The sequence below is a fragment of the Pygocentrus nattereri genome, chromosome 12 (assembly GCF_015220715.1).
Source record: "Pygocentrus nattereri isolate fPygNat1 chromosome 12, fPygNat1.pri, whole genome shotgun sequence".
In the NCBI taxonomy this organism is placed as follows: domain Eukaryota; kingdom Metazoa; phylum Chordata; class Actinopteri; order Characiformes; family Serrasalmidae; genus Pygocentrus; species Pygocentrus nattereri.
In genome coordinates this window covers 42,579,671-42,651,759 of record NC_051222.1, presented here as the reverse complement: position 1 = coordinate 42,651,759, position 72,089 = coordinate 42,579,671, and the positions used below count along the sequence as shown (strand labels likewise).

Sequence of the window (72,089 nt, the reverse complement as noted above, 5' to 3'; positions counted from 1 at the left end):
GTTCAAACAGATAAACTTTATTGTTTTTTGCAAATATTCACTCATTTTGAATTTGATGCCTGCAACACGTTCCAAAGAAGTTGGGACAGGGGCAACAAAAGACTGGGAAAGTTGAGGAATGCTGTAAAAACACCTGTTTGGAACATTCCACAGGTGAACAGGTTAATTGGAAACAGGTGTCATGATTGGGTATAAAGGGAGCATCCCTGAAAGGCTCAGTCGTTCACAAGCGAGGACGGGCAAGGTTCACCACTTAGTGAACAACTGCGTGAGCAAATAGTCCAACAGTTTAAGAACAACGTTTCTCAACGTGCAACTGCAGGAATTTAGGGATTTCATCATCTACAGTCCATAATATCATCAAAAGACTCAGAGAATCTGGAGAAATCTCTGCAGGTAAGCAGCAAGGCAGAAAACCAGCACTGAATGCCCGTGACCTTCGACCCCTCAGGCAGCACTGCATTAAAAACCCACATCATTCTGTAACGGATATTCCCACATGGGCTCAGGAACACTTCGGAAAACCACTGTCAGTGAACTCAGTTCGTCGCTCCATCTACAAGTGCAGGTTAAAACTCTGCCATGCAAAGCGAAGCCAGATATCAACACCACCCAGAAACGCCGCCGGCTTCTCTGCGCCGAGCTCATCTGAGATGGACTGACGCAGAGTGGAAAAGTGTCCTGTGGTCTGACGCGTCCACATTTCACACTGTTTCTGGAAATCATGGACGTCGTGTCCTCCGGGCTAAAGAGGAAAAGGACTGTCCGGATTGTTTTCAGCTCAAAGTTCAAAAGCCAGCATCTCTGATGGTGTGGGGGGGGTGTTAGTGCCCATGGCAGGGGTAACCTGCACATCTGTGAAGGCCCATTAATGCTGAAAGGTCCATACAGGTTTTGGAGCAACATCTGCTGCCATCCAAGCAGCGTCTTTTTCAGGGACGTCCTGCTTATTTCAGCAAGAAGACGCCAAGCCACATTCTGCACGTGTTCCAACAGCGTGGCTTCGTCGTAAAAGAGTGCGGGTACTAGACTGGCCTGCCTGTAGTCCAGACCGTCTCCCATTGAAAATGTGTGGCGCATTATGAAGCTCAAAATACGACAGCGGAGACCCCCGGACTGCTGAGCAGCTGAAGCTGGACATCAAGCAGGAATGGGAAAGAATTCCACCTACAAAGCTTCAACAATCAGTGTCCTCAGCTCCCAAACGCTTATTGAGTGTTAAAGGAAAGGTGATGTAACACAGTGGGAAACACGCCCCTGTCCCAACTTCTCTGGAACGTGTTGCAGGCATCAAATTCAAAATGAGTGAATATTTGCAAAAAACAATAAAGTTTATCTGTTTGAACATTAAATATCTCGTCTTTGTAGTGGATTCAGTTGAATATCGGTTGAAAAGGATTTGCAAATCATCGTATTCTGTTTTATTTATGTTTTACACAACATCCCAACTTCAGTGGCATTGGGGTTGTATAAACAATGGTTCCTCAAAGGTTATTTAGTAGTTCTTTGCTTCATTAAAGGGTTCTTTGCATTATTTAAAAAAAAAAAAAAAAAAAAAAAAAAAGTTCCTCAGATTGATGGAGAATGTACTGGAGATGGTTCTATATGGACCCTTTTTAAAAAGGGTTCTTCTACTGTTATGATGTCAAACTTATTTTGGTACTATATAGGACATTTTCAAAAAGATTCAAGATTAAAGAGTTTTATTATCGTGTGCACAGCAGAACAGGCAGTTACACTGTACAATGAAGTTCTTACTTCGCTGTTCCTCCATTCACCAAATATAATCTTAAGAGAATAAAAAAGAAAATATAAGAATAACTCTAAAAACAGTAGTAAAACGTAAAAGTAAAACTGTGCAGAATGTGCAAAGTTGAAATAAAATTAAAGTTACATGTGCGAATGTGCGAATATGTAGAGCAGATGTTCGTAAAGTGCATCAAGTAACAGATGTAAACAGTAAACAATATCGTTCTGTGCAGTAACAGATGTAAACAGCAGCAGTGCAGTGTAGATAAGGTGCAGTTCTCCACAGAATCACATACAACATATTCTGCACGCATCTGAAGAACATTTCACAAAATGGTTTTAGAAAGAACTCCTAAAAACTCAAAGAACTCTCTAAGAGTTACATTAGCCTACGTTCTTAAAAAAAGATGGTGCTCGAAAGGTTCCTTCATAGTTCTTTGCTTGATTAAAGGGTTCTTTGCATTATAAAAGTGTTCATCAGATTGACGGAGAATGTTTTGTAGATGGTTCTATATGGAACCTTTTTGAAAAGGGTTCTATATAGCTTCAAAAGGGTTCTGGTGCTATACAGTCCTTTTAAAAAAAATGTTCTATATAGAACCACATACAACACGTTCTTTATCAATCTGAAGAACGCTTTCATGATGCAAAGAGCCCTTTAACCATGCAACATCTTTGATGTCTGAGTGGTCACGGTTCTATATAGAACCATCTTCTTGACTAAAGAACCCTTGAACCAGTGTAAAGCTAAAGAAGCAAACCTCAGCAAAACCTGTGTTTTAAAAAACTACAATGATGTCATAGCTACAGATGATAAACCCCAGAGTCATATTCACTGACAATTCACCGACTTCCTCGTTTCAATTAGTCAAAACAACCATGAAACGTGACGGGGAACGGCTCCGGTTGGTGAGCTCATGCACAGCACACCCTACTGAATTCCTGCATGAAAAGAAGAACTGCAAAAAAACAGCTTTATCTTTCACATTCTCTCTTCTCTTCCCCTCCAACACAATCAGTCAGAGTGTAGACTGTAACCTAATCTCAACCCAAACAGCCACACTGTCCAGTGCAGAGAGAGAGAGAAAAACAGAGGGCGAGAGACACTCCCACTCCAGAGAAACTCACTCAGCCAGAACTGCTCACAGTGGTGGTGATGGGAACCAGACGTCCCCCTCTAAAAGCTCCTCACAGTGGTGGTGATGGGAACCAGACGTCCCCCTCTAAAAGCTCCTCACAGTGGTGGTGATGGGAACCAGACGTCCCCCTCTAAAAGCTCCTCACAGTGGTGGTGATGGGAACCAGACGTCCCTCTAAAAGCTCCTCACAGTGGTGGTGATAGGAACCAGACGTCCCTCTAAAAGCTCCTCACAGTGGTGGTGATAGGAACCAGACGTCCCCCTCTAAAAGCTCCTCACAGTGGTGGTGATGGGAACCAGACGTCCCTCTAAAAGCTCCTACAGAAAGTTCCTACATGAACTGGTTCTGAATTCACTGCCTGATGACTGAGACGCTGTTTTATGAGAGTTTAGAGAACTTCAACTCCATTCATGGTGGAGGGAGACATGCAGGGCGCTGTGCGGCAAAATAGTCCCCAAAGAAAACTCATTATTCCAGATTTTCCACTGTTTTCCATCATCAACATTCCATATAAGCTCAGAAGACTCGTGTAGGTTCTCTGGTGGTTCTGGATGGTAAATAAAGTGTCTATATCTGTGTTGTAGTCATGGCGATGCCTGGTTCCCATCACCACCACTGTAAAGACACCACTCTATAATGAACCATGGAGGGAAGTAGGAGATTCCGAGTCAGAAGATACTCTCGTTAATCAGTGTCGGCCATATTGCAGGCTTTCATTTGTCAGGCCACATTTAATGCTCACTGCCCAATTCCATGCATTCCAATAATCTTTCCTGATTACTAATTATTACAAAATTAAAGCAACAATAAATAAATAAAACTATTTATTCATGCACCTGTTGATTTTTTAAAATTATTTATTAATTGTATTGCTGTTCTCCGTTCCAGTGTAAGCAGCTGTTAGTATTTGATTTCTTGTTATTTTGTCAATAATGGTGCTTTTGTAATTCTGTATTTTGCCATTTGCTTTAAAGATGTTTTAAAGATCTGTTTATGCATCCAAAAGATAACATCCTTAACACAATTTACCACTTCTAATTTCGTCATAGTGAGTTCAGCTCTATACTGCCCCCTGTACTTCAATGTTACTGTAAAACAACGGTGTCAAACCAACTACTAAAAGGGCCATATTGAAAAATCTCAACAAATATGTGGGCCAGCCGTGCTTTTATTTACTTTTACTTAACATTTTGCCACGACCTGAAAAACTGCAACAGCAACATGGGCACTGAAGACGTATTCTGAATAAAAATGAATTGTTTTAGGTAGTTTTTTTTTTTTTTTAAATGGCATATTTGTAGTTTAGACCCATAAACTAATCCCATAATAATAAATATTAAATAACGCATGGGATAATGATGCACCTTAGGATCTCGTGCACACGCGTTAATAAGTTGTGGCCTCGACTTAGTAAGGTGTGGGAATGACAGCGTAATATGTGGTATTATGATCTTGTTTCCATGCCTTACTAAGTCATGGCCAGGCTTTAGGATCTTGTTCCCATGCCTTATTAAGTCATGTCCACGAATTAATTAAATCAATCACCACGCATTATTTCTTTTTACACAGGATATCACCCGCAGGGCTCCATAGGCCATAGATTGTTTTTGGGCGAAGGGGGTCAGACACTATGTTGCAGTACATAATGGGGACCATAGTGCATTTCAGGGTGAAATGGGCTAATAATAATAATAATAATAATAATAATAATAATAGAAACTGTAAATGATTTCGCAGGCCTAACAGGGCTGTACCAGGGGCCTGATCTGGCCAACGGCATGGTGTTTAACACGTGGGCTGTAAATGTGTAAGACAGTAAAATACAAATCTCCATAAGGCTGAATGAGCCTGAACTCCTGCAACTGAAGATCTGCATGTGTGACCGAGCTGGGCAGGGCTGAACTTTAAACACCAGTTAACAGTCCGAGCCTGTTATTACACAAACCAGCACATTCTCCACCCTCCACACTCGTTTATCTCCACCTCTCCCTCGCTGTCTCTCCTCAGGCCTCATTCAGGAACTCTCACCTCGTAATCCTCACAAACGGCTCTGCAGTCCATCTTTATAAACAACAACGTGTCATACAGTGTTAGAAACCACATCAGAGATACTTAACACCTCCCCGTGGTTTGAGGTGAACGCGTGGTCATTTAACACTGCGCTAACTGGTGGGAGTTAGCTACATTAGCCTCATAGCTTCAGCGCTAAAACTAAAGAAGGAACGTTCACACACCGAACATCAACTGATATTTGAGGTCAGATGGGAAAAGCTTTTATTTGGGCCAAAGTGTCACTTTAATCTACAGCCACACCTCAAGTTCATGTGATAAACATTCAAGTCACATTTCTCTTTCCACAACTGCCAACTACGAAGGTTTTTAAGATAATTTCACTTTAATAACCGATTTGGCTCCAAAATAGCTCCAGATATCACCACTGTACATTCTGTATAACGGTTTACAGTCTACATCCATCTCCATTACTGAGGTCTTCCTTCTTGAATATGGGAATACAGTGTGTTGCACAGCAGGTCTTTGGTTTCATACCATATTGGGGCGGGAGATTTGACGATACGTGACCAATATCGGGATAAATTCCACCAAAACGCTTTTATCAGAGTTTTTGGTGGGGTTGATCGGCACTTCTTTTAGAGGAAGGCAGCCCACTGGGACATCACCTTTCAATGGAAGGGAACCCATTGTGACCATCTTTAGTTGGAAGGGAACCCATTGTGACCATCTTTAGTTGGAAGGGAACTCATTGTGACATTGTCTCTTTTCTCGGATGGCAGCCCATTTATTTTTACCAGCTGTTTGATTTTGTTCTTCCTGTTTCTTTGGAAACAGTTTATATTTGTGAACATTGATTAAAAGGCAAAAAATCCCAGTAATGAAAGTTGTTCAGTCTTTTTTAATGTGATGGGACAATTTTACTGGTGCATTTAGTTCACAAAACTGAAAAACTAAATATCATGAAAATTGTTATTTAAAAAGGCATGCTGTTAACATTTTAGCCATATCTACCAGTCTTGACTGCATCTACTCATTTATTTTCCCAAATCCATGCTTCCACTCTGCTGTAAACATCTGTAATAGGAGACAGAGTGTAAAAATGCACACTCTCAATAAAAAGATGATTCCTAAAGGGTTCTTTACAAAAGAATATGTTTCTATATAGAACCATCAACACTCAAAGTACCCTTTGGATGATTGTAATTAAAATCATTCAATTACTGTAATCTTTTTGAAAAGGGTTCTATATAGCACCCAAAACGGTTCTTCAATTGTTACAATCTTGGGCCTCACTTTATTTGGACAGTCCCCTGTAGATTATCTACAGATGTTCAAATTGTTAAACTTGAAACTCAGTTGATTCTAAACAATGGTGGGGTTAGGGTTTAGACCAGGCTTAGGGCTAGGACCAAGGTGAGGGCTGGGTTTAGGTTTTTTGGTTGAGGTTAAGTTTAGGACTTGGCCCAGGGCATAGGTTGGGTTTGGTTTAGGGTTGAAGTTAAGGTTCGGACTTGGCCCAGGGCATAGGTTGGGTTTGGTTTAGGGTTGAAGTTAAGGTTCGGACTTGGCCCAGGGCATAGGTTGGGTTTGGTTTAGGGTTGAAGTTAAGGTTCGGACTTGGCCCAGGGCATAGGTTGGGTTTGGTTTAGGGTTGAAGTTAAGGTTCGGACTTGGCCCAGGGCATAGGTTGGGTTTGGTTTAGGGTTGAAGTTAAGGTTCGGACTTGGCCCAGGGCATAGGTTGGGTTTGGTTTAGGGTTGAAGTTAAGGTTCGGACTTGGCCCAGGGCATAGGTTGGGTTTGGTTTAGGGTTGAAGTTAAGGTTAGGACTTGGCCCAGGGTATAGGTTGGGTTTGGTTTAGGGTTGAAGTTAAGGTTAGGACTTGGCCCAGGGCATAGGTTGGGTTTGGTTTAGGGTTGAAGTTAAGGTTAGGACTTGGCCCAGGGTATAGGTTGGGTTTGGTTTAGGGTTGAAGTTAAGGTTAGGACTTGGCCCAGGGCATAGGTTGGGTTTGGTTTAGGGTTGAAGTTAAGGTTAGGAGTACAGCATGTTTACAGTTAAAGAACATTATGGTCAATTTAGCAGATCTTTAGTTGAACTTGAAGCAAATTAAGTATCTACAAAGTGTCTGAAGTGGACTATCCAAATAAAGCGTTACCAAAGCTTGACGTCATAACAACAGAAGAACCCTTTTGGGTGCTATACAGAACCATCTACAGCACATTCTCCATTAATCTGAAGAACCCTTTCATGATGCAAAGAACACTTTATTCATATAAAGTGTTCTTTGAGTCTTCATGGGTCATTTCTTTACTAAAGAACCCTTGAAGAATTAAGAACATCATTAAGAACATATTCCACTGTACAGAGCTGCCTGTCTCTCTGTGCTTATGAGAAAATCTGTATATGAAGGTGAAAATATTGGAAGTGAACCATGGAGGTCAGTTATAAGGAGCTGCTCCCAGTTCACGCTCAGGTTCCTGTTCTCATATCTTGAACTCTGGCGAACTGAAGGGAAACCGATCCCTGACTGGTTGCACCCGGCATGAGCGGAGGAGGAACAAATCAGAAATTCCGCATTCCTGTTTCATTCAGGAGATAAAAACAGCTGCTTGTCACTGATTCCAGAAGCACAGCCGACAGTGCATGCAGCTACATGTCGTACACCCGCTGGAATCTGTATATGAATAGGTTCATTTTTGTTACATTATAAAAGCTACGGCTTCCAAATAGACTGCTGCTCTTGCAGCTCAGTTTCTCGACTTGGTACTCATATTTCAAAAAACAGAAAAAAGTAGTTATTTGGTGTTGACTGGATATGAAAAATGCACAGAGATGACAAACATTCACACATTTCTTGACCAAAAAAAAAAATAAAAAATCTACTTTCATTTCACACTGTCACACCGACTCTCCCCTCACTTCTCCTACCGAACTGATAGAAAAACTTGTTCTACAAACGCCTGCCACACAGGTACTACAAGGAAATGACTTTATGGGCATTTATACCTTCAAAAATTGTGACCTGGAGCTGAAAGGGGAAAGTCCCTCTTTACAAAGTTCCATAAAGATTTCCACTCTGACATGGTGAGAAAACCTCTGTGTGCTTACATTTTTTTTTAACGGCATTTGGCTGACACGCTTATCCAGAGCGACTTACAATGTGATCATTTCACACAGGTGGGCGAAGGTGGTGTTGGGAGTCTTTAACCTTACTCTTATTGGTACAGGGTAGGGTGCTTGCCCAGGTGGAGCACTGAACCCCAGTCTACAGCGTAGAAGGCAGAGGTGTAACTCACTACACTATCCAACCAACCACACTTGCACTTATCTGCTTGACCTGGATCCTGGACTGAATTAACATTAGCATAGCTACCAATAGCTATTTTAACCAGCCTTGCAGCGACAACAACACAAATCTATTACTTATATGTTAAAATTATTCAAGACTATATTAAGCCTTAGTTGCTATGTGCTTGCCAGGCTGTTAATCATGACAAGGTCAGTGGGTAGTGAACCCACTACTGCAGCTACGCCACTGATCGATTCCGCACCACGTCTTCATTCTAACTCCGCTGCTCGCATGGTTCCTCATGGATTCTCATCCTCATGGAGAGTTAACAAAGACATAAATAAGAACAACTTTGTTGACTAGCCTTCTAAATTTGTCTCATATTGAATATTAACATTATTACTTAAGATCATATCTGAAGTAAGGACTGCACTTCCTTTCAGACCCATGCTGAGTGGTCTTCTCACAGTGGAAGGATGGACAGAAGCACCTGTGGATGTTTTCACATCTGAAGCAGCTTGATCTTCTCCTCTCTCTCAGAGATCAAAGCTTTCAGTGCTGTTTATCTGATGGAGGCAGTTTTGGGGTCAATCAGGTCTTCCAGGTGATTGTAAGGAGGAACATCTCAGTTTTTGAACTCCAGTTTAGGAGCCTCCGGTCCCGAAGTTATAGGTATAAGGTATAAAATATGAAGGTTTGGACAGTGATACAGTGAGTAAAAGGACGCTAGTCAGGGGCTGTTTATCTTCTCTGTTATTGAGAATAAAGCACAGCCCATTCCTATTAGTCATGATATGGATGTGGCAAGCAACAAGTGACAATACAGGCTCAGGAAGTTGCATCATTTCATCCATTTCTTTTCTCAGAAAAGCAGAGTCATGCTAAGGAAAGGGTGCTTTGCGCTCGTTCAGCAGAAATTCTTGATAAGAAACATTCTGAAGTTTATAAGTCTCACGAGCTATGCAGTTCGTATCTACAGCCAGTCACAACAAACCCACTGCTGTCTGAACCTTCAAACCTCAGTGATGTTTCATTCATGATTCTTTAGGAAACAATTCAGTGCATCAAGAAATTCTAAATTTCCTAAGAATGCGATTGGATTACGAATCTTTTGGAAAAGATTCAGTGCATCAGAATATCAGATTTCACTAAGGTTGTATTCAGTTTAAGTCTTTATGAAAAGATTTTGTGCTTTGAGAAATCTCAACAAATTTCATCACAATTCAAGTAAATTTGATTCCTAAGGAAACAACTGAGCGTGATGCAATCTCACATTTCAAAATAAATCAAAGGTTCTTTAGGAAAGATTTGGTCCGATTCAAATTTCGGTTCTTTAAGAAATTAAATTTCACATCATCCACTGGGGAGAAAAGACCTCATGCAGAGGACGAGTCCTCATCAGTGTCCATCTGAAGCTCAGCCTTCGTTACTCATCCAACAGAAAAACTGCAGATTCTTTTGGCTATTTTTGAATAACAAAACATTTTTTTAATCTATTCATCTACTTTTCAAATTTTGCTCTTAACTCCAGAGACATCACATAAAAGACTAAAGACCAAATCAATGTACTTTCTTTTTTGGACTTTAAACGCTTATTAACTCTTGTTGGTATTTGAATGTCATGAGCACTTCCCTCATATACACTCAAACACAATCAGCCCACTGTCCTGAGAACATGCACCAACACTGACCACAGTCCTCTCACACAGCCACTATTGATCACACTCCATCACAGTGATGGTTTGAACAGCATTAAAAGGTGAAAACTCCAACCACACTGTTCACAGCTGAACTACAAGCTTTAAAGTCCAGCAGAAGCCAGCACTCCTACCTGTAGGGAAAGAGGGAGACGCTCATACAGGAACTCTGAGCCACATCTTTCTTACATGTTGGAAATAAAGGTTCTGCACAGGTACATTTTTTGTTCTTCAAGGTACAAACAGTATAAACGTTCCCTCAAAAGGTTCTACAGTGGTTTTAAGGTCTGATTGTGAAGCTTAAATCAGTTCCTCCAGGTGAAAAGTTGGTATTTGTTCCTTTTCATAACCGAATGATTTAAATCAGAGCAGTAGAGTAAAAGCCTGGAGGCGAGGCGGGGCGGGGTGTGTGGAGTCAGTCCAGCTTAGAACAGATCATTTCAGTGGATTATGGTTCAGTTATGTTCCCTGACTAAAGGGACTGAGATGGAGCCTTGAGGGTCCCACCCCAGTGACAGGAGGGGAACTGCCCCAGAGACAGTCTAGAACCTTTATTTCTGAGAGTGAACAGTGAACCATCCAAATATAGTGTTACCAAATTTGGCATTAAAATCGTCAGGAAAACGCCATATTTAAGCGTGTTCTCTCTGTAGAGGATGCACTCTTTATTTACACCTAGAAAATCGACAAAGTGTGTAACTTGACTTTCTGAGCTCTGGCTCAGAGCTCTGTTATGATAAAATAAACCTTTACAAAGGCCCCTTCATGCCCAGCAGCTACACTTCTGACTGGTCTAAAGTAAAATTTGCTATTATTATGCCTTTGATATATTTTTAACAACAACCCCCAATAAGTCCCCACTAGATTTGGATTTTATACTGTTTAGTATAGCATGTGACCAAAATACCAAATTTCATGATCAATTAAGGTGTGTAAAAGCTCAAGTTTATACCGTAAAATTAGCTAACATTTTAAAAACATCTTCAGAAGTGTGTTCAGAGCTCAGAGAACATGAGGACTGAATCAACACTTCAGACACACACATTTGTGAGTTAACATTTACAGAGCTGAAAAGTAACGATGAAAACCAAACACGGCTCTGCAGGGAGGTGTCCCCAAACATCTGACGGGCAGCGTATCCCGATATCTGCTGTGATTTGTTTACTGGATTAGGACGTCAGAGAACTTATGTAATTCTGACACAACAGTAGTAACACCCAGAGAGTAGAACGCAGTGGGAGGAGCACAGTCTGTTTACAGCTCAGCTTTCAGGGCTGCCAGACCTGCCAGACTCCTCTGAAACCTGCAACAAAGCTGATGACGTTCCTCAGGGACTGACCGGCCGATTTCAGAATCGCAGGAGGTGCAATAACGAGTCTAAATCCAGCTTCCGTAAAACAGTCGATTCTGGATCTATTTCAGACACAAAGATCACTTTATTAGAAACACTCTCCCTGTGCTTCCACTTACTGGCCACTTTATTAGAAACACCCTCCCATGTACTTCCACTTACTGGCCACTTTATTAGAAACACCCTCCCATGTACTTCCACTTACTGGCCACTTTATTAGAAACACCCTCCCATGTACTTCCACTTACTGGCCACTTTATTAGAAACACCCTCCCATGTACTTCCACTTACTGGCCACTTTATTAAAAACACCCTCCCATGTACTTCCACACACAAAATAAAGAAAAGAAAGAAAAAAGACAAAGAAAGAAAAACAAAAGTGAAAGAAAGACAGATAGACTGATACAGATAAAGTAAGAGCGATTGAGTAAGAGAAGAATGAGAGTGAGAGAGCTACAGAGAGAGTCAGAGAGAGTGAGAAAGCAAGAAAGAGCAAAAGAGAAAGCGAGAGAGCGCGAGAGAGAGAGAGCAATACAGAGAGAGTGAGAAAGAGTGAGGGTGAGAGAGCTAATCAGAGAGAGTGAGAAAGAGTGAGAGAGAGCTAGACACAGAGAGAGAGAGAGAGAGAGAGAGAGAGAGAGAGAGAGAGAGAGAGAGAGAGAGAGAGAGAGAGAGAGAGAGAGAGAGAGAGAGAGAGAGCGCGCGAGAGCGCGACAGCTAGACAGAGAGATAGAGTGAGAGAGAGTGAGAAAGAAAGCTAGACAGAGAGAGAGCGAGAGAGCTAGACCGAGAGCGCGAGAGAGCTAGACCGAGAGAGAGCGAGTGAGAGAGCGAGTGAGAGAGCAAGAGCGAGTGAGAGCGAGTGAGCTAGACTGCCCACGGCAGACTGGCAGGGGTGGTGGCCCAGGTGGTGGCGTTTCACTCCACTTGCATTTTGCCATCTTTCATTTTCCTCGTTTGAGTACCATGCAGTCACTGTATCTTTCCCACTAAACTTCATACTGTTGTTCTTTATCATCCTCCCTCTCTTCTAGGCTACTTTATCAATGAGTTAGACACTCTACTGAGTCTCTTCTCCATCGATGAAACCCCGCTCATAATCTTGGGCAACTTCAACCTGCCATCGGACACCTGTCCATTCCATCCCTTTGTGCTCCTCTTCTCGGCGCAACTTGCACTCCACTCCTTCCTAATCTTCCACCTCAACTAACCTGACCACCCTTCCCCATCCTGACTCATTTTCCTTTCTCTCACTGAACATGGCTATGGATGCTTTCCTTTCTTCACTCTCATCTGCAATTAACTTTCTGTGTCCTCTCTCCTCCAGGCCAGCAAGATCTTCCTCACCTGCCCCCTGGCTGATGGGTGTCCTGCACATCAACCAGCAAGAACTAAGGAAGGCTGAGAGAAGGTGGAGGAAATCCCAGCTCGACTCGGATCTTCACTCCTACCAATCTCTCCTTTCCAAGCTCTCACTCGAAGTTACTGCTGCAAAGTCATCTTTCTACAGAGGGAACTGGAAGTATCAGCATCTAATCCACGCATGCTCTTCAACATTTTCTCCTCTCTTCTCAACCCTTCTCCACCTCCACCCTGTTCTCACCCCTGATGATTGTCACCTTCTTTGAGGAGAAGGTTGACAGAATCCACCGGTCTTTTCCCCCTGTCCACATTCCTTCCACTAGACCGCCTCCTCTCGTTCTCAATCCCTTAAACTGTTTTTCTTCTCTTTCCACAGATGCTGTCCTTCAACTGATCAAATCCAGTAACCCAACCAGCTGCCCACTGGATCCCATCCCATCTACATTGTTTCAGTCAATCTCTGAGGACCTACTGCCCTTCATCACATTTCTCATCAACAAGTCCTTGGCATCAGGCAAAGTTCCATCAACTTTCAAGACTGCAAGAGTACTCCCCATCCTGAAGAAACCCATGCTTGACAGCTCTGATGTCAACAACTACAGATCGGTATCACTTCTTTCTTTCATTTCAAAAATTCTTGAACGTGCAGTCTATAATCAGCTTTCTTTCTTTCTCACACAGAACCAGCTCCAGAACCCCAACCAGTCTGGCTTCAAACCAGCACACTCAACAGAATCTGCCCTCATCGCAGTGACCGAGAAGCTCCAATCAGCAAGATCAGCCAAACTGTCATCTGTCCTGATCCTTCTTGATCTCTCTGCAGCTGTCTCTCTGACACACAGGTCTCCAGTCGCATCTCGGCATGTCTGTCTGACATCTCTTCATGGATGGCAGCTCACCACCTGAAGCTCAATCCCAGCAAGACTGAGCTGATATTCATCCCTGCAACTACAGGTCCTCATCATGATCTCACCATCTCAATCGAGAACTCTCCGATCCGTCTGTAGAGGCAAGAAGTCTGGATGGCCAGTTATCGTTCTCGACTCACATCGCGAACATGACTCGGTCATGCAGGTATCTCCTGTACAACATTCGGAGGATCTGACCCTTCCTCACCTGAGAGGCCACCCAGGTGCTAGTGCAGTCTCTTGTTATCTCAAGGCTCGACTACTGCAACTCGCTCTTGGCTGGTCTTCCCATGCAGACCATCAAGCCTCTGCAGCTCATCCAGGATGCGGCAGCATGACTCGTCTTCAATCTTCAAGTTCAGCCACGTCACCCCACTGCTGCGCTCCCTTCACTGGCTTCCTGTAGCTGCATCAGATTTACACCCTAATGCTGGCCTACAAAGCCAGAAATGGACCAGCCCTACCGACTTGATGGCAATGGTGAAATCTGGAACTGAACCACGAGCCCTTCGAGCTTCGAGTACAGCTCGGCTTGACCCGCCATCCTTCAAGGTGCACGGAAGACAAGCGTCGAGAATGTTCTCTGTACTGGCACCCAGGTGGTGGAATGAACTCCCACTGGCCGTCTGAACAGCAGAGTCTCTTGCTGTCTTCAAACGCAGACTGAAGACTCTTTACACAGCACTTAAATCAGCACTGAATTAAGTACTGATTGCAATATATTGTGCTCCACTTGTATATCATACTTTACTGTATTGCACTGTGTTTTGTAGTTTAGTCTATTGTTGAATGCACTGTGTATTATAGTTTGTGTTGCATTGTATGGCACAGAGTTCTGTGCTCAACTCTGTTCCTTTTCTCTCTGTATCTACACTGACTTTCGTTTCTAGCAGTATCTGAGCTCAGGACTGTCTTTTTCTCTAACCTACTGGTAACTAGCAAAGATACTTTCTCTAGACAGACAAAGCACTTCTTGTAAGTCGCTCTGGGTAAGAGCGCCTGCTAAATGCTGTAAATGTAAATGCAGACAGAGAGAATAAGAGAGAGCGAGAGAGAGAGAGCTTTGAGTGTGAGAGAGAGCGCGAGAGAGCTAGACAGAGAGAGAGCTAGAGTGAGAGTGAGTGAGAGTGAGAGCGAGAGAGCTAGACAGAGAGAGAGCTAGAGAGAGTGAGTGATGGAGAGAGAGCGAGAGAGCTAGAGTGAGAGAGAGTGACTGATGGAGAGAGAGCGAGAGAGCTAGAGTGAGAGAGAGTGAGTGATGGAGAGAGAGAGAGAGAGAGCTAGACAGAGAGTGAGCTAGAGAGAGAGAGTGAGTGATGGAGAGAGAGTGAGCGAGGGAATATCTAAAAGCAGTTCAGACTCCAGCTGATGGTCCTGACTGGTGGGTAAAACAGTAAATAAATCAATCAATAAATAAAAATAAAATATGTTTAAAGATCATTAGCGCAGTAATCATCATGCACGCCGACCCCCACTGAGCAGAGGCAAGCCCATGGTTCCTTGTGGTTCCCTGCAGAACCCTCAGGTGCAGAATTTTATTAGCATGACTATCAGAAAAACTTTCCTTCTCTACCCTGAAAGTCCCGGCCGACGTTCAGACATGTCGGAAACTGCATGGCCTCCATACCAGCCGGAGTGTCGTCATCACCCTCAGAGCTGCAGAGACTCGCTCCACGTACTCGAGAAAACACGGCCAGATGATCATATCTCCAGCTCCGCATTCAGGGGCGGAAAAGAGTTGCAACCAACCGACACGGTGTTCCAGGAGCAAAGGTCAGAATTAGGAAAACTGTTTAAAAGGGAGAAGCTCCCATAGCTGTGCTGTCATCAACACTATTAGGTGCACAGTGACTGTTAACCCGTTTAGCTGAGCACCCGAGTCAGGGATGTTTGTCTCATTTTACATGACAATTTCACATTTAAAGCAGCCCACTTTTGTTTTTGCGGCAGCAGGTATGAAGGAACCGACCAAACATGGACAGCAGAGCACTTCGGTTTCCTCTCGTAGTGCTTAAGGAGCTGCACTCACTTAGCTGCACCAGATGAACCATGGAGCAGCTGCTACTGAGCAGTCGACGGCAAATTTTTCAAATTTTATCTGTATATGGGACACAAATATCAGACATATAACCATTCCTCCATTCCACCTTAAAGCAGCAGTTACGTTCAGGTGAGCGTACAGGTGGCAGAACAACTGAGCCTGCAGGTCAGTGCTGGAAAACACCACTGACTGGTTTATCAACATACTGTTCAGTTTCCTACAACAAAAAAATTTCAGATTCACATCCCAGAATAATTCACCACAGTTAACCTACAAAAATGGGTTAACTTTAGTACCTAAACTGGTTTTATTTGATGATAAATACATGAACTGTGATGTAAATCAAAATGGTCAGAAACCTTAATTACTCTGTAATGTGAATGTTTGGCTGAAACTGCCAGTTACAATCACTACTAGATCATCTGAGGTCCCCAATAAGGGAGGTGAAGTTAAGAAAACCAGAGTAGAAGATGGTCATGTTCCTTCAGATGCAGCCACCTTGGACAAGCTATTCCTTGGTCAAGCTATTCCTTGGTCCAAGGAATTTAAGCCTCCTAGGGAAATGGGGCTCGACTCCATTGATCATGTAAAAGAAAAGGACCCTCTACTTACGGCACCCCAATGATGCTGTTGCCATAGCAAATCAAGGACTTAACATAACAGATAGTAGACAGCTTGCTAAAAAGGTATTATCCAATCCATTGATGGCAAAGGTCTCTGTGAGCGTTTTGAAAGAGTCTTCCTGCTTCACTCCGGTACTGATAAATACAGCAGTGATGACACTGATTCTACAACTGCTGGTCCTCATTTTAGACAACTTGTTGAGTCACTGTGATCAGACCTTGGGCAAGCACTAGTGACCACTGTTTCAAACTGGCATAAAACTAAATGGGGGAACCTCAAAGATGAGCTTGATCGCCTAGACTGCAATTTGGATTTCTGCGGTGCTCCTGCTCCTATAAATGTACTCACAGAGAGTAGCTCTAACCCAAGCTCCAGGCAGAACTTCACTTCCAACAGGAAGGATAAGCTATCTGAATGTCACTGCCATGAGTTTGGTCATCACTGTCGTAAAAAGCAGGCAAGAATATACAAAAAAGGTGTGAGGGTGAACGGGACCCCAGCAAGAAATTCCTTTGAGGGAATTTCTCAGGGAGGTCCAGCTGGAAACCTTTTTCAGGGAATTTCAAAGGATTATCTGTGATAATGAGGACAGGGAGTCACAGAGCAGTTGTCTTTGGTAATGAAGGCAAAAGGAGGAGTCATAGTTTTTTCTGCTCCTCCTTTTAACTAATTATTCTGATGCTTAAGCTTATCTGGGTGTTGAACTATCTTTCTGTTATTTAAGCCAGATGTAAAAGCACTTTTTCACATTTATGCAGTTTTGTTGCCCACAACAACTCTGGGCCTTATTTTTTTTATTGGGCCTTATATTTTTATGTAACTACAGTAGTTGATCAACCCTTATGCTACCATTTTAAAAGCCACTATACGATCCGCTTGTAACTCAGCTACAGTCCAGACTGGGAATTGGACATGGCTGAATTCGGATGCAAAAGTTGCTCCAGATGGTGTTTGGACCAAAGGGGGAAACTTGCATTTGAAGCATTGCTTTCTTTGTCTCGTGACACAAACACATCCTTTGGGTAAGTAAAATCAGTTTTTCCCGAACGGTGCTACTAAGTTAGTGCTGAAGGAATCCATATGATAGTTTCACACCAATTAGTCATGGTGAGGAAACATGGCATCTAGATGAGGCTCCACGTTAAGGTTCTGCTGATAGCTGATGTATCAAATGTGAAGAAAAGAAAACACAGATAAATGTTTTCCCATTGTAAGGTTGTGTCTGCACCCCAGAATTGAATCCAGGGTCAGCTGGAGAGGGGGTGGGTGAAGCAGAGCCTCAGGGAAGAACCGTGGTTTTTAGGCCATTGGGGGCCACCCCTGTAGGTGAATATTTCAACACACTGTGTGGAACCATACCAGTCCCCTCTGAAGGACAAATAGTGGGGATAGCAGATAACCTAATTCTGAATGAATAACTTCCCAACTCTGATGAACAGTTTACTGCGCAAAGATTTCATTTTGTGTGTTACAGATAAACTGAAGCCAGTGTTCCTGCCCAGCATGGCACGAACGTCACTACACACCTAAGCTATGAAGAACTGAGTGCCTGCTGTTGAAGGTGGACTTCCAAGATCTGCTATGCAACATAACAACGTTGAAGCAAACTTTCCTAGATCCTACAGACATCTCCAATATTCAAGAATATTTCCATTACAGAGTAGCAGCATTAAACAGCTCTAACCATTGGCTCCATTAACACTTAGGACACTTTCTGGCACAATGCTATGGAGATTATGGCATTATGCCATTCCATACAGTTACAGCCACTTTGTTTCTGCCGTCGACTCCTCACTGTACGCATGTTTCGTACTTGTAGCCATAAAACAGTTTTGTGATACTCTGTTAGGGAGAATCAGAGGGGGAATTGAGAGAAAGTACAGGTCTTTTAACATCTGCTTTCTTCTATTCCGTAGCCTATGTTGTCTTTTTGTTGTTGGCTGTATCGTCTTACAGTTGTCTGCCTTTTGGTGTTTTATCTGTATTGTTCCCCTGAGGTGAGAACATCCTCACCTTACCCCTGGGGTCTCTCTTAACCCCAGACCCCCTTCCCCTTCTTCCCCAACCTTTTGATTGTCACCTTCCTCCCCCGACCCCCAGTCTCTCTACTTAAACCATCAGACTGGAGTGCTGACCAATGCTGACCAGGCTAGACTACAATGGACTGGTGACACAGTGATGACCAAGCTGTGCCCGTGCCTGATCGTCTGCATTAAGATTAAATTAAGTGATTACGTGACCCTCATTAGAAATTTCACCTCCGCATTAAACCCATCCATGAAGTAACACCACATACACTCTAGTGAGCACACACACACACACACTAGGGGGTAGAGAGCAGATGGGGGTTAGGTATCTTGCTCAAGGACACCTCAGTCACGGATTGTTGGTGCTGGGGATCGAACTGGCTGGTTCCCTAACCTCCAGCCCACGACTGCCCCCTTATCCACATGTGCGTGAATAAGACTAGACTCCTGATCCTGCTGACTGACTGTTGATCAATGGCGTTGTACCCATACTCTGTATGTGGAAATAAACTCCAGTCAATGCCAGAGCTCCCATTTCTAACAATAACCCCTGATTCATTTTCTCAATAATCCCAGAGTCATGGACCAAAAAAACATTTTCTTAATAATCTCACATTCTCCATCTTCATAATCCCCAATTTAATATATCTTCAAAGTGCAGGTTTCCCTCTCTTTGTAATCCCTAGATCACTCTCTTCATGTCTGTCTTTAACATCTGCTTCACAGCTAATAAATCAGTAAAATCCATGTTGTAATGAGTCTATTAACATCCTTGATTTACTCTGCAAATAAACCAGCGTAAATTCCATTTTTACTGCATTTATAGAGTGGACTAAATCCCTGTTTTACTCAGTGCATAATCCAGTTTTAATCTCTAATTTACCTTATTAATAAACCAGTTTTAATCCCAGCGGGACTCTTGAAAAACCAGGCTTTTGCTCTTTTCATTAACTACTTTTAATCTCTAGTTCTGTAGTCTATAATCCATCTTTAAATCTCCAGTTCATTAGTTATTAACCCAGGTTTAATCCCTGCTTTTCTGTATTGACTAACTGTTTTTAGTCCTGGCTTTATTCAGTTTATGAATCAGTTTAAATGGCATTTACTGTGTTAAATTGTTATTAAATTTTGCTTCACTATTTGGTTTATAAACCATTTTTATCTCAGCTGCTCAGACTGGTTATAATCCCTGTTTAATTACATTTCTAATCTGGGATTATAGCCCATCTACAGGCCTACTCCAGGCTTTTTATTGTATTTTTCTAACATTTAAAGGTCATGAAATGGTACAAGTATGCCCCTTTTCCTGGGAAAGTGAATGCTTTGTGCCTTTAAAACATATTTAAGATAAACAATTTATATTGCACATTTATACAACACTTATACTGTATGTACCTTAATGAGTTCCAACCTGTACAGTAAAGGTGGGCGATATGGCAATTACATCGCAATACTTGATAACTGTGAAAACAAGACATTTTTATGATACACGACATTCGGTTTTTCTGGGATTTTATATTTTGGAATAGACAAAAAAAAGAACCTGCTAATAAATCTACTAGACTAGAATGATTTTATTCAGTGTTTTATAAACTGTGCTGCAGTAAATCTAAACAGGCCTAACTGTGCTCACTTTGTGACGAATCATGTGGTCGGTGTTCTTTAAGCGCTGATCATTCTCAGAATAGTGAGACAATTTATCATGATAAGGATAAAACATGTTGTATTGTCCAGCCCTGCTGTACTCTGACAGACAGCTTGGTGGCACTACTGCGTGTTATGCTGATGAAATGGGGTTTAAAAGCACCGTCACTGTTTCCTTTCCTGTCCATGACTAAACTTTCCCCTACACCTAAATTACACACTGAGCTACAAGCCCACCAAACCCGCCGTCAGGAGGGAAAAACCCACCTTCACATTCCTTCCATAAGCCAGACCACTCATCTCTCATTTGCATCTGAAACTCATTGGGCAAAACACCTGCACTTTTCACACAGGCGTAATCTCTGGTTTCCTCTCGTCATAATCTGTACTTCCTGCCCATAAACTCATTCTGATCACAAACAATATCTACACTTTGTACTATTTTGCTCATAAACCATGTATGGGTGATAATCCCACATTTTCTATCTTCACAATCCCAAATTCATTATCTTCATAATCCCAAATTCATTATCTTCATAATCCCAAATTCATTATCTTCATAATCCCAAATTCATTATCTTCACAATCAAGCCAGGGGCAACAGTGGCAAGGAGGACCTCCCTCAGAACTGAGGAAGAAACCTTGGGAGGAACCAGGCTCACCAGGTGGGACCCGTCCTCCTCTGGTCAAACTACCTACAGAGTTATTATACTACTAATATTAATAGCAGTAATATTAGTAGATGACTATGAGCTATTTCTTCATAATCCCAGATTCACCATCCTCATAATCCACGCCTTCCTTACTTCATAATCCCAGATTCACCATCCTCATAATCCACGCTTTGCTCTCTTCATAATCCCAGTTTCGCTATTTTCATAATCCATGCATCTATGCTTAGCTCTGTTCATAAACCTTGTTAACTGTTCATAAACATCTGTAATCCACTTGTCTCGTGCGTTTAAACAGTATTTACTCTGTTAATAAAAAGGGTTTAATCTGTCTCATAATCTATGTATAATCCCTGTTTTAAAACATACTTCACTCTACTCATAATGCAAACCTTAAACCCCATTTAATCTCCTTAATCCAACACTCTCCATAATCCAAACTAATTCACTATGTTTATAATCCAGTTTAGTCTCTGCTTTGTTCTGTTAATTTACCATCTTTAATCCTGACTCAAATGATAGATCATCTTAATCACTGTCTTATCCTATTCATAACATGGCATTAACCCCTAGATCCTTATATTTATAACCTGGGTTTAATCCCATGCTTTCTTTTGATGTTCTCTGTTCTACTGAGTTAGTAAAACAGAGATTAATACTAATTTATTATGTTCACAAACCAGTTTTAATCCCAGCTTTATTATGAATATAATTTTGAATTAAACCCACATTTACTCCTCAGAATTTCTGTTTTACTACAGTCCTTGTCTTATTAAATTGGAAACCACTGTTCAATCCCTGTTTTTTTGTTAATAAACTGGTTTAAACTCCAGTGGCCTCACCTTAGTTTTATGGACTAGATTTATTCTCTGTTCATCTCTGATGATAAACTGATTTTAATCCCTGTTCTATTGTGTAAACCAGCTTTAATCCTGGCTTTACTCTGTTAATAAACCAGTTTTAATCCCAGATTTACTCAGTTTAGAGTCCCATTAAAATTCCTGTTTTACTTTAACCCCTGCTTCATTCAACTACATTTTCAGATCCTGCTCTAACAATAAAAACGTTGGTGCAGCCGCTACAAAAACGCATCAGATAAGCAGCAGATAAAACACATTGGAGTTTATAGCAACGTAAGAGGGTAGGTACAGTATCCTGGGTGCGGCAAGAAAAAAAAACAGCAATACAAATCAACAACCAACTAAATCAATGACACCAAGACAAGCCAACTCAATAAAACAAAAGCCCAAACCTAAGACCGAGACGGCATCGAGAGCGACCAAACCTACAGTCCACAGCACCGAGAGCGACCAAACCTACAGTCCACAGCACCGAGAGCGACCAAACCTACAGTCCACAGCACCGAGAGCGACCAAACCCACAGTCCACAGCACCGAGAGCGACCAAACCCACAGTCCACAGCACCGAGACCGACCAAACCCACAGTCCACAGCACGAGAGCGATCAAACCTACAGTCCACAGCACCGAGAGCGATCAAACCTACAGTCCACAGCACCGAGACCGACCAAACCTACAGTCCACAGCACCGAGACCGACCAAACCTACAGTCCACAGCACCGAGACCGACCAAATCCACAGTCCACAGCACCGAGACCGACCAAACCCACAGTCCACAGCACGAGAGCGATCAAACCTACAGTCCACAGCATGAGAGCGATCAAACCTACAGTCCACAGCACCGAGAGCGATCAAACCTACAGTCCACAGCACCGAGACCGACCAAACCTACAGTCCACAGCACCGAGACCGACCAAATCCACAGTCCACAGCACCGAGACCGACCAAACCCACAGTCCACAGCACGAGAGCGATCAAACCTACAGTCCACAGCACCGAGACCGACCAAACCTACAGTCCACAGCACCGAGACCATCAACCAATACCACGCAGACAGAATCAGCCAAAACGAATCAATCAATCTATAACACCAAGACAAATAAATCAACCCCCAAATTGATACCAATATTGATCAATCCACCACTAATACCATTAAGTCAAAAATCAATGTACACCCCACCTCACCAAGACTAATCAAATCAATGCACACCCCACCTCACCAAGACTAATCAATCAATGCACACCCCACCTCACCAAGACTAATCAATCAATGCACACCCCACCTCACCAAGACTAATCAATCAATGCACACCCCACCTCACCAAGACTAATCAATCAATGCACACCCCACCTCACCAAGACTAATCAATCAATGCACAACCCACCTCACCAAGACTAATCAATGCACACCCCACCTCACCAAGACTAATCAATGCACAACCCACCTCACCAAGACTAATCAATCAATGCACACCCCACCTCACCAAGACTAATCAATCAATGCACAACCCACCTCACCAAGACTAATCAATGCACACCCCACCTCACCAAGACTAATCAATCAATGCACACCCCACCTCACCAAGACTAATCAATCAATGCACAACCCACCTCACCAAGACTAATCAATGCACACCCCACCTCACCAAGACTAATCAATCAATGCACACCCCACCTCACCAAGACTAATCAATCAATGCACAACCCACCTCACCAAGACTAATCAATGCACACCCCACCTCACCAAGACTAATCAATGCACACCCCACCACGACTTGTAGACACAACGCCAACAGAAATCTCCCAAACCCGTGAGAGTCCATGTCCATCTTTGCCCAGGCATCATGAGAGCAGCCTGACTTCATGTTCCTCTTTCAGGGCAGGTTCGCCTGAGGTCTAAACCACGGCCTGCATCGGTGTTTGCGTCACTCACTGCTGTGAGTTTCAGAGCATTGCTGTGGATTTTCAGGCTCCAGGTAACCCAGGCAGACACTTACTGTCTGTTTGTGAAAATAAACCCCTTTTCTGCGGTGCCACTGACTGTAAACCACATATCCCAGCACAAAGCCCAGAGCTCCAGCTGCAGGAACAGCGGCTGGGCTTCCCAGGCGCCGCTCCAAGGTGAACGGAGTCACCTCCTCAAACCAAGCCAACTCGAGCCCCAAGTCACGTCGAGCTAAACACTTTCTAAAAGCCCAGAACCACAGAAGAGCGCGCTGGTTCCTCCCTCTTACCCCTCCTTCGGTTCTCCTCTGTTCACTCCATGCCCCTCCGGTCCCGAAGAGTGCGAGTTCTCGGTTAAACACTCTCTTTAGTGCCTCTCTCCGCGGCGTCTCTTCACCTGCGATGGAGGAAGTTTGAGCCTCAATGCAGGGTGCGGCAGCAGCGCCGCTGTTTTTTTCCCGCCCGCTTTCGGGTAAGCTCCGCCCTCCCTCGCTGTGATTGGCCGCCGCTTCGCCCTCACACAGCGCCACGCTGATTGGACGGTTGCAGACGTCGCTCACATCGCCGTAGCAACCGCGGAACGCGGAGCGGCGGTAAACAAAAACAAACCAAATGTTTCTGATTAAAAAACACAATTTTACCAAAATGTTAACAGAAGAAACTGCATTCGTATATTTTTCCATTTAAGAGACTGTCTTATACAGAATTACAGTGCACGAATTATACTTACATACACACATAATCGCAGAAGTATGAAATATGCTGACATTTCTAAAATAAAAGACCCAAATTTTATTTCATATTTTTATTTAGGCTGTGCAGGTTTCTATTTACAAGTAGCTGAGCAGACTGTGTGTAAATGATATCATACATGTTCTAATATAAAAAGTAATTGTGTAAAAAAAGTATTTATTTTATTCAATTTCCGTCATTTTTAATAAACCTGCTTTAGACAAAGATGTTTTTGCAAAATAGTCTTTAAATTATCTAAAACAAACAACCTTACTCTACGTTGAGATCATGTTATACATGCTTTTTTTATCATTAACTGAGCAGACTTTAATTCTATTATATTTCCACCATAAAAACAGTCACAGCCAAAGCTCTTCAGATCATTAGACCATTACAGCAGCCGTCTCCCGCCTTCCACGGGCAGGTTATGAATATAAAATACCAGCCAATCGGGCCTCAGCAGGCTGGACGGTCTTAGCCAATCACAGTGAAGGAGGGCGTGGTTCGCCAGAATTTAGGTGGAAATAAAAAACGGAGCGATGTTTATCACACGGCTCTAAGTACAACCTGTGCGCGCGAGGCCACGCCCACAGTCGGACCTGATTGGTGGGTGAAGTTGACTGACAGGCCAGGTGAGTCATTTCATACCTGCAGACAGATTTAAATGTGTTTACATGAGTCTGAGTGGAAGAGTTACAGATTAACAGTGATCTGGAGAGCGAGAGAGCGAGAGAGAGAGAGAAGAGTGTGTGTGTGTGTGTATCTGATGGTGCACACACACACACACACACACACACACACACACTCACACACACACACGCACACTCACTTGCATTTCCGCAAGTGATCCAACCCAAAACACACACAGCCCAGTGAGCAAGTTTACATGCTCTTAATACTCTGATAACTGCAGGTACTGTCAGTGATCTGATCAACATGTTTACATGCTCTTAATACTCTGATAACTGCAGGTATTGTCAGTGATCTGATCAACATATTTACATGCTCATGAGTAATCAGATAATGGAGAACTCCGTGAGTCAGACCGTAATCAGATTTCTGCTTTACAGCCAGCCCATAAACTCACAGAAGACGCGACGCAAACGTGAAACTCAAACTTCATCTAGAAGTTGAAGAATATTAAATCCTTTATTCCATATTTCCTTTATATGGAATATTATTTGGTTCCTGCACCACTCCAAAAGTGTTTTGCTGCATCTTGTGATGCGTCTAGCATCTGTTTACTGTAATGAGTTCACAGGAGTCAGACACTCGTGGATATAAACGCAAAAGGAGGCTTTAATGATTAAATCAGAATCCAAGGCCGCCGTCAAGAAACAGGCAAAACAGGTCAAAACACAATAAGCAGAGATCGAGGACAAACAGTGCAAAGGGCGCAGGGCAAGAACAGAGTCGATGGAATGAAAAATACCTGGAGCCAGCTGATCTCCCTGTGAATTCTGTGAGTCCATTTATAACCCATGACATTCATGACATTACACCATTACTTTGAAAGGGCAGAGCCAGAGCTGCCAAGGCACTGGACAGACGATATCCATTCACATGGACCCCATAGATGAGTAGGGAGAACTAGGGAGCCATTTACATGGGCGACCTCTGGGACGAATAGCAGGCTTGTCTGGATGCAGGCTATAAAAGTCAGCCACCAGACTTGGGTCCAGGATATCTCTCGTAGACACCCAACTCTGTTCCTCTGGTCCGTATCCATCCCAGTCCACTAGGTACTGGAGTTGCACTCTACATCTCCGGGAGTCCAGCAGCCTACGAACAGCATAGACTGGCACTCCATCAATCTCCTCCGGCAGAGGTGGTGTGCTGTCCTAAGAAATTTGCTTAATTCCTGGTTCACCTTTTCACATTGTCCATTCGATTGGGGGTGATAGCCAGAAGTGAGACTGACTGAAACTCCTAAACTCTCAAGAAATGCAGTCCAAACTTGAGAAGGTCCCTGATCTCACGCAATATCTTCTGGTATGTCAAATAACCTGAACACATGGTGGAAAAGGACCTCTGCTGTCTGAAATACAGTTGGTAAAGAGGTTAAGGGAACAAATCTGACCTCTCCTAGAAAAGTAATCCATTACCACTATTACCGTTTATGTATTTGTGTTTAATTACTCATTTATTTCCCAGAGCAGAGCGGATCCACACTTGTTTTGTTTCCCAAAGCGGATCCACACTTGTTTATTTCCCAGAGCAGATTCACAGTTGCTTATTTCCCAGAGTGGATCCACACTTGTTTTATTTCCCAAAACAGATTCACATTTATTTATTTCCCAAAGTGGATTCACACTCATTTATTTCCCAGAGCAGATTCACACTTGCCTATTTCCCAGAGTGGATCCACACTTGTTTTGTTTCCCAAAGCGGATCCACACTTGTTTATTTCCCAGAGCAGATTCACACTTGTTTATTTCCCAGAGTGGATTCACACTCGTTTATTTCCCAAAGCAGATTCACACTCGTTTATTTCCCAAAGCGGATTCACACTGATGTTAACGCTGGTTTTTAAAGCAGATTTAGACTTGTATTGTTTCTCTGTATGTAGTCTAATTACATTGAGCTGGTGAGCTGTAACTCTCTGTAGGAGCTCATTGTAAACCCATGTTCTCTAAAATGACACAAGCTTGGTTTATAAGTGCCACTTACTGATAATCTTAGTTTTCTCATTAAAAATAAAGTTTATGTAACATTATGTAATGTAACACTTTCTCAGAGAGACTCTCAGAGCTGTATCGGTGGGACTTCACCCATTATTAATGTGTGGAGGTCTGAGGGGAAATTTCCGTAGGTACAGGGGTACATCAGAGTTTCTGTGGCCTGACTGTCCACACACCTTTTCACACTTTCCTAAAGCAGAGTTGAGCTCACATGTTTCCTAAAGCAGATGTAAAGCTATCAGATTAAGACAGAAGCTTGCCTGCATCATGTCTTTCCGGCTGGGTGACTGTGTGGTGTTCTGTTTTCGTGTCTCGCTGTGTGACAGGAAACCTGCAGTACTTACTGTGTCAGACTTGTTACTCTGTAGTAATGATCTGAATCTAACAGTCTGCACACAGTTCATTGCTTCATTAATACAGCTGTCAACCTGGGTCATTCACCTGCAGCATGTCCAGTCGCATCATGGATTTCCACACAAAAACTCAAACAAAAACTTCAATTTATTTAATGCAGCAAAGCGAAAGTTTAAAGCTGTTTAAACTAGCTTTAGCAATTATCTTCTCCAATGTGTTTTTTTTATTATGTAAAAATAATATGAATATCATACATTATTATATATTTGATTAAAATAATATAGCACATGTATTTTAAAAGTGCCTACATGCAGTATTTATATGGCCCATATCTATAATATATATGTGTGTACCTATGTGTAATAATACTAATATATATAAATAACTTTGGAAGTGAGCCTAAGTGTTTGGATAACACAGCTCCTACACCGGTTTTAGAAGCATCTACTTCTATGACAAAGGCTTCTGAAGGTCTGAATGTTTTAAAATGGGTGCTGTGGTGAATGCTTCCTTTAGTTTCTGAAAAGCCCTTTCTGCCTGCTCTGTCCATCTTAGTCTCTTATTACCACATTTAAGTAAAGATGTAAGAGGAGCTAGAATACCACTAAAGTTTCATATAAATTGGTGGTAAAAATTTGCAAAGCCTAAGAATCTTTGTAGTTCTTTTATGGATCAGGGTGTTGGCCACTGAACACCTGCTTCTACCTGATCATCCACGATTACTCCGTGTGCGCTAATGATGTATTCCAAGAATGATTCCAATTGTAAATGAAACTCACATGTGTTTATGTGTCTCTAGCCTGACTTGACATTCACAAAGTCCTGCTTTACTACAATAGAGACATAGTTGTTCTCTGTCGCTCCTCTTGGGACATGCGAAAGGAATCACACTGCATAGGCTCTGTGCTCTGTGATCTCTGTCAGTTCTGATACTACTTTCACTCTTGTGAACGAGCTTCTGGTCCTTTGTTCATTTTTGGATTGTGTGTGGTGGTGGAGCAAATGATCCAAGTGAATAGCCAGATTGATGAGTTGATGTAGGCTCAAATCGTCATGCTTACAAGTGAGTTCATTTAATTTATCCACATTCAATCAAATGGCAAAAACGACTAGGAGTGCTGCCTCGTCCCTCCCACTACTGGCTGCCAGGGTATGGAACTCCAGAGAGTAGTCAACTACTGAGCGATGTCTTTGACGTAATTTAGACAATAATTCAACCTGGGCCTCGCCAGCGAGCGTCTGGTGGCCGGGCATTCACTCATGGTGCCCGAAGGAGCTACACGAGTCCCCCCTCCCATCGACCCACCACCGATGGGAGGGGCAGTAGTAGGGGTTCGGTGCATTGTGGATCGGGCAGTGTCCGAAGGCGTGGGCGTTGAGAGATACCGGCTAGATATAGTCAGGCTCACCTCAACACAGAGCTTGGGCTCTGGGTCCAATCTCCTTGAGAGGGGCTGGACTTTATTCTTTTCTGGAGTTACCCATGGTGAGAGGCGGTGGGCAGGTGTGGGCTTTCTTATAGCCCCTCGACTCGGCGCCTGTATGTTGGGGTTTTCTTTGGTGGATGAGAGGGTAGCTTCCCTACGCCTTCGGGTTGGGGAACGGGTCCTGACTGTTGTCTGTGCTTATGCACCGAACAGCAGTTCAGAGTACCCAGCCTTCCTAGAGTCCTTGGGAAGGGTGCTTGAAAGTGCTCCTCCTGGAGACTCTATTGTCCTACTGGGGGACTTCAACGCTCACGTGGGCAAAGACAGTGAGACCTGAAGGGGTGTGATTGGGAGGAATGGCCTGATCTGAACCCGAGTGGTGTTCAGTTTTTGGACTTCTGTGCAAACCACAGTTTGTCCATAACAAACACCATGTATGAACACAAGGATGTTCATAAGTGCACATGGCACCAGGACACCCTAGGCCGCAGTTCAATGATTGACTTTGTATTCGTGTCATCGGACTTGCGGCCATGTGTTTTGGACACTCGGGTAAAGAGAGGAGCTGAGCTGTCAACTGATCACCACCTGGTGGTGAGTTGGATCAGGTGGTGGGGGAAGATGCCGGTCAGACCAGGCAAGCCCAAACGTATAGTGAGGGTTTGCTGGGAACGTTTGGCAGAAGAACCTGTCAGATTGATCTTCAACTCACACCTCTGTCAGAACTTTGACCAGATAGCGGGGGAGGTGAGGGACATTGACTCAGAATGGGCCATGTTCTGCTCCTCCATTGTTGAAGCGGCTGACTGTAGCTGTGGTCGCAAGGTAGTTGGTGCCTGTCGGGGCGGTAATCCTCGAACCCGGTGGTGGACACCCCAGGTGAAAGATGCCGTCAAGCTGAAGAAAGAGTCCTACCGGGCATGGTTGGCCTGTAGGACACCAGAGGCAGCTGGCAGGTATCGACAGGCCAAGCGATCTGTGGCTTCAGTCGTCGCCAAGTCAAAAACCCAGGTGTGAGAAGAGTTTGGTGAGGCCTTGGAAAGTGACTTTAAGTCGGCTCCGAAAAGATTCTGGCAAACCGTCAGGCGACTCAGAAGGGGAAAGCAGTGTGCCATTAGCACTGTATATAGTGGAGATGGTGTGCTGTTGACTTCGACTGAAGACGTCATTGGGCGGTGGAAGGAATACTTTGAGGACCTTCTCAATCCCACTGACACGTTCTCCAGTGAGGAGGCAGAGTCTGGGGACATGGGAATAGGCTTGTCCATTACTGAGGCCGAAGTCGCTAAGGTAGTTAAAAAGCTCCTTGGCGGCAGGGCTCCAGGGGTGGATGAGATCCGTCCCGAGTTCCTCAAGGCTCTGGATGTTGTGGGGCTGTCTTGGCTTTTCACCTTTTCAACATTGCGTGGACATCGGGGGCGGTGCCACTGGATTGGCAGACTGGGGTGGTGGTGCCTATTTTAAAAAAGGGGACCGGAGGGTGTGTTCCAACTACAGAGGAATCACACTCCTCAGCCTCCCTGGTAAGGTCTATGCAGGGGTACTGGAGAAGAGAGTCTGGTTTATAGTCGAACCTCGGATTCAGGAGGAGCAGTGCGGGTTCCGCCCTGGTCGTGGAACACTGGACCAACTCTTCACCCTCTCCAGGATTCTGGAGGGTTTATGGGAGTTTGCCCAACCAGTCCACATGTGCTTTGTGGATCTGGAGAAGGCATTCGATTGTGTTCCTTGGGGTATTCTGTGGGAGGTGCTTCGGGAGTATAGGGTACATGGCTCTTTGCTACGAGCCATTCAGGCCCTGGACAAACAAAGCTGGAGTTTGATTCGCATAACCGGCAGTAAGTCAGACTCATTCCCAGTGAGAGTTGGACTCCGTCAGGGCTGCCCTTTGTCACCGATTCTATTCATAATTTTTATGGATAGAATTTCTAGGCGCAGTCAGGGGATGGAGGGTGTCCGGTTTAGTGACCTCAAGGTCACATCGCTGCTGTTTGCAGATGATGTGGTCCTATTGGGGACATCAGGCCCTGAACTTCAGCTTGCGCTGAGTCGGTTTGCAGCCGAGTGTGAAGCGGCCGGGATGAGGATCAGTACCTCCAAATCCGAGGCCATGGTTCTCAGGCGGGAAAGGGTGGAGAGCCCTCTCTGGGTCGGGGATGAGCTCTTGCCTCAAGAGTTCAAGTATCTCAGGGTCTTGTTCACAAGTGATGATACAAGGGAGCAGGAGATTGACAGGCAGATTGGTGCTGGGTCAGCAGTGATGCGGGCTCTTTACCGGTCTGTTGTGGTAAAGAAAGAGCTGAGCCATAAGGCAAGGCTCTCGATTTACTGGTTGATCTACGTTCCCACCCTCACCTATGGTCATGAGCTTTGGGTAATGACCAAAAGAACAAGATCGCGAATACAAGCAGCCGAAATGAGTTTCCTCCACAGGGTGTCTGGACTCTCCCTTAGAGATAGGGTGAGAAGTTCGGTCATCCAGGAGGGACTCGGAGTAGAGCCGCTGCTTCTCCTTGGGAGGTGTCACAGGCAAGTCCACCCGGGAGACCCCGGGGAAGACCCAGGACACGCTGGCGTGACTATATCGCCCAGCTGGCCTGGGAGCGCCTCGGAATCCCTCCCAGGGAGCTAGTGGAAGTGGCTGGGGAAAGGGAGGTCTGGGCCTCATTGCTTATGATGCTGCCCCCGCGACCCGAACCCCTTAGAAGCGGAAGATGATGGATGGATGGATGGATGGATGAGTACAACTAGCAGTAGCCCATTCTGTTGCTTTATCAGCTAACCTGGACACTATGAAGGAAATCTTTGCTTGTTCCAAACTGACTGGTGAATTCTCAAAAAACACTGAACATTGGAGTAAGAACCCACAATACTTATCTGGATCTCCCTCAAATTTACCAGGTCTACTTACAGGGAACATGCAGGAGAAGCTTCAGATTGGGATCTATGGTCATTAGTATGAACTTCAAGTGGCACTACGTTCATAGCTGCGGCTGGCTAGTTAAGCCATTTACAATTGTGACTAGTTGAGCTAACTGAGCTGGTTGGTGAGTTAATGAATGACTTGCTCCTGTCAGAACCTGTTGATGACGCCTGAGTAACTGTCCTTGGCTGGAAGGTTTCCAGGTCTGCCGTTTGCATGTTAGGCAAGGTGTTCTGTAATGTGTTCACAGGAAAAGAAAAATACAGGGCATACACAGAAGCATAAAATAGATATAACGCTCAGTAGTTTATAATCAAAACAACACTGACTGTGGTAAAAGCCTGGGCTTATGAGCAGATTGACACTCATCCATTTCCTAAAGGCGATTTGCACTCATCCATTTCTTAAAGCGGGTTTGCACTAGTCCATTTCCTAAAGCAGATTTACACTCGTCCATTTCCTAAAGGGGATTCACACTCATTTATTTCCCCAAGCGGATTCACACTTGTTTATTTCCCAAAGCAGATTTACACTCGTTTATTTCCCAAAGCGGATTCACACTCGTTTATTTCCCAAAGCGGATTCACACTGCTTTTAACGCTGGTTTTTAAAGCAGATTTAGACTTGTATTGTTTCTCTGTATGTAGTCTAATTACATTGAGCTGGTGAGCTGTAACTCTCTGTAGGAGCTCATTGTAAACCCATGTTCTCTAAAATGACACAAGCTTGGTTTATAAGTGCCACTTACTGATAATCTTAGTTTTCTCATTAAAAATAAAGTTTATGTAACATTATGTAATGTAACACTTTCTCAGAGAGACTCTCAGAGCTGTATCGGTGGGACTTCACCCATTATTAATGTGTGGAGGTCTGAGGGGAAATTTCCGTAGGTACAGGGGTACATCAGAGTTTCTGTGACCTGACTGTCCACACACCTTTTCACACTTTCCTAAAGCAGAGTTGAGCTCACATGTTTCCTAAAGCAGATGTAAAGCTGTCAGATTAAGACAGAAGCTTGCCTGCATCATGTCTTTCTGGCTCGGTGACTGCGTGGTTTTCTGTTTTCATGTCTTGCTGTGTGACAGGAAACCTGCAGTACTTACTGTGTCAGACTTGTTACTCTGTAGTAATGATTTGAATCTAACAGTCTGCACACAGTTCATTGCTTCATTAATACAGCTGTCAACCTGGGTCATTCACCTGCAGCATGTCCAGTCGCATCATGGATTTCCACACAAAAACTCAAACAAAAACTTCAATTTATTTAATGCAGCAAAGCGAAAGTTTAAAGCTGTTTAAACTAGCTTTAGCAATTATCTTCTCCAATGTGTGTTTTTTTTATTATGTAAAAATAATATGAATATCATACTTTATTATATATTAGATTAAAATAATACATACCCAGCCATCACCATGTCTTGAGAGGTCTTAAGACATGTCTAAAGACGCATTATGAAGACGTCTTAGGACATCTTGAGGCGAGTCTTAAGAAATGAAGACGTCTTTAAGACGTCTATAGATGCGGATCTTAAGATCAAATCAAATCAAATCAAATTTATTTATATAGCGCTTTTTACAACTGATGTTGTCACAAAGCAGCTTTACAAAAATGGGAATCACAGCACAGAGAATCAGACAAAACACTGAACATAATATACAGAATATACAGAATATACAGAACCCCCGTGAGCGCTGAGGCAAGGAAAAACTCCCTCAGAGCTGGAGGAGGAAGAAACCTCGGGAGGACCAAGACTCACATCTAAAGGGGGGACCATCCTACCACTGGTCAGACAACTTATAAGTTATAAGATGTCTTGGCTAAAATAACATGCCAAGATGTCTCAAGATGTAGGATGCATAATGGTATTATTTATTTTAATCTAGATGTATATTATTTTATAAACATACAAACATTACATACATTAGTTCATACTACAGTCATACATTTCAGAACAAATTTAACAGCAAAAGTAATAATAATAATAATAATAGGCACATGGTTCCAAGTCTGCAACTTTCTCTACAATTAGCCATTTTATATAAAATCACTATTGACTTTACATCGTAATGACAGAATTATGCCAAGTTTAGAAAAATGTAGAAATACTCTTTGTTATGCAGAGCAATGACAGAGTGCCAGATGCTTGCGGATGGAAGAGAACGAGGTTTAATGGTAAACCAGATAACCAAATCCAAACAGGGCCAAAACACCAAGAGTGAACAGCAACGGTACCAAAACGGAAGGCAAAAGACGTAGTCCAATACAGAGAGTCATACACGTGATCAATCCAACAAACATACAAGCGGGAGCACTCAGTAATGTGAAAGGAACAATACCTTGCACTAACTCTAGCTAAAGCCTGGGCTTTTGTACTCCAGGCTAAAATGACACACAGGTGTAGACAGTTAAAAGTCAGGTTATTGTGAGCGCTGATAAGAGCGCTTGTCGATGTCTGAGGTCACCTGATCTCCCGGTGTATTCTGGGAGTTGGAGTCCAAATGCAGACTCCGATGCGTGACACTCTTATGTTTCTGTTGCATTAGAAAAGTTTATGGAATCAGTGAAAATGTATGAGTTCCAACCATGCCTGCAAAATGGTGATAGTATGAGGGAAGACCTCATGCTGCATTGCTGCAAAATTTAAAAATCTAATTCAGTGCTTTTAAGTACCTTTTGATAGTAATTAACCCTTAATGTTTTTTAAAAATTGTTTTTTTACAATGACTATTTTACAGTTGCTTTGTTTTTTTAATGAAGGTCTCATTTTATTAACTTTTAAATTAATAAGAAGGAGAAAAAGAATGATCAAAGTACACAAATTACGGTAATGTAATATAAAGGGGTATGGAAAATCACTATTTTACAGTTTTGTATTTCCTTGTTAATCTGTTAAGCATGTAGAATACTTTTACATTCAAATAATTTACTCTGCAATCCAAAGCATAACCCATGAAAAAGCACCCACAGAACATACTTGAGCCAGGCAATGATCAGCTATCAAACACTTAATACCAGACTCAGATGTGCTGGGAGCTGGAATAGAGCCAAGCTATTGACATTTTACGTGGACATACGTGGACACAGGAAACAGGTAACACGCCATAATACCTGAACACTAACATCACTGATATTACACTGCTAATGTTACCCATCTCTCCTTTCAGAGTTAAATCCGGGGTGAGTGAGAGAACTTTCAGATTCACAGCCCATCGCTTCTTCCTCTGTTTTTTCTCAGTGTTAGTCTTCTTTGTCAGAGATATGAGCAAAATGCATCTGTTGAAAAATCTATTTTAAGACAATAAATTTGAAATTATTTTTGGAACTACATACACAAACAGGCTGAATTTAAAGGGGACCTATTATGCTAATTTCCAACGTTCATAGTTTTATTTTTGGGGTGTACTATAATATATTTACATGCGTCAATGTTCTAGAAACACATTATTTTTCTCATACTGCAAATCTGTACTCACCCTGTTTAAAACGCTCTGTTAGAGCTCCTGTGTCCCCTTCCTGATGACTCCATCCATCCATCCATCCATCCATCCTCTAACCGCTTATCCGGGTCCGGGTCGCAGACTCTCCCCCGCCACCTCCTCCAGCTCTTCTGGAGGGATACCGAGGCATTCCCAAGACTCTGTAGTAAATCTGTAGTAACTGAGGGAAATATGTTAGTAACTGAGGTAAATCTGCAGAAACTGAGTGAAATATGGCATTAACTGAGGTAAATCTGCAGAAGCTGAGTAAAATATACCATTAACTAAGATAAATCTGCCATAGCTGAGTGAAATCTGTCATTAACTGAGTGAAATATTTTACTAAGTGAGGTACATCTGCAGAAGCTGAGTGAAATATGTTATTACCAGGTAAATCTGCAGAAGATGAGTGAATTATGCCATTAACTGAGGTAAATCTGCAGAAGTTGAGTGAAATATGCCATTAACTGAGGTAAATCTGAAGTAGTTCAGTAAGATGACATTGACTGAGGTAAATCTGTAATAACTGAGTGAAATATGGCATTAACTGAGGTAAATCTGCAGAAGCTGAGTGAAATATGCCATTAACTCAGGTAAGTCTGTCATGAACTGAGTGAAATATAGCATTAACTGAGATAAATCTGCCATAGCTGAGTGAAATCTCCCTAATGGTGGAACAAGCTGCCTTCCACTGTCAGAGCAGGGGCGTCCCTCGCTGTTTTTAAGAAACTCCTGAAGACAGAGCTCTTCAGGGAGCACTTACTCTAATCGCCTCTTGCAATCTAACCACTACCAACCTCATCTCCTTCTTGCCCTCCTTCCCTTCTCTACGCCGCTATTACCCTTTGGCCTCCTTTAAGGCCTGACTATGTTTGTTCTATGTACCTCATTATTTGTAAGTCGCTTTGGATAAAAGCATCTCCTAAATGTAAATGTAAATGTAAAAAATCTGTCATTAACTGAGTGAAATATTTTACTAAGTGAGGTAAATCTGCAGAAGCTGGGTGAAATATGCCATTAACTGTGGTAAATCTGCCTGAGCTTAGTGAAATATGCCATTAACTGTGGTAAATCTGCCTGAGCTTAGTGAAATATGCCATTAACTGACATGAAATATGCCATTAACTGAGGTAAATCTGCAGAAACTGAGTGAAATATGGCATTAACTGAGGTAAATCTGTCATTAACTGAGTGAAATCTATCATTAACTGAGTGAAATCTATCATTAACTGATTGAAATATGTTACTAAGTGAGGTAAATCTGCAAAAGCTGAGAGAAAGATGTTATTACCAGGTAAATCTGCAGAAGCTGAGTGAAATATGAGGTAAATCTGCAGGAGCTGAGTGAAATATGCCATTAACTGAGGTAAATCTGTAGTAACTGAGGGAAATATGTCAGTAACTGAGGTAAATCTGTCATGAACTGAGTGAAATATACCACTAAATGAGAGAAATCTGCCATAGCTGAGTGAAATCTGTCATTAACTGATTAAAATATTTTACTAAGTGAGGTAAATCTGCAGAAGCTGAGTGAGATGTTATTACCAGGTAAATCTGCAGAAGCTGAGTGAATTATGCCATTAACTGAGGGACATCTGTAGTAACTGAGGGAAATATGTCAGTAACTGAGGTAAGTCTGTCATGAACTGAGTGAAATATACCACTAACTGAGAGAAATCTGCCATAGCTGAGTGAAATCTGTCATTAACTGAGTGAAATATTTTACTAAGTGAGGTAAATCTGCAGAAGCTGAGTGAAATGTTATTACCAGGTAAATCTGCCTGAGCTGAGTGAAATATTTTACTAAGTGAGGTAAATCTACAGAAGCTGAGTCAAATATACCATGAACTGAGGTAAGTCTGCAGAAGTTGAGTGAAATTTGCCATTAACTGAGGTAAATCTGTCATTAACTGATTGAAATATGTTACTAAGTGAGGTAAATCTGCAAAAGCTGAGAGAAATATGTTATTACCAGGTAAATCTGCAGAAGCTGAGTTAATTATGCCATTAACTGAGGTATATCTGTAGTAACAGAGGGAAATATGTCAGTAACTGAGGTAAATCTGCAGGAGGTGAGTGAATTATGCCATTAACTGAGGTAAATCTGCCTGAGTTTAGTGAAATATGGCATTTACTGAGGTAAATCTGCCTGAGCTGAGTGAAATATGCCATTAACTGAGGTAAATCTGCAGAAGCTGAGTGAAATATGGCATTAACTGAGGTAAATCTATAGAAGCTGAGTCAAATATGCCATGAACTGAGGTAAATCTGTCATTAACTGATTGAAATATGTTACTAAGTGAGGTAAATCTGCAAAAGCTAAGAGAAATATGTTATTACCAGGTAAATCTGCAGAAGCTGAGTTAATTATGCCATTAACTGAGGTATATCTGTAGTAACAGAGGGAAATATGTCAGTAACTGAGGTAAATCTGCAGGAGGTGAGTGAATTATGCCATTAACTGAGGTAAATCTGCCTGAGTTTAGTGAAATATGGCATTTACTGAGGTAAATCTGCCTGAGCTGAGTGAAATATGCCATTAACTGAGGTAAATCTGCAGAAGCTGAGTGAAATATGGCATTAACTGAGGTAAATCTATAGAAGCTGAGTCAAATATGCCATGAACTGAGGTAAGTCTGCAGAAGTTGAGTGAAATATGCCATTAACTGAGGTAAATCTGTCATTAACTGATTGAAATATGTTACTAAGTGAGGTAAATCTGCAAAAGCTGAGAGAAATATGTTATTACCAGGTAAATCTGCAGAAGATGAGTGAATTATGCCATTAACTGAGGTAAATCTGCAGAAGTTGAGTGAAATATGCCATTAACTGAGGTAAATCTGAAGTAGTTCAGTAAGATGACATTGACTGAGGTAAATCTGTAATAACTGAGTGAAATATGGCATTAACTGAGGTAAATCTGCAGAAGCTGAGTGAAATATGCCATTAACTCAGGTAAGTCTGTCATGAACTGAGTGAAATATAGCATTAACTGAGATAAATCTGCCATAGCTGAGTGAAATCTCCCTAATGGTGGAACAAGCTACCTTCCACTGTCAGAGCAGGGGCGTCCCTCGCTGTTTTTAAGAAACTCCTGAAGACAGAGCTCTTCAGGGAGCACTTACTCTAATCGCCTCTTGCAATCTAACCACTACCAACCTCATCTCCTTCTTGCCCTCCTTCCCTTCTCTACGCCGCTATTACCCTTTGGCCTCCTTTAAGGCCTGACTATGTTTGTTCTATGTACCTCATTATTTGTAAGTCGCTTTGGATAAAAGCATCTCCTAAATGTAAATGTAAATGTAAAAAATCTGTCATTAACTGAGTGAAATATTTTACTAAGTGAGGTAAATCTGCAGAAGCTGGGTGAAATATGCCATTAACTGTGGTAAATCTGCCTGAGCTTAGTGAAATATGCCATTAACTGTGGTAAATCTGCCTGAGCTTAGTGAAATATGCCATTAACTGACATGAAATATGCCATTAACTGAGGTAAATCTGTCATTAACTGAGTGAAATCTATCATTAACTGAGTGAAATCTATCATTAACTGATTGAAATATGTTACTAAGTGAGGTAAATCTGCAAAAGCTGAGAGAAAGATGTTATTACCAGGTAAATCTGCAGAAGCTGAGTGAAATATGAGGTAAATCTGCAGGAGCTGAGTGAAATATGCCATTAACTGAGGTAAATCTGTAGTAACTGAGGGAAATATGTCAGTAACTGAGGTAAATCTGTCATGAACTGAGTGAAATATACCACTAAATGAGAGAAATCTGCCATAGCTGAGTGAAATCTGTCATTAACTGAGTGAAATATTTTACTAAGTGAGGTAAATCTGCAGAAGCTGAGTGACATGTTATTACCAGGTAAATCTGCAGAAGCTGAGTGAATTATGCCATTAACTGAGGGACATCTGTAGTAACTGAGGGAAATATGTCAGTAACTGAGGTAAGTCTGTCATGAACTGAGTGAAATATACCACTAACTGAGAGAAATCTGCCATAGCTGAGTGAAATCTGTCATTAACTGAGTGAAATATTTTACTAAGTGAGGTAAATCTGCAGAAGCTGAGTGAAATGTTATTACCAGGTAAATCTGCCTGAGCTGAGTGAAATATTTTACTAAGTGAGGTAAATCTACAGAAGCTGAGTCAAATATACCATGAACTGAGGTAAGTCTGCAGAAGTTGAGTGAAATTTGTCATTAACTGAGGTAAATCTGTCATTAACTGATTGAAATATGTTACTAAGTGAGGTAAATCTGCAAAAGCTGAGAGAAATATGTTATTACCAGGTAAATCTGCAGAAGCTGAGTTAATTATGCCATTAACTGAGGTATATCTGTAGTAACAGAGGGAAATATGTCAGTAACTGAGGTAAATCTGCAGGAGGTGAGTGAATTATGCCATTAACTGAGGTAAATCTGCCTGAGTTTAGTGAAATATGGCATTTACTGAGGTAAATCTGCCTGAGCTGAGTGAAATATGCCATTAACTGAGGTAAATCTGCAGAAGCTGAGTGAAATATGGCATTAACTGAGGTAAATCTATAGAAGCTGAGTCAAATATGCCATGAACTGAGGTAAATCTGTCATTAACTGATTGAAATATGTTACTAAGTGAGGTAAATCTGCAAAAGCTAAGAGAAATATGTTATTACCAGGTAAATCTGCAGAAGCTGAGTTAATTATGCCATTAACTGAGGTATATCTGTAGTAACAGAGGGAAATATGTCAGTAACTGAGGTAAATCTGCAGGAGGTGAGTGAATTATGCCATTAACTGAGGTAAATCTGCCTGAGTTTAGTGAAATATGGCATTTACTGAGGTAAATCTGCCTGAGCTGAGTGAAATATGCCATTAACTGAGGTAAATCTGCAGAAGCTGAGTGAAATATGGCATTAACTGAGGTAAATCTATAGAAGCTGAGTCAAATATGCCATGAACTGAGGTAAGTCTGCAGAAGTTGAGTGAAATATGCCATTAACTGAGGTAAATCTGTCATTAACTGATTGAAATATGTTACTAAGTGAGGTAAATCTGCAAAAGCTGAGAGAAATATGTTATTACCAGGTAAATCTGCAGAAGATGAGTGAATTATGCCATTAACTGAGGTAAATCTGCAGAAGTTGAGTGAAATATGCCATTAACTGAGGTAAATCTGAAGTAGTTCAGTAAGATGACATTGACTGAGGTAAATCTGTAATAACTGAGTGAAATATGGCATTAACTGAGGTAAATCTGCAGAAGCTGAGTGAAATATGCCATTAACTCAGGTAAGTCTGTCATGAACTGAGTGAAATATAGCATTAACTGAGATAAATCTGCCATAGCTGAGTGAAATCTCCCTAATGGTGGAACAAGCTGCCTTCCACTGTCAGAGCAGGGGCGTCCCTCGCTGTTTTTAAGAAACTCCTGAAGACAGAGCTCTTCAGGGAGCACTTACTCTAATCGCCTCTTGCAATCTAACCACTACCAACCTCATCTCCTTCTTGCCCTCCTTCCCTTCTCTACGCCGCTATTACCCTTTGGCCTCCTTTAAGGCCTGACTATGTTTGTTCTATGTACCTCATTATTTGTAAGTCGCTTTGGATAAAAGCATCTCCTAAATGTAAATGTAAATGTAAAAAATCTGTCATTAACTGAGTGAAATATTTTACTAAGTGAGGTAAATCTGCAGAAGCTGGGTGAAATATGCCATTAACTGTGGTAAATCTGCCTGAGCTTAGTGAAATATGCCATTAACTGTGGTAAATCTGCCTGAGCTTAGTGAAATATGCCATTAACTGACATGAAATATGCCATTAACTGAGGTAAATCTGCAGAAACTGAGTGAAATATGGCATTAACTGAGGTAAATCTGTCATTAACTGAGTGAAATCTATCATTAACTGAGTGAAATCTATCATTAACTGATTGAAATATGTTACTAAGTGAGGTAAATCTGCAAAAGCTGAGAGAAAGATGTTATTACCAGGTAAATCTGCAGAAGCTGAGTGAAATATGAGGTAAATCTGCAGGAGCTGAGTGAAATATGCCATTAACTGAGGTAAATCTGTAGTAACTGAGGGAAATATGTCAGTAACTGAGGTAAATCTGTCATGAACTGAGTGAAATATACCACTAAATGAGAGAAATCTGCCATAGCTGAGTGAAATCTGTCATTAACTGATTAAAATATTTTACTAAGTGAGGTAAATCTGCAGAAGCTGAGTGAGATGTTATTACCAGGTAAATCTGCAGAAGCTGAGTGAATTATGCCATTAACTGAGGGACATCTGTAGTAACTGAGGGAAATATGTCAGTAACTGAGGTAAGTCTGTCATGAACTGAGTGAAATATACCACTAACTGAGAGAAATCTGCCATAGCTGAGTGAAATCTGTCATTAACTGAGTGAAATATTTTACTAAGTGAGGTAAATCTGCAGAAGCTGAGTGAAATGTTATTACCAGGTAAATCTGCCTGAGCTGAGTGAAATATTTTACTAAGTGAGGTAAATCTACAGAAGCTGAGTCAAATATACCATGAACTGAGGTAAGTCTGCAGAAGTTGAGTGAAATTTGCCATTAACTGAGGTAAATCTGTCATTAACTGATTGAAATATGTTACTAAGTGAGGTAAATCTGCAAAAGCTGAGAGAAATATGTTATTACCAGGTAAATCTGCAGAAGCTGAGTTAATTATGCCATTAACTGAGGTATATCTGTAGTAACAGAGGGAAATATGTCAGTAACTGAGGTAAATCTGCAGGAGGTGAGTGAATTATGCCATTAACTGAGGTAAATCTGCCTGAGTTTAGTGAAATATGGCATTTACTGAGGTAAATCTGCCTGAGCTGAGTGAAATATGCCATTAACTGAGGTAAATCTGCAGAAGCTGAGTGAAATATGGCATTAACTGAGGTAAATCTATAGAAGCTGAGTCAAATATGCCATGAACTGAGGTAAGTCTGCAGAAGTTGAGTGAAATATGCCATTAACTGAGGTAAATCTGTCATTAACTGATTGAAATATGTTACTAAGTGAGGTAAATCTGCAAAAGCTGAGAGAAATATGTTATTACCAGGTAAATCTGCAGAAGATGAGTGAATTATGCCATTAACTGAGGTAAATCTGCAGAAGTTGAGTGAAATATGCCATTAACTGAGGTAAATCTGAAGTAGTTCAGTAAGATGACATTGACTGAGGTAAATCTGTAATAACTGAGTGAAATATGGCATTAACTGAGGTAAATCTGCAGAAGCTGAGTGAAATATGCCATTAACTCAGGTAAGTCTGTCATGAACTGAGTGAAATATAGCATTAACTGAGATAAATCTGCCATAGCTGAGTGAAATCTCCCTAATGGTGGAACAAGCTCCCTTCCACTGTCAGAGCAGGGGCGTCCCTCGCTGTTTTTAAGAAACTCCTGAAGACAGAGCTCTTCAGGGAGCACTTACTCTAATCGCCTCTTGCAATCTAACCACTACCAACCTCATCTCCTTCTTGCCCTCCTTCCCTTCTCTACGCCGCTATTACCCTTTGGCCTCCTTTAAGGCCTGACTATGCTTGTTCTATGTACCTCATTATTTGTAAGTCGCTTTGGATAAAAGCATCTCCTAAATGTAAATGTAAATGTAAAAAATCTGTCATTAACTGAGTGAAATATTTTACTAAGTGAGGTAAATCTGCAGAAGCTGGGTGAAATATGCCATTAACTGTGGTAAATCTGCCTGAGCTTAGTGAAATATGCCATTAACTGTGGTAAATCTGCCTGAGCTTAGTGAAATATGCCATTAACTGACATGAAATATGCCATTAACTGAGGTAAATCTGCAGAAACTGAGTGAAATATGGCATTAACTGAGGTAAATCTGTCATTAACTGAGTGAAATCTATCATTAACTGAGTGAAATCTATCATTAACTGATTGAAATATGTTACTAAGTGAGGTAAATCTGCAAAAGCTGAGAGAAAGATGTTATTACCAGGTAAATCTGCAGAAGCTGAGTGAAATATGAGGTAAATCTGCAGGAGCTGAGTGAAATATGCCATTAACTGAGGTAAATCTGTAGTAACTGAGGGAAATATGTCAGTAACTGAGGTAAATCTGTCATGAACTGAGTGAAATATACCACTAAATGAGAGAAATCTGCCATAGCTGAGTGAAATCTGTCATTAACTGAGTGAAATATTTTACTAAGTGAGGTAAATCTGCAGAAGCTGAGTGACATGTTATTACCAGGTAAATCTGCAGAAGCTGAGTGAATTATGCCATTAACTGAGGGACATCTGTAGTAACTGAGGGAAATATGTCAGTAACTGAGGTAAGTCTGTCATGAACTGAGTGAAATATACCACTAACTGAGAGAAATCTGCCATAGCTGAGTGAAATCTGTCATTAACTGAGTGAAATATTTTACTAAGTGAGGTAAATCTGCAGAAGTTGAGTGAAATATGCCATTAACTGAGGTAAATCTGTCATTAACTGATTGAAATATGTTACTAAGTGAGGTAAATCTGCAAAAGCTGAGAGAAATATGTTATTACCAGGTAAATCTGCAGAAGATGAGTGAATTATGCCATTAACTGAGGTAAATCTGCAGAAGTTGAGTGAAATATGCCATTAACTGAGGTAAATCTGAAGTAGTTCAGTAAGATGACATTGACTGAGGTAAATCTGTAATAACTGAGTGAAATATGGCATTAACTGAGGTAAATCTGCAGAAGCTGAGTGAAATATGCCATTAACTCAGGTAAGTCTGTCATGAACTGAGTGAAATATAGCATTAACTGAGATAAATCTGCCATAGCTGAGTGAAATCTCCCTAATGGTGGAACAAGCTCCCTTCCACTGTCAGAGCAGGGGCGTCCCTCGCTGTTTTTAAGAAACTCCTGAAGACAGAGCTCTTCAGGGAGCACTTACTCTAATCGCCTCTTGCAATCTAACCACTACCAACCTCATCTCCTTCTTGCCCTCCTTCCCTTCTCTACGCCGCTATTACCCTTTGGCCTCCTTTAAGGCCTGACTATGCTTGTTCTATGTACCTCATTATTTGTAAGTCGCTTTGGATAAAAGCATCTCCTAAATGTAAATGTAAATGTAAAAAATCTGTCATTAACTGAGTGAAATATTTTACTAAGTGAGGTAAATCTGCAGAAGCTGGGTGAAATATGCCATTAACTGTGGTAAATCTGCCTGAGCTTAGTGAAATATGCCATTAACTGTGGTAAATCTGCCTGAGCTTAGTGAAATATGCCATTAACTGACATGAAATATGCCATTAACTGAGGTAAATCTGCAGAAACTGAGTGAAATATGGCATTAACTGAGGTAAATCTGTCATTAACTGAGTGAAATCTATCATTAACTGAGTGAAATCTATCATTAACTGATTGAAATATGTTACTAAGTGAGGTAAATCTGCAAAAGCTGAGAGAAAGATGTTATTACCAGGTAAATCTGCAGAAGCTGAGTGAAATATGAGGTAAATCTGCAGGAGCTGAGTGAAATATGCCATTAACTGAGGTAAATCTGTAGTAACTGAGGGAAATATGTCAGTAACTGAGGTAAATCTGTCATGAACTGAGTGAAATATACCACTAAATGAGAGAAATCTGCCATAGCTGAGTGAAATCTGTCATTAACTGAGTGAAATATTTTACTAAGTGAGGTAAATCTGCAGAAGCTGAGTGACATGTTATTACCAGGTAAATCTGCAGAAGCTGAGTGAATTATGCCATTAACTGAGGGACATCTGTAGTAACTGAGGGAAATATGTCAGTAACTGAGGTAAGTCTGTCATGAACTGAGTGAAATATACCACTAACTGAGAGAAATCTGCCATAGCTGAGTGAAATCTGTCATTAACTGAGTGAAATATTATACTAAGTGAGGTAAATCTGCAGAAGCTGAGTGAAATGTTATTACCAGGTAAATCTGCCTGAGCTGAGTGAAATATTTTACTAAGTGAGGTAAATCTACAGAAGCTGAGTCAAATATACCATGAACTGAGGTAAGTCTGCAGAAGTTGAGTGAAATTTGCCATTAACTGAGGTAAATCTGTCATTAACTGATTGAAATATGTTACTAAGTGAGGTAAATCTGCAAAAGCTGAGAGAAATATGTTATTAACAGGTAAATCTGCAGAAGCTGAGTTAATTATGCCATTAACTGAGGTATATCTGTAGTAACAGAGGGAAATATGTCAGTAACTGAGGTAAATCTGCAGGAGGTGAGTGAATTATGCCATTAACTGAGGTAAATCTGCCTGAGTTTAGTGAAATATGGCATTTACTGAGGTAAATCTGCCTGAGCTGAGTGAAATATGCCATTAACTGAGGTAAATCTGCAGAAGCTGAGTGAAATATGGCATTAACTGAGGTAAATCTATAGAAGCTGAGTCAAATATGCCATGAACTGAGGTAAGTCTGCAGAAGTTGAGTGAAATATGCCATTAACTGAGGTAAATCTGTCATTAACTGATTGAAATATGTTACTAAGTGAGGTAAATCTGCAAAAGCTGAGAGAAATATGTTATTACCAGGTAAATCTGCAGAAGCTGAGTTAATTATGCCATTAACTGAGATAAATCTGTAGTAATTGAGCGAAATATGTCAGTAACTGAGGTAAATCTGTCATTAACTGAGTGAAATCTATCATTAACTGAGTGAAATATGTTACTAAGTGAGGTAAATCTGCAAAAGCTGAGAGAAATATGTTATTACCAGGTAAATCTGCCTGAGCTGAGTGAAATATGTCATTAACTGAGGTAAATCTACAGAAGCTGAGTCAAATATACCATGAACTGAGGTAAGTCTGCAGAAGTTGAGTGAAATTTGCCATTAACTGAGGTAAATCTGTCATTAACTGATTGAAATATGTTACTAAGTGAGGTAAATCTGCAAAAGCTGAGAGAAATATGTTATTACCAGGTAAATCTGCAGAAGCTGAGTTAATTATGCCATTAACTAAGGTATATCTGTAGTAACAGAGGGAAATATGTCAGTAACTGAGGTAAATCTGCAGGAGGTGAGTGAATTATGCCATTAACTGAGGTAAATCTGCCTGAGTTTAGTGAAATATGGCATTTACTGAGGTAAATCTGCCTGAGCTGAGTCAAATATGCCATGAACTGAGGTAAGTCTGCAGAAGTTGAGTGAAATATGCCATTAACTGAGGTAAATATGTCATTAACTGATTGAAATATGTTACTAAGTGAGGTAAATCTGCAAAAGCTGAGAGAAATATGCCATTAACTGAGGTAAATCTGCAGAAGCTGAGTGAAATATGGCATTAACTGAGGTAAATCTATAGAAGCTGAGTCAAATATGCCATGAACTGAGGTAAGTCTGCAGAAGTTGAGTGAAATATGCCATTAACTGAGGTAAATCTGTCATTAACTGATTGAAATATGTTACTAAGTGAGGTAAATCTGCAAAAGCTGAGAGAAATATGTTATTACCAGGTAAATCTGCAGAAGCTGAGTTAATTATGCCATTAACTGAGATAAATCTGTAGTAATTGAGCGAAATATGTCAGTAACTGAGGTAAATCTGTCATTAACTGAGTGAAATCTATCATTAACTGAGTGAAATATGTTACTAAGTGAGGTAAATCTGCAAAAGCTGAGAGAAATATGTTATTACCAGGTAAATCTGCCTGAGCTGAGTGAAATATGTCATTAACTGAGGTAAATCTACAGAAGCTGAGTCAAATATACCATGAACTGAGGTAAGTCTGCAGAAGTTGAGTGAAATTTGCCATTAACTGAGGTAAATCTGTCATTAACTGATTGAAATATGTTACTAAGTGAGGTAAATCTGCAAAAGCTGAGAGAAATATGTTATTACCAGGTAAATCTGCAGAAGCTGAGTTAATTATGCCATTAACTAAGGTATATCTGTAGTAACAGAGGGAAATATGTCAGTAACTGAGGTAAATCTGCAGGAGGTGAGTGAATTATGCCATTAACTGAGGTAAATCTGCCTGAGTTTAGTGAAATATGGCATTTACTGAGGTAAATCTGCCTGAGCTGAGTCAAATATGCCATGAACTGAGGTAAGTCTGCAGAAGTTGAGTGAAATATGCCATTAACTGAGGTAAATATGTCATTAACTGATTGAAATATGTTACTAAGTGAGGTAAATCTGCAAAAGCTGAGAGAAATATGTTATTACCAGGTAAATCTGCAGAAGCTGAGTGAAATATGCCATTAACTGAGATAAATCTGCCATAGCTGAGTGAAATCTGTCATTAACTGAGTGACATATTTTACTAAGTGAGTTAAATTTGCAGAAGCTGAGTGAATTATGCCATTAACTGAGGTAAATCTGCCTGAGCTTAGTGAAATATGCCATTAACTGAGGTAAATCTATCATTACCTGAGTGAAATATGCCATTAACTGAGGTAAATCTGTCATTAACTGATTGAAATATGTTACTAAGTGAGGTAAATCTGCAAAAGCTGAGAGAAATATGTTATTACCAGGTAAATCTGCAGAAGCTGAGTGAATTATGCCATTAACTGAGGTAAATCTGCCTGAGTTTAGTGAAATATGGCATTTACTGAGGTAAATCTGCCTGAGCTGAGTGAAATATGCCATTAACTGAGGTAAATCTGCAGAAGCTGAGTGAAATATGGCATTAACTGAGGTAAATCTATAGAAGCTGAGTCAAATATGCCATGAACTGAGGTAAGTCTGCAGAAGTTGAGTGAAATATGCCATTAACTGAGGTAAATCTGCCTGAGCTCAGTGAAATATGGCATTAACTGAAGTAAATCTGCCTGAGCTGAGTGAAATATGCCATTAACTGAGGTAAATCTGCAGAAGCTGAGTGAAATATGCCATTAACTGAGGTAAATCTACAGAAGCTGAGTCAAATATTCCATTAACTGAGGTAAATCTTTCATTAACTGAATGAAATCTATCATTAACTGATTGAAATATGTTACTAAGTGAGGTAAATCTGCAAAAGCTGAGAGAAATATGTTATTACCAGGTAAATCTGCAGAAACTGAGTGAATTATGCCATTAACTGAGGGACATCTGTAGTAACTGAGGGAAATATGTCAGTAACTGAGGTAAGTCTGTCATGAACTGAGTGAAATATACCACTAACTGAGAGAAATCTGCCATAGCTGAGTGAAATCTGTCATTAACTGAGTGAAATATTTTACTAAGTGAGGTAAATCTGCAGAAGCTGAGTGAAATGTTATTACCAGGTAAATCTGCCTGAGCTGAGTGAAATATGTCATTAACTGAGGTATATCTACAGAAGCTGAGTCAAATATACCATGAACTGAGGTAAGTCTGCAGAAGTTGAGTGAAATTTGCCATTAACTGAGGTAAATCTGTCATTAACTGATTGAAATATGTTACTAAGTGAGGTAAATCTGCAAAAGCTGAGAGGAATATGTTATTACCAGGTAAATCTGCAGAAGCTGAGTTAATTATGCCATTAACTGAGATAAATCTGCCTGAGCTTAGTGAAATATGCCATTAACTGAGGTAAATCTATCATTACCTGAGTGAAATATGCCATTAACTGAGGTAAATCTGTCATTAACTGATTGAAATATGTTACTAAGTGAGGTAAATCTGCAAAAGCTGAGAGAAATATGTTATTACCAGGTAAATCTGCAGAAGCTGAGTGAATTATGCCATTAACTGAGGTAAATCTGCCTGAGTTTAGTGAAATATGGCATTTACTGAGGTAAATCTGCCTGAGCTGAGTGAAATATGCCATTAACTGAGGTAAATCTGCAGAAGCTGAGTGAAATATGGCATTAACTGAGGTAAATCTATAGAAGCTGAGTCAAATATGCCATGAACTGAGGTAAGTCTGCAGAAGCTGAGTGAATTATGCCATTAACTGAGGTAAATCTGCCTGAGCTTAGTGAAATATGCCATTAACTGAGGTAAATCTATCATTACCTGAGTGAAATATGCCATTAACTGAGGTAAATCTGTCATTAACTGATTGAAATATGTTACTAAGTGAGGTAAATCTGCAAAAGCTGAGAGAAATATGTTATTACCAGGTAAATCTGCAGAAGCTGAGTGAATTATGCCATTAACTGAGGTAAATCTGCCTGAGTTTAGTGAAATATGGCATTTACTGAGGTAAATCTGCCTGAGCTGAGTGAAATATGCCATTAACTGAGGTAAATCTGCAGAAGCTGAGTGAAATATGGCATTAACTGAGGTAAATCTATAGAAGCTGAGTCAAATATGCCATGAACTGAGGTAAGTCTGCAGAAGTTGAGTGAAATATGCCATTAACTGAGGTAAATCTGCCTGAGCTCAGTGAAATATGGCATTAACTGAAGTAAATCTGCCTGAGCTGAGTGAAATATGCCATTAACTGAGGTAAATCTGCAGAAGCTGAGTGAAATATGCCATTAACTGAGGTAAATCTACAGAAGCTGAGTCAAATATTCCATTAACTGAGGTAAATCTTTCATTAACTGAATGAAATCTATCATTAACTGATTGAAATATGTTACTAAGTGAGGTAAATCTGCAAAAGCTGAGAGAAATATGTTATTACCAGGTAAATCTGCAGAAACTGAGTGAAATATGCCATTAACTGAGGGACATCTGTAGTAACTGAGGGAAATATGTCAGTAACTGAGGTAAGTCTGTCATGAACTGAGTGAAATATACCACTAACTGAGAGAAATCTGCCATAGCTGAGTGAAATCTGTCATTAACTGAGTGAAATATTTTACTAAGTGAGGTAAATCTGCAGAAGCTGAGTGAAATGTTATTACCAGGTAAATCTGCCTGAGCTGAGTGAAATATGTCATTAACTGAGGTATATCTACAGAAGCTGAGTCAAATATACCATGAACTGAGGTAAGTCTGCAGAAGTTGAGTGAAATTTGCCATTAACTGAGGTAAATCTGTCATTAACTGATTGAAATATGTTACTAAGTGAGGTAAATCTGCAAAAGCTGAGAGGAATATGTTATTACCAGGTAAATCTGCAGAAACTGAGTGAAATATGCCATTAACTGAGGGACATCTGTAGTAACTGAGGGAAATATGTCAGTAACTGAGGTAAGTCTGTCATGAACTGAGTGAAATATACCACTAACTGAGAGAAATCTGCCATAGCTGAGTGAAATCTGTCATTAACTGAGTGAAATATTTTACTAAGTGAGGTAAATCTGCAGAAGCTGAGTGAAATGTTATTACCAGGTAAATCTGCCTGAGCTGAGTGAAATATGTCATTAACTGAGGTATATCTACAGAAGCTGAGTCAAATATACCATGAACTGAGGTAAGTCTGCAGAAGTTGAGTGAAATTTGCCATTAACTGAGGTAAATCTGTCATTAACTGATTGAAATATGTTACTAAGTGAGGTAAATCTGCAAAAGCTGAGAGGAATATGTTATTACCAGGTAAATCTGCAGAAGCTGAGTTAATTATGCCATTAACTGAGATAAATCTGCCTGAGCTTAGTGAAATATGCCATTAACTGAGGTAAATCTATCATTACCTGAGTGAAATATGCCATTAACTGAGGTAAATCTGTCATTAACTGATTGAAATATGTTACTAAGTGAGGTAAATCTGCAAAAGCTGAGAGAAATATGTTATTACCAGGTAAATCTGCAGAAGCTGAGTGAATTATGCCATTAACTGAGGTAAATCTGCCTGAGTTTAGTGAAATATGGCATTTACTGAGGTAAATCTGCCTGAGCTGAGTGAAATATGCCATTAACTGAGGTAAATCTGCAGAAGCTGAGTGAAATATGGCATTAACTGAGGTAAATCTATAGAAGCTGAGTCAAATATGCCATGAACTGAGGTAAGTCTGCAGAAGCTGAGTGAATTATGCCATTAACTGAGGTAAATCTGCCTGAGCTTAGTGAAATATGCCATTAACTGAGGTAAATCTATCATTACCTGAGTGAAATATGCCATTAACTGAGGTAAATCTGTCATTAACTGATTGAAATATGTTACTAAGTGAGGTAAATCTGCAAAAGCTGAGAGAAATATGTTATTACCAGGTAAATCTGCAGAAGCTGAGTGAATTATGCCATTAACTGAGGTAAATCTGCCTGAGTTTAGTGAAATATGGCATTTACTGAGGTAAATCTGCCTGAGCTGAGTGAAATATGCCATTAACTGAGGTAAATCTGCAGAAGCTGAGTGAAATATGGCATTAACTGAGGTAAATCTATAGAAGCTGAGTCAAATATGCCATGAACTGAGGTAAGTCTGCAGAAGTTGAGTGAAATATGCCATTAACTGAGGTAAATCTGCCTGAGCTCAGTGAAATATGGCATTAACTGAAGTAAATCTGCCTGAGCTGAGTGAAATATGCCATTAACTGAGGTAAATCTGCAGAAGCTGAGTGAAATATGCCATTAACTGAGGTAAATCTACAGAAGCTGAGTCAAATATTCCATTAACTGAGGTAAATCTTTCATTAACTGAATGAAATCTATCATTAACTGATTGAAATATGTTACTAAGTGAGGTAAATCTGCAAAAGCTGAGAGAAATATGTTATTACCAGGTAAATCTGCAGAAACTGAGTGAAATATGCCATTAACTGAGGGACATCTGTAGTAACTGAGGGAAATATGTCAGTAACTGAGGTAAGTCTGTCATGAACTGAGTGAAATATACCACTAACTGAGAGAAATCTGCCATAGCTGAGTGAAATCTGTCATTAACTGAGTGAAATATTTTACTAAGTGAGGTAAATCTGCAGAAGCTGAGTGAAATGTTATTACCAGGTAAATCTGCCTGAGCTGAGTGAAATATGTCATTAACTGAGGTATATCTACAGAAGCTGAGTCAAATATACCATGAACTGAGGTAAGTCTGCAGAAGTTGAGTGAAATTTGCCATTAACTGAGGTAAATCTGTCATTAACTGATTGAAATATGTTACTAAGTGAGGTAAATCTGCAAAAGCTGAGAGGAATATGTTATTACCAGGTAAATCTGCAGAAACTGAGTGAAATATGCCATTAACTGAGGGACATCTGTAGTAACTGAGGGAAATATGTCAGTAACTGAGGTAAGTCTGTCATGAACTGAGTGAAATATACCACTAACTGAGAGAAATCTGCCATAGCTGAGTGAAATCTGTCATTAACTGAGTGAAATATTTTACTAAGTGAGGTAAATCTGCAGAAGCTGAGTGAAATGTTATTACCAGGTAAATCTGCCTGAGCTGAGTGAAATATGTCATTAACTGAGGTATATCTACAGAAGCTGAGTCAAATATACCATGAACTGAGGTAAGTCTGCAGAAGTTGAGTGAAATTTGCCATTAACTGAGGTAAATCTGTCATTAACTGATTGAAATATGTTACTAAGTGAGGTAAATCTGCAAAAGCTGAGAGGAATATGTTATTACCAGGTAAATCTGCAGAAGCTGAGTTAATTATGCCATTAACTGAGATAAATCTGTAGTAATTGAGCGAAATATGTCAGTAACTGAGGTAAATCTGTCATTAACTGAGTGAAATCTATCATTAACTGAGTGAAATATGTTACTAAGTGAGGTAAATCTGCAAAAGCTGAGAGAAATATGTTATTACCAGGTAAATCTGCCTGAGCTGAGTGAAATATGTCATTAACTGAGGTAAATCTACAGAAGCTGAGTCAAATATACCATGAACTGAGGTAAATCTGCAGAAGTTGAGTGAAATATGCCATTAACTGAGGTAAATATGTCATTAACTGATTGAAATATGTTACTAAGTGAGGTAAATCTGCAAAAGCTGAGAGAAATATGTTATTACCAGGTAAATCTGCAGAAGCTGAGTGAAATATGCCATTAACTGAGATAAATCTGCCATAGCTGAGTGAAATCTGTCATTAACTGAGTGACATATTTTACTAAGTGAGTTAAATTTGCAGAAGCTGAGTGAATTATGCCATTAACTGAGGTAAATCTGCCTGAGCTTAGTGAAATATGCCATTAACTGAGGTAAATCTATCATTACCTGAGTGAAATATGCCATTAACTGAGGTAAATCTGTCATTAACTGATTGAAATATGTTACTAAGTGAGGTAAATCTGCAAAAGCTGAGAGAAATATGTTATTACCAGGTAAATCTGCAGAAGCTGAGTTAATTATGCCATTAACTGAGGTATATCTGTAGTAACAGAGGGAAATATGTCAGTAACTGAGGTAAATCTGCAGGAGGTGAGTGAATTATGCCATTAACTGAGGTAAATCTGCCTGAGTTTAGTGAAATATGGCATTTACTGAGGTAAATCTGCCTGAGCTGAGTGAAATATGCCATTAACTGAGGTAAATCTGCAGAAGCTGAGTGAAATATGGCATTAACTGAGGTAAATCTATAGAAGCTGAGTCAAATATGCCACGAACTGAGGTAAGTCTGCAGAAGTTGAGTGAAATATGCCATTAACTGAGGTAAATCTGCCTGAGCTCAGTGAAATATGGCATTAACTGAAGTAAATCTGCCTGAGCTGAGTGAAATATGCCATTAACTGAGGTAAATCTGCAGAAGCTGAGTGAAATATGCCATTAACTGAGGTAAATCTACAGAAGCTGAGTCAAATATTCCATTAACTGAGGTAAATCTTTCATTAACTGAATGAAATCTATCATTAACTGATTGAAATATGTTACTAAGTGAGGTAAATCTGCAAAAGCTGAGAGAAATATGTTATTACCAGGTAAATCTGCAGAAACTGAGTGAAATATGCCATTAACTGAGGGACATCTGTAGTAACTGAGGGAAATATGTCAGTAACTGAGGTAAGTCTGTCATGAACTGAGTGAAATATACCACTAACTGAGAGAAATCTGCCATAGCTGAGTGAAATCTGTCATTAACTGAGTGAAATATTTTACTAAGTGAGGTAAATCTGCAGAAGCTGAGTGAAATGTTATTACCAGGTAAATCTGCCTGAGCTGAGTGAAATATGTCATTAACTGAGGTAAATCTACAGAAGCTGAGTCAAATATACCATGAACTGAGGTAAGTCTGCAGAAGTTGAGTGAAATTTGCCATTAACTGAGGTAAATCTGTCATTAACTGATTGAAATATGTTACTAAGTGAGGTAAATCTGCAAAAGCTGAGACAAATATGTTATTACCAGGTAAATCTGCAGAAGCTGAGTTAATTATGCCATTAACTGAGATAAATCTGTAGTAATTGAGCGAAATATGTCAGTAACTGAGGTAAATCTGTCATTAACTGAGTGAAATCTATCATTAACTGAGTGAAATATGTTATTAAGTGAGGTAAATCTGCAAAAGCTGAGAGAAATATGTTATTACCAGGTAAATCTGCAGAAACTGAGTGAAATATGCCATTAACTGAGATAAGTCTACAGAAGCTGAGTGAAATATGCCATTAACTGAGATAAATCTGCCATAGCTGAGTGAAATCTGTCATTAACTGAGTGACATATTTTACTAAGTGAGTTAAATTTGCAGAAGCTGAGTGAATTATGCCATTAACTGAGGTAAATCTGCCTGAGCTTAGTGAAATATGGCATTAACTGAAGTAAATCTGCAGAAGCTGAGTGAAATATGCCATTAACTGAGGTAAATCTGCCTGAGCTCAGTGAAATATGGCATTAACTGAAGTAAATCTGCCTGAGCTGAGTGAAATATGCCATTAACTGAGGTAAATCTATCATTACCTGAGTGAAATATGCCATTAACTGAGGTAAATCTGCAGAAGCTGAGTGAAATATGCCATTAACTGAGGTAAATCTGCCTGAGCTCAGTGAAATATGGCATTAACTGAAGTAAATCTGCAGAAGCTGAGTGAAATATGCCATTAACTGAGGTAAATCTGCAGAAGCTGAGTGAAATATGCCATTAACTGAGGTAAATCTACAGAAGCTGAGTCAAATATTCCATTAACTGAGGTAAATCTTTCATTAACTGAATGAAATCTATCATTAACTGATTGAAATATGTTACTAAGTGAGGTAAATCTGCAAAAGCTGAGAGAAATATGTTATTACCAGGTAAATCTGCAGAAGCTGAGTGAAATATGCCATTAACTGAGGGACATCTGTAGTAACTGAGGGAAATATGTCAGTAACTGAGGTAAGTCTGTCATGAACTGAGTGAAATATACCACTAACTGAGAGAAATCTGCCATAGCTGAGTGAAATCTGTCATTAACTGAGTGAAATATTTTACTAAGTGAGGTAAATCTGCAGAAGCTGAGTGACATGTTATTACCAGGTAAATCTGCCTGAGCTGAGTGAAATATTTTACTAAGTGAGGTAAATCTACAGAAGCTGAGTCAAATATACCATGAACTGAGGTAAGTCTGCAGAAGTTGAGTGAAATTTGCCATTAACTGAGGTAAATCTGTCATTAACTGAGTGAAATCTATCATTAACTGATTGAAATATGTTACTAAGTGAGGTAAATCTGCAAAAGCTGAAAGAAATATGTTATTACTAGGTAAATCTGCAGAAGCTGAGTGAAATATGTCATTAACTGAGGTAAATCTGCAGGAGCTGAGTGAAATATGGCATTAACTGAGGTAAGTCTGCAGAAGTTGAGTGAAATATGGCATTAACTGAGGTAAATCTGTCATTAACTGAGTGAAATCTATCATTAACTGATTGAAATATGTTACTAAGTGAGGTAAATCTGCAAAAGCTGAAAGAAATATGTTATTACCAGGTAAATCTGCAGAAGCTGAGTGAAATATGCCATTAACTGAGGTAAATCTGTAGTAACTGAGGGAAATATGTCAGTAACTGAGGTAAATCTGCAGGAGCTGAATAAATTATGCCATTAACTGAGGTAAATCTGCCTGAGCTTAGTGAAATATGGCATTTACTGAGGTAAATCTGCCTGAGCTGAGTGAAATATGCCATTAACTGAGGTAAATCTGCAGAAGCTGAGTGAAATATGGCATTAACTGAGGTAAATCTGCCATAGCTGAGTGAAGTCTGTCATTAACTGAGTGACATATTTTACTAAGTGAGTTAAATTTGCAGAAGCTGAGTGAAATGTTATTACCAGGTAAATCTGCAGAAGCTGAGTGAATTATGCCATTAACTGAGATATATCTGCCTGAGCTTAGTGAAATGCCATTAACTGAGGTAAATCTGCCTGAGCTGAGTGAAATATGCCATTAACTGAGGTAAATCTGCAGAAGCTGAGTGAAATATGCCATTAACTGAGGTAAATCTATCATTACCTCAGTGAAATATGCCATTAACTGAGGTAAATCTGCCTGAGCTTAGTGAAATATGCCATTAACTGAGGTAAATCTGCCTGAGCTTAGTGAATTATGCCATTAACTGAGGTAAATCTGCAGTATCTGAGTGAAATATGCCATTAACTGAGGTAAATCTATCATTACCTCAGTGAAATATGCCATTAACTGAGGTAAATCTGCCTGAGCTTAGTGAATTATGCCATTAACTGAGGTAAATCTGCAGAAGCTGAGTGAAATATGGTCTTACCAGGTAAATCTGCAGAAGCTCATTGAATTATGCCATTAACTGAGGTAAATCTGCAGAAGCTGAGTGAAATCAGCAAAACAGCAAGCAAAATTTATTTATATAGCGCTTTTTACAACAGGTGTTGTCACAAAGCAGCTTTACAGAACAATCAGCATTACAGAGAGAAGAGAAAAGAAGAGAGAAACTCCGGGTCCGAGCCCCCATGAGCAAGCCAGCGGCGACGGTGGCAAGGAAAAACTCCCTAAAAGAGGAAGAAACCTTGAGAGGAACCAAGACTCAGAAGGGGAACCCATCCTCCTATGGTCGACACCGGACAGCGAACATTATTAGTAAGAAGTATTATAGTAAAGTGGGAAAAGAAAGAGAGAGATCTGAGGGTGAGGACTGCACAGCGCTGTACAGCAAGAAGCTCAGTGGTGGTCAAACCGGTCCAGAAGGCTGGTGAGCAGCGGCACCAATCAAGGCAGTAGAGGCAACAGCATCAGGCGCACAGGATGGGCAGCTGATCAGCTCGGCAGAGAAAGGAGAAGAAAAAAAAAACAGAGTTAATACTGTAAAGAGTGGCTGACCACAGATTACAGTAAAACAGAGCGTAGAGTGTAGACTCCAGCAGGTCTAGACCTGACAGGGAAGACTAATCACCAAATGCTTGACTGTACAAATAAGTTTTTAGCCTAGACTTAAAGATTGGGGCTGTGTCTGATTCCCGAACATTGGCAGGAAGATTATTCCAGAGCTGGGGGGCTTTGTATGAGAAAGCTCTCCCCCCTGATGTAGCTTTATTTATTCTAGGTACCAGTAGTAGGCCAGCACCTTGTGATCTAAGTAGGCGTGATGGTTCATAGTAGGAGAGGAGCTCACTCAGGTACTGAGGGGCGAGCCCGTTTAGAGCTTTATAAGTCAGTAATAGAATTTTATAATCAATGCGAAATTTAACTGGTAACCAGTGCAGGGCTGATAAAACTGGACTAATATGGTCAAACTTCCTAGTTCTTGTGAGGACTCTGGCTGCAGCGTTCTGGACTAGCTGAAGCTTGTTAAGGCTTTTGCTGTGACATCCAGACAGCAGGGCATTACAATAATCTAGCCTTGAAGTGATAAATGCATGAACTAGCTTTTCTGCATCCTGTAGAGATAATGAATTTCTTAATTTAGCGATATTGCGGAGATGCAGGAAAGCTGTTCTAGTGATATTAGATATATGTGTGTCGAAGGAGAGATCAGCGTCTATCATGACACCAAGATTTTTAACAGATAGGCTTGATGAAACTGAGAGATTGTTAAGTTTTAGTGTTGAGTTAGACAGTCTGTGTCTGGCTAATTTTGGACCAAGAAGCAGGACCTCTGTTTTATCTGAGTTAAGTAACAGAAAATTATTTGACATCCAATCTTTTATGTCTTTTACACAGTCCTCAATCTTGGCAAGTTTAATTTTATCATCCGGTTTACTTGATATGTATAACTGGGTGTCATCTGCATAACAGTGGAAATTTATGCCGTGTTTACTGATAATGGTGCCTAGTGGTAGCATATATATTGTAAATAATATAGGTCCTAAAACAGAACCTTGTGGAACACCATAAATTACTTTTGCACGAACAGATGATTCACCCTTTACATTAACAAACTGATATCGATCGGTGAGGTAGGACCTGAACCAGGAAAGAGCTGTTCCTGTTACCCCTACAAGGTTTTCTAGTCTATCTAGTAGGATAGCGTGGTCTATTGTGTCGAATGCTGCACTAAGGTCAAGGAGGACTAACAATGACACATTTCCTTGGTCCGTGAAAAATAGAAGATCATTTATAATTTTTACTAATGCTGTTTCTGTACTATGATGTGGCCTAAAACCAGACTGAAATTTTTCGTGTAGATTATTCCTATGCAAATAAGGGCTTAATTGTTTTGCTACCACTTTTTCCAGGATCTTAGATATGAAGGGGAGATTTGAGATGGGTCTATAATTTGATAGTTCACAGGGATCGAGGTTAGCTTTCTTAATCAGCGGTCTAATTACTGCAAGTTTAAAAGTTTTTGGGATATATCCGAGGCTAAGAGAGGAGTTTATTATTGACAGAATAGGCTTTGTTATTTCTGGTAAGATTTCCTTGAGTAGACCTGTAGGGATCGGGTCCAGAATACAGGTCGATGGTTTTGCAGAAGAGACTATTTTGATTAGTTCATTTTCTTGGAGTAATGTAAACGATTCCAGCATATCTGGAGTGACTCTAATATTCTCAGGGTCTAGACTGGAATTATAAGCCACCAGGTTTGTGGAGTTTAACTGTGTGTTCAGAATTGTCTGTCTAATTTTTTCAATTTTATCACTAAAGAAATTCAGAAAATCATTGCTGCTATAGGCTGATGGTATCTGGGGTTCAGTGACTCTTTTGTTCTCTGTCAGTTTAGAAATTGTACTAAATAGTAATCTGGGATTGTTCTTATTGTTTTCTATGAGAGAGGAGAGATAGGCTGAACGTGCTGCAGTAAGAGCTCTTCTATAGTGTATAAGGCTCTCCTTCCAGGCGGACTGGAACACTTCTAATTTAGTCAGACGCCATTTTCGCTCTAGTTGCCTGGCCGTCTGTTTTAGAGTTCGAGTGTGATCATTATACCACGGGGCGAGTTTTTTCTGCCGTACTATTTTGCTTTTTAATGGAGCTACACTGTCTAACGTAGATTGAAGAGTATCCTCTAAGAATTTGGTCATAGTATCTAACTCAGTAGGATCGGATGGACAGCTGACTGAAGTTGATAACTGCGGGAGGTTTCTGATAAAGCTGCCAGCTGTGGAGGAAGTTATAGTCCTCTTAACCTGGTAGCATGGTGATGAGCGCATATTACCACTAAACTGGATTTTGTATGAGATTAAGTAATGGTCTGAGACGGCTGTGCTCTGGGGGAGAATGGCTATCTTGGTTATCTATGTCTACACCAAAGGTCAGTATTAAGTCTAGAGTGTGGTTGAGGTGGTGTGTGGGCCCATTTATAATTTGGGTGAATCCCATGGAGTCTATGATAGATATGAATGCCTTACTTAGTGTGTCGTGAGGGTTGTCGATGTGGATATTAAAATCTCCGACAATTAATATTTTATTTGAAAACGTTATTAGGCTTGATAGAAACTCAGAGAATTCCTGTAAGAACTGAGAATACGGACCGGGTGGCCTGTAAATTGTGATTAATAGAAATGAATGTTTATTTGTTCCTTGCTCAAGTATATTGAGTACAAGAACTTCAAAAGAAGAAAATGTAGGTCCTGCTTTCTGGTTCACGCCTAAAGCTTTAGCATGGATGGTTGCTATACCTCCACCCCGACCGCTTAAACGAGGGCTGTGTGCATAGCTGTAGCCTGCGGGAGTGGCTTCATTTAGACTAAGGTACTCATCGGGTCTAATCCACGTTTCTGTGAGGCACAGAGCATCAAAACCATGATCTGTAATAATTTCATTTACAATAATGGCTTTAGATGCCAGGGATCTAATATTAAGCAGGCCGAGTTTTAGACCAAAGGTGCGGTCGTTGTAAACTGGTGTAACTGGTCTGATATGAATGAGGTTACTAAGGCAAACGTTTCGAGGCTTTTTGATGTGTTGTTTTATTCGGGGAACAGACACAGTCTCAATTGTATTTATACAATAAGCATTTGTAGAAGTGCTAGCAATCGGCTTATTTCTAGCAGTAACACTAGCATGGTGAGCAGTAACATTTCTATTTTTGCCGCTACTTACGTGGCCGCTTTGAAGTCAGCGGATGGCCCTCTCGATGTTCCGTGAGAGGACGACGGACCCCAGAGGACTAGGGTGAAGCCCATCCCTCCGGTAGAGCGCTGGCTGCTCCCAAAACGAGGACCAGTTGTCCACGTAGCCCAACCCGTTGCAGGCGCACCAGCCGCGGAGCCAGGACTGCAGCGCGAAGAGCCTGCTGAACCGCTCGGATCCCCGCCGGTAGGTGGGAAGAGGGCCGGAGATGACGATCCTAGTGTCCGTCTTCTTCCTGGCGGTGTCCAGTAGCGTCTGGTAGTGCTCCTTCAGGACCTCGCTGCGCCGGTCGGAGATGTCGTTGGTCCCGACGTGGATAACCATGGTCCCGAAGGCGTCGCGTCTGCGGAGGGCTGAGGGGAGCCGCTTGGCGATATCTAGAACCCGTGCACCTGGAAAACAGGAGACAGTGGCGCGGCTGTTTACACCTCTTACTCTAACATGGCGGACAATAGAGCTACCAATAACATAAACCGAGTCCTGTGCGGAGCGCCGAGGCGCTGGGGCGGGCGACGGGGCCCGAGGCGTAGGTGAAGGCGTAGGCGGTGGGCTGAGGGCGGCGAAACGGTTGCAGGAGGTGAAGACCGGCTGGGGTGGCGGTGAAGGTCTGGAAGGCCGTCTGCGGCGCTGGCGTTCCCAGGGACCAGGTGCGGCTGGGGCTGGCGTGAGAACGGCGTCTCCCGGTGTACGAAGAGACAAGGCTGGCGCGACCACCGAGGGGGAAACTTCCCGGGAGGCTTCGAGCTGCAACTTCCGCTGAAGGAGCTCGTCCTGCCTCTTCAGGAGGGCGGTGATGTGACGGTCCAAACGGGCCAACTCAGCGCTCAGGGCCTGGAGAGCTCGGTCCTGGGAAGACATGTTGAAACCTGTGTAAGAGAAGAAATAGAAAGAGAGAGGGAGAAAACAAAAAGAGGGAAAAGGCGTGAGGGGTTAGCGGTCTGAAAGTGTTAATTATTGAAGTGAAAGTTGAACGCTGCTCAATCTGAAGTTCTAAGCTGTGGTGCTCTCTGTCGCTCGCAGTGACGTGCTCTCTGTCGCTCGCAGTGACGTGCTGATCTGTCATTAACAGTGAAATATGTTACTAAGTGAGGTACATCTGCAGAAGCTGAGTGAAATATGTTATTACCAGGTAAATCTGCAGAAGCTCATTGATTTATGCCATTAACTGAGGTAAATCTGCAGAAGCTGAGTGAAATATGTTATTACCAGATAAATCTGCAGAAGCTCATTGAATTATGGCATTAGCTGAGGTAAATCTATCATTAAATGAGTGAAATATGCCATTAACTGAGGTAAATCTTCCATAGCTGAGTGAAATCTATCATTAACTGAGTGAAATATGCCATTAATTGAGGTAAATCTTCCATAGCTGAGTGAAACCTCTCATTAACTGAGTGAAATATGTTACTTAAGCTCGGTCCATGCTGCGTGCCCGCCACAGAGAGACACAATGGCCACACGAAACACATCACTCACTGTGACATCAGTGGATGTGTGCAGGACCTTGAGGAGAATAAATCCACGGAGAGCAGCCGGCCCAGACAACATCCCCGGGCGTGCTCTCAGAGTTTGCTCATCAGAACTGGCTGATGTGTTTGTGGGCATATCAATCTGTCCCTCGTGCCATCCTGCTTCAAGTCCACCACCATCTTACCCCTCCTAAAGAAAAGCATTGTGACCTGCCTAAATGACTATTGCCCTGTTGGACTCACCCCAATCGTGATGAAGTGCTTCGAGAGAACAGTCATGATTCACATCCAAGAGACCATTCCGAACACTATAGACCCTCTTCGGTTCGCATGCTGTCAGAACAGGTTCACAGACGACGCAGTGAACACAGCCGTCCACACAGCCCTGGAGGGCAAGGACACATATGTCAGAATGCTCTACATTGACTACAGCTCAGCATTTAACACGGTCATCCCACACAAACTCTCAGAAAAACTCCTCACCCTCGGACTGACACCTGCCCTCTGCAACTGGGTGCTGAGCTTTCTATCAGATAGACCCCAGTCAGTCAGAGTCGGCAGCCGCACATCCAGAACAGTCAAGAACAGTCAGCACAGGGGTCCTTATATACAATGAAAAGCTTACTTTGCTCCTCGCTAAGAATGCCAAATATAACATTTAAAAAAATACAAAAGAGTATATATCAAGAAATAACGCAATGTATAAATTACAGTGGTATGGATGGATAGTGCTGTGCCTTGCCGGGAACATGATTATTTGCAGCAGAAATGAGTGCTAAAGTGCAATAGTGCAATTGTAAACACAACGGTGATGCAGCTGGTCAGGAGGCTCTCAATGACGCAGTTGTAGAAGTTGCTGAGGATCACCGGAGACATCCCAAACTTCCTCAGCCTCCTCAGGAAGTACAGCCGCTGTTGAGCCTTTCTGACTAGCTGCTTGGTGTTCAGTGACCATGTGAGGTCCTCACTGATGTGGACACCCAGGTATTTAAAGCTGCTCACCCTCTCCACCTCGAGCTCCCGGATGAAAAGTGGCCGATGAGGTCTCCTCTCCTTCCTCATGTCCACTATCAGCTCCTTCGTCTTGTCCGTGTTGAGGATGAGTTTCATCACACCATGGCACCAGTCTGGTCACCTCCCTCCTGTAGGCTGCTTCATCTCCACCAGTGATACGTCCTATCACTGCTGTGTCGTCAGCAAACTTCAGGATGATGTTGTCCTTGTGGGAGGCGACACAGTCATGGGTGAACATGGTGTAGAGAATAGGGCTGAGGACGCAGCCCTGTGGAGTGCCGATGTAGGTGGTGATGCTGGCTGAAGTCCTGTTGCTGATCCTGACAGACTGGGGCCTGCCAGTCAGAAAGTCCAAAAGCCAGTCACAGAGGGTGGGGTGCAGGCCGAGTGTGGAGAGTTTGTGGGTGAGTTTGTGTGGGATGACCGTATTGAAGGCTGAGCTATAGTCAACAAAGAGCATCCTGATGTAGGAGTCTTTGTTTTCCAGGTGGGAGAGGGAGTAGTGAAGGGCAGCAGCGACTGTGTCCGAGGTGGATCTGTTGTGATGGTAGGTGTACTGCAGGGGGTCCAGCGTGTCCGGTATGCTGTCATGGATGTGGGCCAGCACCACTCTCTCAAAGCACTTCATAATGATTGGAGTGAGAGCTACTGGTCTGTAGTCATTCAGGCAGGTGGGGGGGGGCTCTTCTTAGGAATGGGGACAATGACTGTCCTTTTGTAGCAGGTGGGAACAATGCTCTGGCTGAGAGAGAGATTGAAAATGGAGGTCAGTACATTAGCCAGCTCGTTCGCACATGCTCTGAGGGCCCGCCCAGTAATCTTGTCTGGTCCTGGTGCCTTGTGGGGGTTGATCTTTCTCAGAGCTCTGCAGACCTGGCCTGTTGATACTGACAGAGGGGGGGCAGGGGTTGTGTGTTTCTATTCACAGACCATCAGGCTGGTGAACACCTCACTTACTACCTCTTCCCCCCTCCCATTCTGAACTGATTTAACCTTGCACTCAACAACTGCACCTTACCTACACTGCACTGCTGCTGTTAGAACAATACTGTTTACATCTGTTACTGCACAGAGTAATATTGTTTACTGTTTACATCTGTTACTTGATGCACTTTATGAACAGCTGCTCTATATATTCGCACATACGCACATGTAACTTTAATTTTATTTCAACTTTGCACATACTGCACATTTTTTACTTTTAATTTTTACTACTGTTTTTAGAGTTATTCTTATATTTTCTTTTTTATTCTCTTAAGATTATATTTGGTGAATGGAGGAACAGCAAAGTAAGAACTTCATTGTACAGTGTAACTGCCTGTTCTGCTGTGCACATGACAATAAAACTCTTGAATCTTGAACATACATGTATATATATTTATATATAAATTTATATATATTTAAATTTATATATAAAACTTAGTTACTTTCTGTAGATTGAAAGAGCCTCACCACAGGCATTTCATATGTAACCCCACTGTTCTGGTCCCTTAATAAAGCAAGTGCAACAGTAAGTTGGTTCTGAGCTTACTAGAATCACATCTTTTGGAGCCTGTTTGAGTGTAATCAGAGGAAATACAGCAGTTAGTCAGTATTGTGCTTCTCTACTCTTACAGCTGTAATGCACCAAAGAAATCACATCAGTTCAATATAGCATTCAGACCACATGGGGCACAGAGCAGGCATAGCTAGCTGTGGTTGAAAAACAGGTACAGCTCATGCTTAGCAGCCTTTTTTAATGATGCAAACAAAGCATTACCAATAAAAACTAAAATGTACATTCTGCACGTGTTACAACAGCGTGGCTTCGTAGTAAAAGAGTGCGGGTACTAGACTGGCCTGCCTGCAGACCAGACCAGTCTCCCATTGAAAATGTGTGGCGCATTATGTAGCACTAAATACGACAACGGAGACCCCGGACTGTTGAGCAACTGAAGCTGTACATCAAGCAAGAATGGGAAAGAATTCCACCTACAAAGCTTCAACAATCAGTGTCTTCAGTTCGAAAACGCTTATTGAGTGTTGTTAAAAGGAAAGGTGATGTAACACAGTGGTAAACACACCCCTGTCCCAACTTCTTTGGAACATGGTGCAGGCATCAAATTCAAAATGAGTGAATATTTGCAATAAATAATAAAGTTTATCCTTTTGAACATTAAATATCTTGCATCTAGTTAGGATGCCTCCTGGACGCCTCCCTTGGGAGGTGTCACAGGCAAGTCCACCTGGGAGGAGACCCCGGGGAAGACCCAGGACACGCTGGCGTGACTATATCGCCCAGCTGGCCTGGGAGCGCCTCGGAATCCCTCTTGGAGAGCTGGTGGAAGTGGCTGGGGAAAGGGAGGTCTGGGCCTCATTGCTTAGGATGCTGCCCCCGCGACCCGAACCCCGGAGAAGCGGAAGATAATGGATGGATGGATGTATTCTGTTTTAATTTATGTTTTACACAACGTCCCAACTTCATTGGAATTGGGGTTGTATATATGTGTAATAATGTGTTCCATGTTTTATATACACACCAATATCTATATGTAATAACAATGTCTCATATATCATATACATGTAAGCATTTATATGTAATAATATATTTCATATGTTTTATATAAAATTAAAGCGATAGTCTAGAATAAAAATCTAGTTTCCCCCATTTCACCCCAGATATAGCCACTCAGCTTAGACATGTTTGGTGTCTGAAGTTTGTTTCTTTAGTCGTAGCTCTGGAGCTACGAGGCTAACGTGGCTAAGTAGTGGAAGCCTGTAGTCCCCGTTACAGCCAGTTAGCCAACTGCATTGGTTTCACACTTGCTTGTCTCAAACCAGGTGGAGTTGCTCAGTGGTTTCTGATACTGTGTGACAGACTGTTATCTATAAACATGGACTAAGGCACACATGGCCAAACGTATGTGGACAAATGCATCCCATTCCAAACTATGGGAATTAATGTTGGTTCCCCCATTGCAACTAAAACAGCCTCTATTCATCTGGGAAGCTTTCTACAAGATTATGGAAAGAGTCCATTCAGAAGAGCATTTGTGAGGTGAGACACTGATGTTGGATGAGAGGGTCTGACTCACAACCTCCGCTCTAGTTCATCCCAAAGTTGTTCAGTGGGGTTGAGGTCAGGTCAGCTGTGAGGCCACTGGAGTTCCTCCACACCAAACTGGTCACTCCATGTCTTTATGGAGCTGCTTTATGCTCAGGATCTCAGTCCTGCTGGGACAGGAAAGGCTCTTCCCCAAACTGCTGACACAAAGCTGGAAGCTTAACTGTGTAAAATGTCTTTGTGCTGTAGCTTCAACATCACCCTTCACTGGAACTGAGAGCCCATACCCTGAAAAACAGTCCAGCCTATCATCCCTCCTCCACCAAACTTTACTGTTGGCACTGTGCATTCCAGTAGGTAAAGTTCTCCTGACATCCACCAAACCCAGATCACCATCAGATTGACAAATAGAGAAGCTGATTCATCACTCCAGAGAACACGGTTTCACTGCTCCAGAGTCCAGGTGGAGGCGCTTTACACCCCTTATATGCAATTATCATTGCATATAGTGATCTTAGGTTTGTGTGCAGCTGCTCAGCCATGGAAACCCATTTCATGAAGCTCCTGATGCTCAGATCTTGTGCTGATGTTGCTTCCAGAGGTAGTTTGGGAATTTTTTTACATGCTATGTGCTTCAGCACTTGGCAGCCCCACTCTGAGAGTTTGCATGGTCTACCACTTCACAAGTATGTAGACTTTGCAACTCGGGGGGGCTAATGTGCTGGATCTTGTTTACACAAACATCCCCGGCACATACAGGGCTGAGCCCCGCCCCCACTACGGCTACTCAGACCAGATCTCTGTGATGCTCAATCTCAGCATACAGACTATTCATCAGACGTGCCAAACCAGACCAGAAGCAAGTGAGAACCTGGCTGCCAGTTCTCTCTGCTCTTCAGGACTGTTTTGAGCGCACTGACTGGGAGATGTTCAGAGAAGCAGTGACTACCAGTGACTCCATCAACCTGGAGGAGTACACAGAATCAGTTACTGGCTACATCAGTAAGTGCAATGATGATGTTACTCCAAACCCATCACAATTCACCCCAACCAGAAACCATGTATGACTGCAGAGGTGCGCATGCTGCTGAGAACCCACAACAAGGCTTTCAAGTCAAGGGACAAAGCAAGTCTCAGGGTGGCAAGAGCCAAGCTCTCCCGGGCCATCAAAGAGGTTAAGTGTGCCTACTCAAAGAAAATCCATGGTCATTTTCAAGACACTGCTGACACTTGGCGCATGTGGCAGGGTATCCAGGTCATCACCAACTATAAGTCACCTTCACCTGCTTGTGACAGTGATGTCTCCCTTCCAGACGTGCTTAACAACTTCTGTGCGTAGTGTGAGGCACAGAACGGCGCGAAGGTGAGGAAAACCACACCTCCTCCAAGTGAACAGGTATTGTGTCTGTCCACTGCTGATGTGCGGAGAGCTCTACACAGAGTCAACCCATGAAAAGTCAAGTTTATTTATGTAGCACTTTTTTACAACAGGTGTTGTCACAAAGCAGCTTTCCAAAACTAAGGAGATGGTTGCTGACTTCAGAAGAGTGCAAAAGCATCCACCCCTCCACTGAACATCACTGACTCTGCTGTGGAAATCATCAGGAGCACCAAGTTCCTCGGTGTCCACATCAGAGAGAACCTCACCTGGTCCCTCAACACCAGCTCCATAGCCAAGAGAGCCCAGCAGCATCTCTGCTTCCTGCGGAGACTGAAGAAGGCTCATCTCCCCACTCCCATCCTCACCATGTTCTACAGGGGGACTGTGGAGAGCATTCTGAGCAGCTGCATTATCGCCTGGTTTGGGAATTGTACCGCCTCAGACCACAAGACCGTACAGCGTATAGTGAGGACAGCTGAGATCATCATCGGGGTCTCACTCCCCTCCACCATGGATATCTACACCGCATGCTGCACCCGCAAAGCCACCAGCATTGTGGACGACCCCGTCCATCCCTCACACGGACTTTACTCACTGCTGCCGTCTGGCAAAAGGTACCAGAGCATCCGTGCCACCACTGCCAGACTCTGCAGCAGCTTTGCTCCTCAAGCAATGAGGTTTTTAAACTCACAAGGACCAATCTGAACCCCCCCCCCCTTCCACACACACACACACACACACACACACACACACATGTTCTAAGCCGCTTATCCTTCTGGGTCACGGGGGGGAGGGCTGGAGCCTATCCTAGCAGTCATTGGGTGGAAGGCAAGATGCACCCGTTCATCGCAGGGCAGACAGACAGACATACACATTCACATGTGTACTTGACCGAATGTCTTTGGACAGTGGGAGGAAACCAGAGAACCTGGAGGAAACCCACACAGACACAGGCAGATCGTACAGACTCCACACAGAAAAGACTGCGGTCGCACGGCCAGGGAATCGAACCCAGGCCCTGGTGCTGGACCGTCCTGTCTGTTTACTGTATCTAATGTCGGTTTAATTCATTATATTTAATGTGTTGTTTCTAGTTTATTTGTTTGCACACTCACATCTGCACAACCTAACCCTAACCCAAAACTAATTAATGTGTCCAATCAAAAAAACAGACCAACATAAACAAATATTAGTTTTTTTAAATATTTTTATTTACTTTTTTTCTTTTTAGAAAACAGAATAATTCCATCATCTTATAAACTGAAACTGCCAACCTCACTCAACAACACAACCGGGAAAAATTCCAACTTTAGATTTAAAAAGGAAACAAACAAAAAAAAAACAAATAACCAAACAAAACGTCAATGAGGAAAACATAAAAAACAGAAACCACATTCAAGATTCAAGCAGCCTATAATAAAACTCTGAAGAACTACAAAGGATTTTAACCTAAAACAGTGACGGACAATGGCACAAAGTCCAACTGCAGAAGAAAGAAACAAATAACCGAAACAAAATAACCTTCAACAGAACGAGGCCCATTCTGTTCATAAGCAAAACGAGTTCACGTCTATGGACCTACAGTGAGCATCAGCTTCATCCCGCCACGATGCCACCGCAGTCTGACTAAATAAATCTAAAACTCAGACGAGGATCAAGCCTGGAATTTAAGTGGCTAACTTACAAAATATAACACAAAAATCTCAGAACTACAGCTGAACAAACACTGAAATAACAAAAAAAACATTAAATCAAGACAAAAATTACGTTTCATAACAAATGAGATGAAGTCAAACAGCCTATCTGACATTTCGCTTTATAGATCTGGACCAAAAGAAGAAGAAAAAACACTCCTTGTCTGGCCTGGTTCTAACGTCTCTTTAAAAGAGAAAAACAAAGAAAAAAAGTTTTAAAACAAAAGCCATACAAAGAAAATATGTGCTATTTAAAAAGAAAAAAAAAGAAAAAAAGGAAAATAATTAAAAACTTTCTACCTGGACTGGTTGTAGCCTCTGTACAGATATTAAAGAAAAAGTTTATATACTGAAAAAACAGAGAAAGATGCTGACATTCACTTCTGGAGCAGAAAAAAAAGAAAAAACAACACCAACTCCTGCTTAAAATCATGAGGAAAAAATAAAGAATGAGAAAAAAGTGGGGAAAAAATAGGTTCTAAAACAAAAACTGAAAAATTAAAACATTGTGTAAATTAAAAAAGAAAGAAAAAAGTTAACTCCTGCGTGGGCCTGGCTGTAGCCTCTGTTCTGAGTTATGAGAAGGGGGGGGGGGGGTAAATAAATAAATCATTCTATATTGAACCATCACCGCCAACACTACATACTAAAATATCATCAATAGTCTCTGTCCCATAAAAACGTCTGTGTGGGGTTTTTCTACTACAGGTGCTGAAAACAGCTTTGACCTAAACCCAAATTCAGCTTCTCTGCCTGTCAGTTATAAATAACAGCTACAGCTTCATATTCATACAGATCTGCGGTGGGTGAGCGGGAATTAAACCATTAAGGCAAAGGATCCTGAGGAAGTTAAACAATAAGTCTCCACGCTACGAACCCACACACACACACACACACACACACACACACACACACACACACTGACACAGACACACACACACTCACTCACACTCACAGACTGACACAGACACACACACTCACACAGACTGACACAGACACACATACACACTGACTCACACAGACTGACACAGACACACACACACTCACTCACACAGACTGACACACAGACACACACACAAACATACACTCACTGACACACAGACACACACACACACTGACACAGACACACACTCACTCACACAGACTGACACACACTCACACAGACTGACAGACACACACACACACACACACTCACAGACTGACACAGACACACACACACACTCACACAGACTGACACAGACACACACACACACTCACACAGACTGACACAGACACACACACTCACTCACACTCACACAGACTGACACAGACACACACACACTCACACAGACTGACACAGACACACACACACTCACTCACAGACTGACACACACACACACACTCACACAGACTGACACACACATACACACACACACACACCGACACACACTCACTCACAAACATACACTCACTGACACACACACACTCACTGACACACACACACTCACTCACACAGACTGACACACACACTCACACAGACTGACACTCACACACTCACTCACACAGACTGACACACACATACACACACACTCACAAACTGAAACACAGACACACACACATGCAGACACACTCACTGACACACACACGCTTGCTATACATATGAGGACGTCAATGGGTTTATATTGATTTTTGTGTTACCGTAGCTAAATAATACTACACCTAAACCTAAACCCAACCCTAAACTTCATCTCAGTATCACAAGTCCTATCCTCACAAGTATAGCAATACAAGAACACACACACACACATTCCCACCATCTTAATAAAGTCTGTACACAAACAAAAGCAACACGTTCATTATCCATTTCAGTATCATTTACAAATTACACCATCTTTTTTACACACACACACACACACACACACACACACACACACACACACACACACACACCACTGTGCAAAAGTCAGAGACCCCCACCCCTTCATTCATTTAATATTCACTCAAGTATGAGATTGACTTTTCATGAGATAAAAATCAGTGATTTTTCATAACATGAGCTTAAAACTGATTAAAAGCTCCAGAGAGAATGTGTCTCCTGACATCCACCTGGAAGAGCTGGTCGACCCCAAAACTGCCCCCATCAGATAAACAGCACTGAAAGCTTTGATCTCTGAGAGAGAGGAGAAGATCAAGCTGCTTCAGATCTGAAAACATCCACAGGTGTTTCTGTCCATCCTTCCACTGTGAGAAGACCACTCGGCGCTGTGGGTCTGAAAGGACGTGAGCTGATCAAGAAGAACCTCACTGAGAAAAGGAGACAGACACATCAAACAAAGAAGCTGAACGATGGACTGACCGCCCAGAGTCCAGACCTCAGCACCACTGAATGGGTTTGATCATCAACCAGCTTCTCAGACAGGCGTGTCTGCAGGTTCTTTGAGGAGATGAAAGTGAGGCTCCTGAGAAGAACGGAAGCTGGAATGAAGGGAAAGTGACCCACTGATGTTGAGGTTTCAGTCCTTTACTATTAAATGTGTGTTTTGACGGCCGTTTTTGACTGGATGTACGATAAATGAAGGGGAGTCTCTGACTTTTGCACAGTACTCTACACACAGTACTCGTTTTTCTCTCAAACTCAGAATAAACTGAAAATGTATATACACTCAGGAAAAGAACAGTCATAAGCCTTCTCTCTCTCCTTTCCTGCTTTCATTCCATTTAAAGACAGTTTTAATGCCGCTCTTAAGTGAACACAATAATCTTCCTTTCTCTCACTCTCGTTTGTTTCTCTCACTCACAGTTGATAGGCAGCAGATATTAACACGCATGTTAAGAATACGCAGGTCTTTCGCTTCCTTCTTTAATGAAAAAAGGATGAAAATGAGAAAGAGATAGAGATAGAGAGATATGAGGGAAAAGACGAGTTTCTGAACACAGCTCTCTTTCACTCCCTTCTTCTGGCCGAAGCTCAGAACAGGTTCTCTTCAAATATAGCCATCAGGTCACTCTGGAAGTTCATGTCAATCGTTGCTGCCATCTAGAGGAGAAAGATGAGACCACACAGAGACAATACTGTAAACCTGCGCAGCGTGGATTAAGACATATATGCCATATCAGTCTTTATTTTTACATGTGTACATAATGAAAGTATAGTATAGCATAATGAAAAAGAGAATACACACAGAACATGATATATGTGATTATTCAGGCGTCAACAAATCTTTTCAAACGTTTAACTAAACTCGCACCAAACACAAAAACATGCTGTGAGTTACCTAAACATGATATAAATGATTCAGTATCTGCCACAAATGATTCCATAACTACTATAAATGATTCAGTATCTGCTATAAATGATTCCATAACTACTATAAATGATTCAGTATCTGCCACAAAT

At 41.5% G+C, this 72,089-nt stretch overlaps 3 protein-coding genes across 6 annotated transcripts in view; all 3 read right to left on the bottom strand.

Annotated features, from left to right (window-relative positions):
- The window catches only part of LOC108413169 (lysophosphatidic acid receptor 1-A-like), a 46,567-nt gene extending 22,800 nt beyond the window's left edge, over positions 1-23,767 (bottom strand). For both annotated transcript variants that reach the window (XM_017685549.2, XM_017685550.2), the window contains exon 1: positions 23,613-23,767. The gene's annotated coding sequence lies outside the window, so the exon portion shown is untranslated. The remainder of the gene's footprint in view (positions 1-23,612) is intronic.
- Positions 23,768-56,826: 33,059 nt separating this feature from the next.
- On the bottom strand, positions 56,827-61,113 carry LOC119264804. Its single transcript, XM_037543782.1, has 2 exons — positions 60,083-61,113; positions 56,827-56,853 (listed from the first exon to the last, which is right to left on the bottom strand). The coding sequence occupies exon 1, from the start codon at positions 60,968-60,970 to the stop codon at positions 60,098-60,100; it is 873 nt and encodes a 290-aa protein (XP_037399679.1). The 5' UTR covers positions 60,971-61,113; the 3' UTR covers positions 56,827-56,853; positions 60,083-60,097.
- Positions 61,114-71,521: 10,408 nt separating this feature from the next.
- The window catches only part of LOC108415126 (bromodomain-containing protein 3-like), a 44,948-nt gene continuing 44,380 nt past the window's right edge, over positions 71,522-72,089 (bottom strand). For all 3 annotated transcript variants that reach the window (XM_017688103.2, XM_017688105.2, XM_017688104.2), the window contains exon 20: positions 71,522-71,729. In XM_017688103.2, coding sequence (XP_017543592.1) covers positions 71,661-71,729 — 69 coding nt within the window. In that variant the 3' untranslated portion in view covers positions 71,522-71,660. The remainder of the gene's footprint in view (positions 71,730-72,089) is intronic.

What these genes read in the sequence shown, in the direction of transcription:
- LOC119264804 (XM_037543782.1), bottom strand. Translation starts at nt 60,970, where the DNA reads ATGTCTTCCCAGGACCGAGCTCTCCAGGCCCTGAGCGCTGAGTTGGCC.